Source organism: Hydra viridissima, unplaced genomic scaffold (assembly GCF_058129835.1).
Source record: "Hydra viridissima isolate aposymbiotic clone 2 unplaced genomic scaffold, HvirCarnegie_v1 scaffold_14, whole genome shotgun sequence".
Classification (NCBI taxonomy): Eukaryota; Metazoa; Cnidaria; class Hydrozoa; order Anthoathecata; family Hydridae; genus Hydra; species Hydra viridissima.
In genome coordinates, this window is record NW_028324313.1 from 8,249,567 (window position 1) to 8,319,509 (window position 69,943).

The following is a 69,943-nucleotide window of genomic DNA, read 5'->3' on the forward strand; positions in this document are numbered from 1 at the left end:
ACATCTCTTATGACATCTGAACCATTGTACAACATTGATCTGTTTTAAAAAAAGCAAACTAAATGTGTTGATGATTATTTGTTCATAGTTAACTGCTTTTGATAAAACCTTTCTTTTACCTTAAAATTTCAGTTGTCATTATAAGACATGCAGCTTCTGGTTTGATTTGAACATCACCTGTCATTAAGCCAACTTCAGGAAATGTATCCTTGAAATCTCTGAACTTTTGATTGGATAATGCTTTTATAGGGGATGTGTATATAGTTCTTAAAAAAACATTTTTAAAATTCTAAACCAATACTATTAGCTTAATCAGAGAAAACCAAAAGAAAAGTATAATGAGATATCAGGAAACCTTCTCATGTGCTTCTGTGCAAGAGCAATAGCATATTCAGCAACAACTGTTTTTCCAGCAGATGTATGTGCTGCAACCAACACATTTTCATGCTTCTCAAGATGAAGTACAGCTCGCTTTTGAAACACATCTAACTCAAATGGAAACTAAAAATAAAAAAAAAAATAAAACAAACTCTTGAAAATATATTTTCATGTCTAAAAAAGCAGAACCCAGGAGAATAGAAAATGAAACAGAGGTTGGTATTATCCTCTTTATGCCCCTTCTTGTTGCATAAAAAATAAATCTTAAACTAATTGATTATATTAGATGCAAGGACAAATTTCTCTACTTAAACATAGCTTATGCTGTTCTTTATATAGAAGAACATTGGAAAATAGCAAACTAAAGGTACAGGAAAAGCATTCTTTTATTCTTTTCCTGTGCAATTTTACAACTTAATTATGAGGGTGATGTTTATTAATGCTATTCAATTTTGAATCAAAATTAGATTAAAAGTTCTTTTTATTTACTAACTTTTTAAACATATAAAAAGTTCTAAATCACCTATTTTCAAAAAACCAGCAAAGATCTTGAGGAATCTATAAACTGACTTGTGTAAGATGAACCATAAAATTTATAAGTGAAAATGTAGTCTGAGACTCAATGCTGAAACTCAAAAAGAAGCCAAACTTAAGAAGACATGATTTGGCTGTAATCCCATTTATTAGACTAGTAATTAAAAAAATAATAATAAAAATATAATTTTTGGAACATTTAGAAGAAGTTTGATAGAAATTTTAATTTTATTGTGCTAACCCTCGTGATTTTGTTTGTAATTTCAAATTAACAAAAATAATAATTTTAAATAATTCTGAAGTAAATCTGATGAACATCATCAGTTAAATGTAAAAAATGGTGATCAAAGATGTTACAGTTGGGTACTCTAATTCAAAAAACAAATAATATGATTTCTGTTCTTAATATAATTTAAGAACTAGAAAGTTAAGTGGAAGAAACTTATCCAAATTTAAAGCATAAAGATTGTTCTTGTAAATCAAAACATTGTTAAAATGGTGTTCAGTTTCTCTTACACAACAACTCAACATATCTGCTGAGCTTGATAATTTGCTCTCCATGAATTGTACAAAACAAAAATGCTAAAAACCAATCAAATAATACAATCAAGCCTTAGTCAAATATAAAGAAATCATAATTCAAGACAATCCAACATAACACTGCACCTTATGCATTCTGTTAGGACATCAAAAAGAAAAACTTGCTAGTTTGGTGGAAAATTTAAGGCAAACAAAATATTTAATCATGGAGATAATTGTACTTCTATTTAAAAAAAGACTCAGAAAAGTCAAAAAAAATTTAAATACTGTGGTTTGTTGCTGATTTTTTTTTTAGGCTAATATTTTGTTACTTTAAAAATCATCTAAAATTTTTAAAAGTAAAACTTTTTGCAAGCCACAATTTTGTGAACTTTGAAATTTACCATTTAAATTCACTACGTAGTGTTGTAATTTTCATAATCAATAACATGGAAGAATAATTAATTTAAAAATAATATCATAGTATAGCAATTGTATATTAAAACTGAAAAATGATGGTAGAAAACATTAAGGCTTTTTATTATATATCACTTTCTATACAGAACCAAAAATGCAGAATAACAGGCTTTCTTTTACCACTTTGATAAATAAATGATTGCTTAGAATATATAAAATATTGTAGTATAAATAAAGCTTTTTAAAAACAAGATGATAGTAATTATTATAACACAACATTGTTATACCTTAAATGCCATATCAGCTACTAATCTGTGGAAATCTTTTATGTCTGTGAAATCATCGAGTATTGCCCATTTCTTCTCTTCATATTTAACTGAGTTTGCAGAAACTTCATTTTCAACCTACAACCAGATATTTTTGGTTAAAATTTTTAGACAAGTACAAGGTATTTGTTTAATACACCACAGAAAACTTAAAATAATCTCAACATTTAAAAAAAAAAAAAAAAAAAAAAAAAAAAAAAAACACCTTACAGACCAAAGGAGATTTACAGACCAAAGGAGATTTATGGTCTGTAAAGTATTTTTTTGTTCTCCTTTTTAAATCCACTTTGTAACTTTTGAAATACCTGTAAAAGTTGGGGAGATATATCATCACTGACTAACAGTGCAACATCAACAGGGCTTTCTTTGGACTCAATAGCTTGCTCATCTTCATTAACATCAATGTATAGAGATGTTAAGTCAATACCATTTGAAAGTATATCAACAATGCTTATTGATGTTGATGTTGTAGATGAATCAACAAAAGAATCTATACATAAAAAACATGCGAAAAATTGTATCAAAATTTTTAGATGAAAACATTTCAGATTTAAGTATTTGCATTTGTGGCTTTAAAATTTTTAAAAAACATATAAAAATAAAATTTACCAGTAAGACTGACCCTCTTGATGTCGTCAAAGGAAATATCAAATTGAAAACCTGGTGGTCTTGATAAATAATCTTCTAAAAGAAATTAAACAAATTTTTAAATTTTCATTCAAATAAAATTAAGTTAGTATATTTAAGTAAAGAATTAAAATACTTAAAAAAAACTACAATGTATATAAATAAAGTTACCTTTATCTATTTGAAATTTTGTGTCATTGCCTGAGTAGTTGAAAGATTTTGAAAGAACGTCAGGAAAATCTATGCCACCTTTTTAATACAAAAATTCACCGATACTTAAAATTGTTTTCTGAATGTTTTTTGAAAAATGAAAGAAATGCAATCGTAAACTCAACAAAGGTAATGGAAATATTTTTTAAAACCTCAGATTGTTCCTGTTAAGAAATAAGAAATGGAACTCATCATAATCTTTAAATAAAAAATTGCTGAATGGGCATTTTACAAGATGTTTTACGAGGCATGTTATAATCCCAAGTCATTAGGTGTATTAATTATCAAAAGCATTTAAATATTTACCAGGCCAAAAGGGTCTGTTAGAAGATTCACCCTTAATTGAATCAGTAACAGGACCTGGTTTTCTATTCATCAACATTGAGTTTTGAGCAGTTAAACCAACATCATGGCAAATAATCTAAAAGAAATTTCTAAGTCAGATAAAAATTGTAATTACAAACTCTTGATTTTAAAACATTGAATAAAAAAATTAATACAAACAACCTAAACAAATTTAAAAAAAAACAACAAAAAATGAATTATATTCTTTTTAATACAGTAATGAAAATAGTGAAGAGTGAGTATTAGTTAAAACTTTAACTAAAAAAATATTGAGACCTATTAGATAACCAAACAGCTTTTTGCCAAAATAAATATTAGCAAACAATAATTTTTTTATAACAATAAAAGATGTTTTTCTGATCACCTAACAGATTTCAACAAAAAAAACAAAAAACATTTTACTAGTAAATTTTAAATGTGCTAAAACCCCACGATGCTTATACAAAATGAAACTAATATATGTTTTAATATACTGCTTTCTAAATAAAACTACTTCAAATATCATTTACAAAAATTTTGTAAATGAAAAAAATACCTCTTGATAGCCTTTTAACTGTCCAGTCTTTGGATCTCTTTCCATACAGATATCTGTTGGATGTGGAAGCAACAAAGTATCGAACAAATTATCTACATTTTTTTCACGAGCCCAAGACCTTTATAAAAATACTAATAATAAAAGTCTGATGAAAAACATTTTTACATAAATTACAAAAATTTTTTTTTTAAAATTTAAAATAAAAAAAAAGCTAAACATACTTTTGTAGATTTTGGAAAGCATGAATGGGTAATTCAAGAGGTGCCAATAGAAAAGATTCAAGTTCATATTTTAACTCGGGCAGTAACGGAGGAACACCAATCGGAAGCTATTTAAATAAGGTAGCAGATTCATTAAAAAAAGAAAATACAATGCAGATAAACGTTATTCAGACATCAATAAATTTACAAACAGACTTTAACAAACGTACTGTTGAATGAGGGAAGATTTTCTCCTCATTTTTTACTGCTTTCACATGGCCAGATAAGCCAACCTCCACAAACTCAAACTTTAATTCATCTGACAATGATGATAAGTCTAAAAATTATACAAATAATTATTGCATTAAGGCTTAAAATTAAATTGCTATTAACTAAAAATCATTTCAAAATATACTAAATATACTTCAAATTAGATTTAGTTCAATACAATTTATCAGCAGGTAAATCTGCAGAACTTGGAAAACTGAAAATTTTATTTGCTAGAACAAACTTGTTTAAGCCTTTCACAACTTCGCCAACACGTTTTCCATTTTTTGGGATTGCTAAAAATTCTTGGAAACAAGCTAAATCTTCTTTAAACAATCTTAGACCTTTTGTAAAAATGCTTTGGAAGTACTACTACTTATGTTTTAGTCTTTTTTAAAAAAAAACTTTAATATCTTTCATTAAAAATAAACAAAAAAAAAAAACAAAACATTAGAGCTGCCATCAGATATCAAAAGTTTGTTGCCACCAAATATCAACCATTAACAACCACTGACATTTTTACATGAACTCTGAGATATTGACTGCATAGTGTTGATTTACATCTTTTTTAAATAGGAGTTTAGTAAAAAAAAAAAAAATTAAACAGTTTAGGTGGAAAAAAAGTGAATAAGGAATTCCTTTTATTACATCAAACTAATGCCCATGATTATTTTAGAACTTTATACACCAATTAATACCAAAACATACTTCAAAAACTTTTGTTCAACAATAAAAAGGTTGACATGTTTTAATAAACTCATATACTAACCTTTTAAAGCGATCATGTGTGTGTGTGTGTGTGTGTGTGTGTGTGTGTGTGTGTGTGTGTGTGTGTGTGTGTGTGTGTGTGTGTGTGTGTGTGTGTGTGTGTGTGCGGGCGCTGTAAAATGATTTTTTATAGATATACATACTTATTTTATACTCCTCTGCTTTTCGCAATTGTACATCCATTTTGTATGTTAAATTTTCTCCAAAATATACTCTCCATTATTCATACACAATCCATGTAATCAGAACCATAATAAACAGTTGTAATTACTAGAAAGTTATAAATTATCTTGGCACAATTTTTACTTTACAATACACAATTTATTATAAACGGAAGATTTCACATAAAATTCTTTCGAATCAAAAAGAATTAATGAATTTTCATATAAAAAAATAGATTCTAGCTAGCCTTACGTAAATTGGTGCTATATCTAAAGTAAAACTTAGTTGGTTAGGGCTATGACTTTTGAGTTGCAGACTATGGAAATAAGCTTAAATGGCAATCGAAGTTTGAAGGAATGACAAGGAATTTTAAAGTTAAAAGCGAGTTTTTTGGAGAAATGTACTCAAGATAATATATATATCTTGAGTACATTTCTCCAAGAAATCTCGCTTTTAATATTAGTCATTATCGTACTGAATGATACTGATATTGACGCGCAATTGCAAAGGTGCCGTCTAGACGTATTTTATATAGTACGCTTAGTTTATTTGTTTAAGTTTTAAAAGTGTGCAAGAAATACTCAATAGTAATACTTAGTGTAAAATATTGTTTTAACAATTCTCTGCGTTTTACGAGATTCAAAATTGAAAAATATAGTACAACCTTTAAACTTTATTAAAAGTTGTTTTTTTTATATTTCTCTGATGTATAAATCATTCAAAATGCAAGTTTCATTTTGTCCTTGTATCAACGAACAGTGTTCAATTTATGTTGAGATTCGCGCTGCATGCACCGCACTGTATTCGCGAGAGCAGCGGTGAATAGTTGTCGACTTTCGTTTTGCGTAGTAGGGTAAAAATGCTAATCAAGAACTGTAAAAATATCACGGGAAAAAAGAAAAAAAAAAAAAGCTTTTTTGTCTGTTCAATGAAAAATTAAACTAACGGGAGTTTTCATCCAAAAGAAACGTTTTATGCTTTCTTTTTTATGATACGAATGAAACAATAGTTTCTTTTTCATACGTTCTGTTATCTATGTAATCTTTTTCATACACTCTGTTAATACTTCAAGTGCAGTAAAAATCAAGATGAAAAATTCTTGTCTTTTTAATCTTGAATCCTTTGCCAAGTAACACGATGATCATACAGATTCTACACTTGAAAATCTTGTCTTAATCATTTGAAACAGCAACATACAGATGATGTTATTGTACAGATGATGTTATTGTCCTCGGTTCTTACTCCTTAGCGTTTTTAAGGGTACATTTAAAAGTCTTTGACCTAGGCGTAGACCTACAGTATCTTCTATGATTCTTGCAAATGCAAAGACAGAATCGACAATCTGGTTGTATCTTAAAAGGACCAGAAAGTAACAACATCTGGTTTTTTAAAAGTTGCGCATGAAGAAACAGAACCAAAAAGAAAAGAGAAGCGCTATTCAAAAATTGTAATTCAGAAACATTTTATAAATATATTCTTTACTATAATAATAATTTTCGGCACCTTCATTTTTTGTAAAATAAAAACAACTCTATTCTTCGTGTTCGGATTCTGATCGCATGCAAATGGAACTTAAAATCGGCACTAATTTGAGTTACTAAAAAAGTGAGGCAATAGTGATATTTTAACTGCTCTCAGCAGCTGCACAAATGTTAACATCAATCAATATTAAGGTTCAAGATATCTCCAAAATAAAGCTGGGGGAAAAAAAATGTTGATTGACTTCCACTCTAGGAGTTCCTGAGCTTTATTCAGAAACCGGACGTATAGTGGTTTCGGAATTATTTTCAGAAATGGCTAATAAAATAGATGTATATTTCCTTAGAGAAAAAAAAAGAATATATATTTTTTCATTAAATGTTCACGTTGAACTATAAAAATGCATATATGTTATAAAAAATGGATGATGTTACCGAAAAACTAATTCAATTTATAAAACCTTTCCAAAGAAAATGGATAATTGACACTCTTTCCTTAGATTAAATCATCAAAATAATGAAAACTTGGTATGAATTGATTAATGGTGATAGAAGAGCAAACAGGTCACCATCAATCATAGTCATTTTCATCTTCATTCATATATGACTTATAGCAGCTTCATTAAGAAATCATATTCAGCTTTAACTACTTCCTTTGTTTTTTTTAACAAACTGCAAACGGATATGATACCATCCAGAAATGGTCACTATTAGATACAGTTTACCAGAAATGGTCACTATTAGATACAGTTTAGCCATTGCTTTTAATACGACAGCAACTAATACTGGTTGCTTAAAAAGTGCATGCTATTGGCGAGTCAACATTATGTTGATGGAATATTTAGAGCCGTATAAATCGCATTATAATAGAGCAAATACCAAAATCGATCTTTAGCAATTATATGACTCTATGTCCCTTTACTTGGCCTATTTTGAAGTTGAAAAAGCTGAGCTACATTACTCACCAGCAAAATTCTAAGTTCTTCCATCATCAGTATTTACATTACATTACAAAAAAAGTTGATATTACATAGGAACGCCAAAGTTCAATATATATTTGAATTTTATTCATACATTATGACAAGCTGCATTAACAAAATAATAACGATGTTTACAAATTGAAGTTTAAAAAACAACATTTTGTAGAAATGAAGTCCTAAAAAATGACCATCAAATATGTTTCCAAATCAAGGCTAATTTATAGCATGCCAACTTTCAGTTTTATTACTTTTAAAATTTATGAAGATAATTTACCATTTTCTTGAATTTACTGATAATTACAGTTAACTTACAGAAAAGCATTAGAATATAAATTTTTACATCCATTTGAATATGAATTTTTAACAACCTTATAAAAAAAATTATACTGTAACTTTGAGACTTTCGAAATAGCTTTTTCATTATTTTTAATTTCTCCCAACTGCGGACTGCGAGAAAAAGGCGTTAATATACCGTAATCTGCTTTAGAGAAGTACTATTTAATCAGTAGTATTCTAGATCGTTTACCTATACTCCTTTCCAAACGATTTGGTTAAATTCCTAAAATGATCTAGCTCCTCCACTGTTTCGATCCCACCAAAACTAGTCCTATATTCGACCCTATTTATATACCCCTTGGCCAAATAATTGGATTAACTTAACAAGATTTACTTTAACTGTAGATTATTTTAACTATAGATTAAACTAATACTTAGTTTAACAAACTCTGCTATTTAAAAACTGCAACAGATGTGTTGTTGCATCAAGAGCAAACCTTTGGGCACTAAACTCAAGAAAATTTTATATCCCATAATTCACTGCAAAACGAACGAACAAAAGTTTCCAAGTGTTAAGTATGGTTGAGGTTAAAGATAAAAAAATTTACTGATTCTACGGTGATGCGAAAATTAGAGTGCAAGATATTGAGATTCTTCTATATACCTTCATATCATAATCCAACTCAATGCATTAAGACCACCAGTGAAACTATATAAACGTTAGAACCTTTCGAAGATATTTACTAAATGATTATGTAGATTATTCTAGAACTATTCATTTACTGATAGTAAGAAATAATTACACCACTCGAAAAATCTCTTTCTTTCGAAAGTGAATAGATGTCTTTTTACTGCCTTCTAAAAAAGATTTCTAAAAAAGAATGAAAGTGTAGAGTAAAGAAAATCAGCTTTTGCTAAATGTTGAAAACTTGAGAAATAACTTTGATGAAACATTCATCTGGATAAATGAAGGTGGGAACAATTAGCTCAGACCTTCAATGAAAAAAAGTCCTTAATAAAAAAAAACGTATAGTAGAAAGCCCCACTTGTTACAAAATTTGTCATTCATTTATGTGAAAAAATTTAAGTGTAATTTCTGTTTGGTATTTAAAATCTAAAAATCAAAAATACTGTCAAAGAAGTAATCAAAGTGCAAATTCTATTTAATAAATATCATTTATAAATATAAAAAATATACAAATGCATAAGTAACCTCTGTATTCAAAAAAAAAAAAAACCCTCATTTTTACCATTTAATTTTTTTAATCACAATAAACAAACAGCACAACAAAAGTAAAATTGGTTTGAATCTGTAAGAAATAATTTGAACTCAACTACAATTAATTTACTTATATTTAGATAGATAAAACTCTTCTTCTAAAAGAAAAAGGTCATTATTTACAACTTCTTTCAGTTCACACAGCTTTTTCTTTGTTTCGTCTTCAATTGTTCTTAAGTGCTGAACTCTTTTTTGAAGACTGGCATTTACAGCAGGAAAGTCATTCAAAATAAGGAACTCTTTGATATCAGAAATCAGTTTCATTAACGACTCACCTGCTCGAACCTATGAAAAAAGTATATCATACAATAACATTGTTTTTCCTAATATTTCTCATTCATTCAAAAAAACATACATTTTTCTCCGGCTAAAAACCTAAGAGAATTGTAATATAAAAATGAGATAACTTAATGAAGTTAAACAATCTATTGTAAAAACTTGCAATGTTAGATGCTCGCACATCAATTTCATAACCATCTTCAACAGCCTGTGTCAAACGAGCTACTTGTGTTTCTTCCTCTACCTAAATTTTTTATTGCATAATTTAAGTTGATGTAGCAACAAAAACTTAAAATGAAATACTTAAAAATATTGCTTTTTAACAAGAAAATGCAACAAAAAACAGGAGAATACTTTTGCTGCTTTGATTATCTCAACATAATTATCCAAAATAGATTTAATATCATCTTTCAGGCGCTTTGAGTATGATTTCAACAAAGCTTCACGATGACTCATGGCTTTTTTTTGTCACAAATTGATTTATATCCAATAGAACATGAAAAAATAACATGACAAAATAGAGATATTAAATTTTTTTTTTCAAATTTAATTTAAAGCTATTAATTGTGGAAAAAAAAAAAGCAAAACAGAAAAAACAACAAAAAGACTTAATCAATTTACAATATAAAAATATTTGAAATGTGTTAGAAAGTTTTGTCAATCATCTGATAAACAGCTTTATTTGTAAATTGTATTAGACTTATTTCAACCTTTTACACTTTCTTTTGACACATTTAAAAATATCCAATAAAAATATTATTTAGTATCTTCCAAATAGGGTTACAAAAAAATACTGACAAAAAAAAGTTATTTGGTATATTTAGCTACAGCAATCATGGTATATTAACTGACTACATGCACTTCAAAATATTACCTAAACTAGTAAACTTGAAAAATGCTTAAACTACCGACAATTTGAATGTTAAACAAAGAGTACTATTTCTAAATTCAATTGATAACAATGACAAAATTATTTTGAAGTTATGCAATAGATAATCTAATTGGCTTTAATAATTTCTGGGGCACCGATATTTTATCTGGTTCCACTAAGAGCTGTTTCAGAGCAAAAAAAGGAAAATAAAACTGACAATTGTTTTGTGAAAAACAATTCTTCAATTAAAAAATTGATCAGTAAAATAATATTTGACAATAGGACTATCAAATATTCCTTTACTAGTTAGCTGCTTTTTTCCAATGGTACTGATTGCTATCAAAATAAAAAATGAGCCAAACTAAAAAATGATACGAAGAAGTTAAACAAAGTTAAAACTGTAATAGATTTTAAGTATTTTAGAAGAGACTCAAAAACTCAAGCCATTTTAAAAACCTCAAGTCACCCATGCATTAACTAACACTCGTTCTGTACGTTCATTATAACCATAGATATTTCTAATGGGTTCAATATCGTGGTTTTCGCCTAAGGTAGGCATATTATTTTGGAAAAAAAAAAGAACAGCTAACCAGGAAAAACAGATACCTAGTTCACCTGAAGCGATTGTTATTCAAGTCAACATTCGAAGTATATTAGGTTACAATAGGTTTGCGAATTCGTAGAATCTAATACCGCTTTCGTTCTGCAAATAACATTTTTTTTCAAAAGCAAAGTTTGCTTCATGAATTTTTTTAAATTCATCAAATACAATTATTTTTCTAAAATTTATTTTTAAACAAATTAAAATAACATTTTGTATTTATCAAAGATATTAATAACATCATACTAAAAATATATCAAATTATTGATTGGAATTTATAAATTAATATCTATCATGATTTCATAAGCAAGTCCATGAGTTGTTTTGGTGCGGTTCCGCAATATACTACATCCTTTTAACCCAAGATTTGACCAGGACCCGAAGATGGTATAATATTAAATCAAAATATACCTAAAATTTATCTTAGAAAATCTTAATGATCCTTGTGTTACGAGTTGTTTTAGCTTAATGGAAGATTTTCTCTTTTCGTGAGATCTTATTTATATGTTGTTTGATAAGTTATATATTTGCATTATACCTTGGAATTCATGAACTATTCTCAAGAAATGTTTTTACTTTAACATGGGTTGTTTTAGCCGCCTAAATCGAAGAAGGTCAAAGTCAAAAAGGTAGCTGCTGCTCCATATCAGACAACATCGAAGCCAGCACCTAAGAAAATTGTAAATGTTCTTGTTGAAAAACGACCAAAGAATTTTGGAATAGGTAAGATTAGTTATATTTACAAATTATTGAATTGAATCAATTTATGTAGCTAAATTTCACAGAACAGTTTTCTTATTTTAAGGTGCTGATGTCCAACCAAAACGTGATCTAACAAGGTTTGTTCGCTGGCCTAAGTATGTGCGATTACAACGCCAGAAACAAATTTTGTACCAAAGATTGAAGGTTCCTCCTTCAATTAATCAGTTTACCCAGACTTTAGATCAACAAACAGGTAAGATGCAATTCCATTAATGAAAACCTTAAGGTTTTTATTTTGTCTTGTTTTTAGTGTTATTTATTTTCTTAAGTAACTATGAATAAATTGTATATGATATATTTATAATAATTTAACAGCAACTCAGTTGTTCAAGTTGTTGCATAAATATCGCCCAGAAACTAAGAAAGAAAAGAAAGTAAGGTTAACACAATTAGCTGAAAAGAAAGCTGCTGGTGCAACAGAAGCAAAAGGAAAAAAACCAATTACAATAAAATATGGAATCAACCACATAACCAATTTAGTTGAAAGCAAGAAAGCTGCATTAGTTGTGATTGCTCATGATGTTGATCCAATTGAGGTATTTTCCTTTTTTACTTCAATTGAGGTATTTTCCTTTTTGACGGCTGAGTATAGGCACAACGCTTGAGCGCCATCCATTTTCAGGGCTAGTTGAATAGTTTTTTAAATTCAAATTTTTATCTTTAAAAGATAAGAATTTTTTAAAAGTTTACTACTGTATTGTACGTATCTTTTAATAAAGCTTCACTTTTCCATAAACAATATAAAAATATCTTATACTTCTGTTATAGTTTTTATAATTTTTAAAAGTTTTTATCCGCATAGGACAATTTTTATCTTCAATGTTTATAAATTATATAATAGTTTAGATGTATTTGTTTTAAGTTACAAAATTAATATTCAATATAAATCAATATGATTTTACTTTGTGATAAAAATTGGTTTTACAATTCTTTGTTGATATTTTTATTAATTTGTTTACCTAATTTTTCTAATGCGTACATTTTACTTATTTGCTCATTCAAAGTCAGGAAAAATACTTGAGATTATTCAAAACGACAAGTTAATATTTTAATTTGTTGCTTTCGAATGAGCTAAGATGATTTTTAAAAACCTTGTGGTTCAAGAGACCCCTTTCCTCCTCCTGGGCCCAATAATCTAGGTTTGTTCCTTGACAAGTGAAGTGTAAATTCTGTGAAATTGTGATGTTCTATTTTGAAATTTTATGTTCAGAAATCAATTTTCTTTTACTGTAATTGTGTTTAGTTTACTATGACTTCTCTGCTGACTAAATTCTGTTTAAAATTCAGATTTTTTTGTATTCTGCTTGTAGATCAGTGTTTTAAACTATATATTAACCCTAAAATCCTGAATTACCTTAAATTTTTTCATTGACAATTTCTCAGCTATTAAAAGATACTAAAAATAACAATATAAATGACATATTTGTTTTGTTTTATATTTTAAGCAAAAAAAAAATTGAGTTTTAATATAAAATACATCAATCTCAATCAATGTTTAATTATCCAGAAAATAACAAAAAAGTAGTCCTCCCAAATTTGAACTCTGTCTAAATTTAAGTGACATAAAGCATTAGCCTGGAAAATATATAAAATTGTTTTTCAATTTTTGGCTTCTGCTTTAGTTTATTTTTTGGTAAAGCTCAAGTGTGAAATTTCTTTTTTTTTTCAATGTTGGAATTCCTTTTTTTAATTCTATAGATTGTTGTCTGGCTTCCAGCTCTTTGCCGTAAAATGGGAGTTCCATATTGCATTGTAAAAGGAAAAGCTAGGTAATTTGTGATTTCTATTTTACTTTTCTTGCTTTTTAATTGCAAATCAATGATGTGTTTACCTAATGAATATTTGCTATTTGAAAATATCATGTAAATAAAAACCAAAGGATTCTGAGATTTGCATCTTGATAGATGCTTCTATGTTATTTACAAGTTTGCTTGTTCAATATATATTGCAACCCTTATTTTTTCCTCAATAGGCTGGGTAAGCTAGTTCATAAAAAAACTGCCACTGCTATTGCCCTTACTACAACTCGTCCTGAGGATAAAGCATCCTTGGATAAGGTATCTGAAGCAGTAAAAACAAACTACAATGAAAGAGTAGATGAAATCAGAAGACACTGGGGTGGTGGTGTTATGGGCAGCAAGAGCCAGGCCAAAGTTGCTAAGTTAGAGCGTGTTAAAGCAAAAGAACTTCGTGTTTAAATAATAAATGGTGGAATATATAAGCTTTTTCTGTTTCATCTGTGTTAACTCCTTACACTGCTGGTTTCTTAACTTTAATAATTAGTTAATGAAGGGAAAAAAAAACAACTAAGTTTTTAGTTGCGCATAGTTAGCGAGATGAAAGTTACAAATTTATTCCTTTTAATTTTAGGCTCTCAATGATGTTTTCTTCTTAATAGTCTGACGATATTCTGAGTTGAATTTGTTAAATTAAATAACAACTTAGGTACACCCTCGTGTAAATTATTCTTAAGTGATTACTCTTTAATGATTAGTACAAAAGAAAAAATGAACGTCTAACAGCGGGGCTTTAAGGTTGGTCTACACCAAAAGTTACAATTGAGGTTAAAAACAAATATTGAACGTCTAAGATATCTAAAGTTGCATTATTTAGCAGAAATAGAATTTTTGCAAAACGTATTAAATGGGAATTCTACTTTATTACAAATATCAGTTCAAGTCCCTCTCGGGTGATTTAAGGCATGTCTCGTTTTTATGAGTGTTCGGTTGCACCACCAAACATTTCTTTTGAGCATAACTTTTTTTGGCAAACAATTCACTAAAATGAACATTACCAGGCAAAAGCTGTTAAAAATTAAAATATTAATTTTTTACGACGTTATGGGTTATGACGGATTTTGTCTTTTCTGAAAAAGGAGAATATCTTTAAAAATTAACAAAATGATCTCTATGCACATCTATTCCAGTAATGTCCAATCTAGTACACTTCGATAATTGTTATTATCCACTTGTACAATTAGTGATTGATGGTACGATCAGAAAATCCGACGTTTTTTATAATCTTCCGGCGTCGTCCCTAACACTACTAAAAGAAGCAATCATCGTTAACGGCACTTAGAGCAATAAAGTCGATAAGAATAATTAAGATTTTTTTTGTCGGGTGAAACCATGTGACCAAATTTACATTTTATTAGACATGATGTTTTAGATTTTTAAATATTTTGCAGCTGTTTCAAGCAAAACAAAAATTATTTTCTAGTTTGAAAGTTTTACATGAAAATATGTTAAACCAGTTGTCTTGTTGCTATGTTTATCTTTTTGTTATTGGTTTTTACTTGAAAATGAATTTAATGTTTCACCTAATCTTTTCTAATTTTTATGATTCATTTTCTGTGTAATATACTTGGTATATGTAGGAAGTACATACATGCATACATACATACATACATACATACATACATACATACATACATACATACATACATACATACATACATACATACATACATACATACATACATACATACATACATACATACATTCATACATACATCTAAGTTGTTAATTTTTCAATTACTACTACAAGTTTTGTGAAATTTTCATTTTTCAGCAAATGTAATAATGATAAAAAACAAGACAAGTTTTGAAAGTACAAGGAAAAGTTGCAAAATCCAAATGTTTTTCATCAACTATTTGTCTTTAGTCAACCTTGAAGCTTTTATTGGTGGTGGTCTAAGTAAAACCTATACAAGTATAAAAGAGAAATTTTTTAAATTTCTTCCTTGAATTCCATTACATTTTTTTTTTTTCATTATATGATAATTACATTATAATGTGTATAAAATACAAGGTGCTGGATTAATATTGACAATTTTTTAATCCTTGTTTCTCATATGACAATTAACAATAAATATTAAGAACTCTTCAAAATGCAATATATGGGAATGAGATCATAGTGTTAAGCAGATTGTTTCATCGCAAAGGTAAGAAATGATAATGTTAAATACTAATTAATCTTTTTTTTTTTTTACCGATAATTGATCACTTTAAATAATTGTATTAAATCTCACAATAGGGTTTTGCTAAATTTCATTCTTGCATCCAGCTTCTCTATTGTTAATTTTTAGAAAATACTTTGGAAAACTTTTGTAAGTTGATAAAGGCTGATATATCCAAGGTTATATAAAGCATATGGTGGATCAGACTGATGGCAGGGCCAGTAAACCTAATTTTAATGCAATTTAAGAGACAATCTTTAACTGTATTTTGTTTTAGAAAGAAAATATTTTACTACCTTATGTTTATCTATAAGTTTTTATTTCCTAAACTCAAGTAAGTTATTATCTCCTGATTTGTTTGAGTCAAATGTTAAGATGTAGCCTGTGCTTGGGGTAATGAAAAGTGAAAAGATAAAATTATCAGGAAAAATATACACCAGCGTCAACCTTTAGCCTTTTTGTATTATAGGCAAGTGACAAATACCCTTTAAAAAGTCAAAAGACTTTTAGGGGGTATTTTACTACATTTTTCCTATTTCTACCATGCAAATTTTCAATTTCGCAAAAAAAAAAAAGTGTACAAAGTTGAATAGGTTTGGAACATTTAAATTTGAACCTAAGAACATAGCTAAACTCTATAAGTGTTTTTATATGGAAGCTAAAATTTTAGGAGGCCTAAAAGAAATTCATCATTCTCAAAAAAAGAGGTATGAAAATTTTTCAGTGCCAGTTTCTTCATATTAGTATCAAAGAAAGATCTAGTAAATTGTCCTATTTTTTCCTTTAAAAAAAATTTGGTTGAACCAATAAAGGCATTTCTGAGCAGTATTCTCAAAAAGGATGCAATATTTTGGAACCTCAAGTTCAGTAAGAACTTACACTTTAAATAGGTAAATATAATCATTTATATTTAATAAAAATAAAGTACTATTTTTTGTTAAATATGAATGTATAGATTTGATAGATGTATATTTTTATCTATTATCGGCTGTTTCCATAAAAACAATATCGGCCTTTGATAACGGTATATTTAACGTCTAGCTCTTAATGTAGGTATGTGCGTATCTGCGATTTACGGCACCGATTTTAAAGATAAAATCTGTGACCATTTTTTCACCGCGTGCTCGAGGTAGGTGTCGTATGGATGGATTTTTCTCGTCTTTTTTTTAGAATTTTATATTGACTTAGATAATATTTTAAAAGTAGAGTGCTGTAAGTTTACTGCAATTTATTTTTTTTTTGCACTAACTAACTTTTTTAGTGATTTCATTGCTATTGAAAACTTCATTCCTTTTCTGGAAGTGAATTGACATTGAAGGGATGATGGGTTTTTTTTCTAACTTTTGAATCAATTTTATATATCTATTTTCTATGTACCTGCCAAATTTCATTAAAAAATAATGACACGCTCATATTCTATTTTTGCACGCAGTAAAGGTACCAAATATTCTTCTGTTGTAGAGGTTAGGGGGGGGAGGGGATTCACAATTATGAGCATTTTGTGTATTTGACTTTTTTATTCATTAAAAAATTGTTTTTTTTAGAAAAATGAAACGTTATTTAAAATATTGGTGATTTTTTAAAGTAATCAAAACGTGATTTACACACAAACACACACAAAAAAAACCATATTCTGTTATAAGTTGAATAAAAATATAACCGAGGCAAAGTAATGCGCTATAAACTAAACAATGAAGTTCAATTATAAAACCACCGTAAGCCGAACGCTAATTTTTTAGGTTGGTTACAGTTTTCTTAAGCATTCCTTATAATGAATTTTTGTCACTTAAATGGGCATAACTTTTAGTAGAATCATTAGTTTTTTATGAAATTTTCACCATCGTAATACTGATTTAAAGCTCTTTACAAAGATGTATAATAATTAAATATTTGAATAGTTTAAAAATTTTGCACACATACCTACTTAATGAGATCAATCCCGCGAGGTGAAAACACGTCACACGCGTTTAAACAAAAATAACACGAAAATAAAACGAAAATTTCTCAGACTGGCCTTAAGTCACCCGAGCTATTAGCAGCATCTAGTTACCAGTTTCACAATGGTTTTCCTTTGTTTTCTTTTTTTCTTATAACTTTTATATTGGTGCAAACAGTTCACAAATTGCACTGCTAACCAAATAAGCCAACAGATTTCTTGTAAACATTTGCGGTTGATCCATTTATGACTACTAAAGCTCATCCAAAGATACTAACTAGATGTCTAACTTCACAAAATTCCGCAAAATAAAGCAAGTTTATTAAATTTCTATTGGCGGTAGCCGTTTTATTTTAACTGACAATTCATTTTTGTTTTGCTTTGATCCATGCGTTATTTCTAGCTGGCAAATAATTTGTTTCACCGCGGAAGCGCGAGTTAGATATCTAGTTAATATATCATTGAGCTCATCACATTAATTGTGAGTTAGCACTCTAAAAGTTTTTGCAATTTCATGCAGCGGTTACTTAATATCTAGGTAAATCGGCAAGGTAATGTGGTTGATTTTGTCAGCAATAAATATGCAGCCTGAAGTTCAAACTCTTGACTGAATACTTGTTATTCTGCTTTCTAATTAGTATTTTAACCACATGTAATAAGTCCTACTCAAAACTGGTCTCTAAATTAAACTATCTTGATTGAAAAGCTTGAAAAAAAAGTCCTTTTGCTATTAAATGACAAAATATCGATTATGATTACCCTATCTCTTTTGTGTAACAATAGTTAAAAATTATAAGTTCTAGCCATGTTTTTCCGATTTTTTTTTATTATTATTGTTGTAGTTATTTATTATCTAAAATGCAATTAAGATCTTTTTTTTTTTTGGTGTCTAGAAGCTGTTAGAAGTTTTATGAAAAGATAGATTTACCAGGGAAAATTAACTGAGACCAACTCCAGCTCTTCATCTGCTGAACATTATTAGCTACTTTATGGCCTTCGCTTCCATCTATTAGATTTTTGATTGCTCGTTAAGTTTCTTTTGAAGCATTTATTAAAATCTTATTTTCTTAGGAGCAAGTTCTATAGGTTGCTTCAGATTTTTTGGATAGTTTTATTTTAGATCTACTAAGTTTAAAACTATAAATCTGGTTGGATAAGTTTTTATGGAACTTCTGAATACTGGATTTGTTTTTAATGGTTTTAATTTCTTAAAAAATCAAGGCAAAAAAGCAAAAAACACAAAATGGAGGCATAATGATCGTGTTTTATTTCTATTTTTCATACCATACTGTAATCTTATCAAATTTTTGAATGATTAGCGGTGTATCAACTTAAGATTCTCTTTAGCGTTGTATCAACGCACGATTTTTTTCTGTAAAAAGTTCAGTTTGCAAGGACGTAGCATTTTTAATCTCTTGCAACATTAAGTTTCTATTAGTTTTTTATCTATAGAAAAGAGCTGTAACATTTCGTTCTCTATAAAATGAATTTCTCCAGGTATAATCAAAGAATGAATAGGAGGACCGAGGTTTATTTTGCTGACTTCATCCATCGTGCCAAATGTTATTTTCTGATCTTCCCATCCAACTCGCGCCAATGCCACGCAAAGACTGTCCCCATTTAATACTAAAACAATAAAGAAATATTTAAATGACTTTTTGTTTGGTAAAGTATTTGTTGAAACGTTTAAGAAACTTTAATTGCTGACCTTGCTCTTTTTCTTTCGCGATCTTTTTTTCTGCAATCTCAAGCAGTTGTTTAATAGCGTCATTAGCAGTTAGATAACGTGGTGGTTCAAATATATTACGACCACTTGACGAGAAAAAAAAAAAAAGTTTTTTTCAATAACTAAGGAATAAAAAAAAAAAGTTTTTTTCAATAACTAAGGAATTCACATTTATACTCCCTCTTTAATGAATATTTAACTGTCTTTTGAGCGTTTGCTGGATACGCTTAGAAAAAAAAAACTGTAAAAATCATTTCAATTAAAAAATGTACCGCATCATGTTTTCAATGCTTTGTTCTTTGACCTTTATATCTGAACAAACGAAAAGAATTATAAGATTGAATAAAAAAAAAATACTGAAAAGAAAAAAAAAATTGATAAAATAATCATTTTCCCATTTTAATGGCTACAGCATTTGTTAACCATAAAAAGTGGGGAAAGCTGCTTTTTTTTCGTTTCCATTTAAACTAAAATATGAAAGTAGCAAATACTTAGATACAGGCTCGATTGAGTAATTAGTTTCTTACCAGCTATTTTCATTTCCTAATATACCACATTAAAATAAATAAGCTCGGTATATATTTTACTAATTATACTGTATACCGAGAGTACCTTGTATGCCGTGTAATTAGTTTACTGCCATCACTACTCATGTTTGTTTAAGTAAGGGCCTGTTTATATGGAAAGCGGGCTAGCTCGGCAAATGAGGCACAAACAAACTAGCCCGGATCGCTATCCGGGCCAGCTCGTTTATTCATATAAACGCAAAATAAAATTAAGTTAAAATATTGATGACGTCGGGATCTCGGTAAACGGGCTGGCTCGGCAAACGAGCCAGCCCGCTTGCCATATAAACAGGCCCTAAATCACATGGAAAAAAAAACTTTTTTTTTAAAGACATTTTTTTGCATTAAAAAAAAAAAAGGCAACAAAATTACCCAGAAGACATAGCGTGTGCAACTTTCTTTCTTTGTTAGCAACAATTTTGTCATAAAAGCTATCAGGTTTCCAATCATCTTGCCACATCACTATAGAAACCGTTTCACCAAAATTATAAAGCTAAACAAAAAACAAACCCTTAGAATTTTTTTTTTTACCAGTTATGAGGGGAAAAAAAAACTGCAAGAAGATGTGATCATATCAAAAGATCAGAAATGAGAATTCATTAGCCACATAAAGTAATAAAAACAACTAAAAAATGTTACAAAAATCAAATTTGTTAAAAAACTGTTTTGGTACGAAATTTAATAGTAAATTATAATTAACTTTTTAACTAGTCAAATAGCTAGGAGTCGAATTGTAAGCTCAGAAATAAAACAGTGAAGAATTGTATAATTTATAGGAAGATGTAAAAATTTAGATAACCATCAACATTAAAAGAAAAAATTACCTGCAAACCACAGCAACCAACAGCATTAAGAATAGAAGCATTATGGATGACCTTGTAGTTAATATTCCTTTTTGTTGCACGAATTATTAAATCAGTATGCGTAGTAGCTCTTTGAAAATAAAAATAAAAATAAAAAGAATTGAGAAAGGCATTTTGTAAACAAGTTTCTAGATTGCGCACGAAGTAGTTGAAATCGTTTGAAAAAAAAAGGCTGACGAGAAAACTTTTTTTGTTGCAGTATTTTCCAAGCCCCTCAAAATATTTTTTAAAAAAACCTTTAAAGAAAAAAAAGTTATTTTAACAAATTTCTGTCAACAAAAAATTAATACATTTTAAAAGGATCAAATGTAAAACATGCTCTTCTTTTCAATGAAAATGTTCTTTGAAATTCTAATTAAAAAAAGGGCATTTATATATTTTATTTAATTGAATGTGCATTTCAGCAAACAAACAAAAAAACATGTATTTTTTAAAAAATGTTAAGTATTTGAGATGAATAAGGCTATATAACACTGTTGATGTAAACATCAGTATCTTTGAAGTCAACAATTTAAAAAAATTCCTTTGACAATTAGTCTTAGAAAATATTTAACACCAGATAAGATGTTGATTAAATCAAGTAAAAACAACTTGATTTGATTGTTGGTTTCAGATCTCATAAAAGCATTGAATTTTCTTCCAAACATTTGAGAACCTTTTCACATTAACATTAGCAATCAAGAAAGTTTCAAATAAAATCAATAATTGCAGATTCAAACTCAGCCATTAATTGTTGTAGGATCAAACTGTAGATCAACGTTTTGATTTTCGATCTTTATATTTTGAAACAATATCGCCTTAATCAAGTTTCTAGATTGATAAAACTTAAAAAATTGAAATAATTAATAAGAAAATTTTAAAAAGAAACAATTTCAGCAGAGCATCATGCATTTTGTGCACCCCTCCTAGCTACATAGCATTCCTTAAAGTAATGCAACAGCTTGCATTGCCATATTTTCCAGACTAAGGTGACAAAAATTACCCTAGAAAATTAAAATCTTTGTAGATCCCAATTTTTCTTAAAAAAGTTTCTTAAGAAATAATTCTGGATGCAAAATAAATTGATAAAAATACTTGGTGCAGTAATATCTCTCGAATGCAATATGAGATTCCATTTGAAAAAGAATAAAACAATCTTTCTGATCCATATGATTTTTCTAGTGTTAGGATTCCTATCCTTACTAGAAACCAAAGTATTTGAGACCATTGTATTTAAGAAAAATAAGGTTTTCCTCATATATTTCAACTCAAACAACATAACTTTAATGCTTCTGACAAGCATTTAGTAGTTATTTTGTTATAGAATCAGACTCTTCAAACCATAGCTACCCCAAGTGTGAAGTTTCAAAGAATGATATGCAAGTGATACCTGCCAGGTGCTCCTCAATATTTCATATTGAGGAGCACCTGCCAGGTATTTTAAGATTGTTGAATTAATAATTTGAATAATCTTATAGCTAGACAGGAATTACAAACCCATGGATAAGAACAGTGAAAATCTAGAACAATATAAAAAAGCTTGTAGAGTTTGTTAAGAAAAGGTAAACTCTGCTGCTCCATTTTGAAATTGTTAACCAACTTATTTTAAACTAACCAGATGAATTTAAGAAGTCATTAGGAAATGGCTAAATACAAACTTTCACATTAATGACAATACATGTTTCATTAAAAAAAAAAAAAGAAATTTCGAAAAAATAATTGATTCCTTATTAGATGATTTTTATTTTTGATTTAATACATCAAGATGATCAACACAGATCTACCGCTATAAAGATCTGAGACATCTTTTTTCTCTTGCTATTCTTTCCTCTAAAGTGTGTAGCATATAAAAATGTTCTTTTGCAGATTCTTTAACTATATAACACTTATAATCAAATTATATATTCTTAGTTAGTTATTATTCTGATCCTTCTATTCCCTTTATTTGTGAAAGTAGTTTTGTAGCTCTATTATTGCAAGCTCATTGATTCTTTAAAATCTACACTAATGTGAACCAATGAGATTGTAATAAAATTCTAATCAGTGTCATTGACAGGATTTCATAGTCTAAAATATAATAAAGAAAAATAAGACTTGTCAAATTTCATAAAAACTATAGAAATTGGTACAGCAATAATGAGTAGCACTCTAAAAAACAAATTTTTTTGAAAACTGAATGTTTAAACAAATCTAAATTGAAAAAAGACTATTTTCTATTTAGTGCACTATGTGAATTCCAAAATCAATCTTATCAAGTTGTAGCTTAATAGTAACATTTAAGATCAATTATCACTTATTGCTATCAAGCTTCATATGCTAAACAGATTTATGAAACAGATTTGGAATTACAAATACAAACTCAAAAAGTAGATAAGAGCAATGCTGGCCTACTAAAACAAAGCAGTTACATAGAACTTATGTTAAGTGCAATAAAAGTACAATAGCATTATAAAAAAACTTTTGCAATGTCATGTTAAATATCATCGACCACTCCTTTAAATTTCTTCCAATTACTAAGGTAAATTTAGTCTATACTTTAATCATTGGTTAGTTTGAAATACTTTAATCATTGGTTAGTTTGAAATATTTTAATCATTGGTTAGTTTGAAATACTTTAATCATTGGTTAGTTTGAAAGACTTTAATCATTGGTTAGTTTGAAATACTTTAATCATTGGTTAGTTTGAAATACCTCACAATGTAACTGTTAATGCTGAAAGAAATTTACCTTTTTTCTTTTTTAGTTATAACATGGTTGAAATGAATCAAAAATTGCTAGACAGAATTTACATTATATTATATTGTAAAATTTTTGATTCTTTGCATAAACTGGTTGCCATTTCAAAGTTCTATGAAAATTAAAATATTTGTTTTAAGAACATACCTGTTAAAGAGAACCTATTTAGAAAGAGCAAAACTCTGAGCCAAAAGAATTTTAGAATAACTATAATTAGAAATCAACCAATGACTTACCTACCCAAAAGGATCCCCAACAACAAGAAATGCAACATCCTTTCCCTCTGCTTCATCAAGAATTTCATCTATAAAAAACCTAATAACTAAAAATATTATAAGAGAATTTAACAAAAATAATGAAATAATGTTAAAAATAAGCCTAAGACATCTTTTTAAAAAAGTTTTTAGTAAACCTTTTTGTGCAAAGTAATGTTGTCATGTTTTTTTTTCTCAAGTAAAGTTTATCTTTTGTGTGAATTTAAAAAAAAAATTATTAAAATTATTTGCTACCAGTGGACTCAAAGTTTGGGAAATAAAATCATAAACTACGAATTTATGATGAGTCAGGAAAGTCATTGTGAAATCTCCAGCTGTAAGGAATAACACTATCCTCATTAACTAGTTTTCTGTATAACTTTCAACTTATACAAAAAATTCTCAATTGGAATTCCCTCACAGACTTTTTCAATATCTGCCTAATTCATTGTTTCATTTTTGCGAAGAATACAATTTGTAAGATGACCGACATTTTTTGCAATTAAAAAAAGGTCAAACAAATTTTTAAAAAAATGTATTATATTGCAAATAAAAGAAACATTTGATTACAACAATAATATGCTAATTTTGTTTAAATTAAGACAATAAAAAAATATTTTCTGGAAATGTTATTTTGTTATATTTTTAATAAAATGAAACCAAAAAAAGGCCTGCAATAAAAACATAATGTAATAAATTTTAAAGCTTGTTTATAAGATCTTGATAAACTATGCAACAAAGTTAAATTGTTTGCAATTGTTAGTAGCTATGACACCAATTAGTAAACCAACAAAATATGATACTTTTCAAACAAGGAAACCATATCTTACAATTACAAATGAAAAATTAAGACCCAAATATTCAAGCTTAAAATGATTTAGCAGTCTGTATTTGAAAACTCTATTTTTATCTTATTTTTAATAACTTTTAAAAATAAATCAGTGTGCTTTATGAAATAACTAAACTTATAAATTAAACTAAAATATGTAAGTTTAAAGAACTTTGGAAAATATATATATATACCTGCGCCCTGCTCAACTAGATTGCGATCAGCAAGAGTTACTTCTCTTCCATAAAAACACTCCTGTAAACAAGATCATTAACACTTTATATAAAATGTTTAACAAAGTAATTATCAATAACATGCAAATATTTAAATATATACAACATTGTTACCAAGTAGAAAAAAGATAATCTGCAAGTAAAAACAAATCAAGAAGGTACACAGTTTTTTAAAGTAATATAATGAAGAGAGACAAATCAAACCCTAAAACTGTTAATTATAGGAATTATATTTTGTCTTTTCATTACATTAAATATGTTTTTAAGATTTAAACTTTTGACTTACGAGTTCTTCTTTTCCACCTTTTAGAATTGATGTGTATGCCTCAAGGAAAACCTTGTGGGCATTCTTTATTACTTCCAAACCTTTTACAGTGATATCTTTTGCATCGCCCAAACCAAGACCAATTAAATATAACATTTTGAAATATCAGTACAATTAAACTATTAAAAACAAAAATTAAAATTAAACAGTGGTGAGAATAAATTCACTTATAGATTAAAAGAGCACCTGTGAAAACCTCGTAAATAATTGCGTATTTGCTGTTGATAAACAAATGCAATAAGGCAAAAAAAAAAAAAAAATTAATTAGGTAAAAAAAACTAGACTTAGTTCATAACTTGAGTGGAATATCTGAATTTATCATGTGGCTAATAGGATATTGAAAATTCCACGTGATATTTAATTAATTGTACCAGGTTATTCCGACCGGCTCTCGAGGATGAAAATGATGGTCACTAAAATGCCTTAAACAACATGCTATTCGTGAGACTGGTGAAATAAACAAAATTTTTGAGAAATATGTTTGATAAATTGAATACATGATACTTCAACATGTTTAAACTATGAACTAATTTTATATCTACAAATTTGTTCAAGAATTACCTGGGCCATGGTTTTTAGTAAAATTTTCATATACCTGGTAATAAAAAAATCTAATTTTTAAAAAAATTATCTTTGACTGATGCAGTAATAGAAATAATGATAATAATAAATACATCATAGTAACGTTCCTAATTTAGGTAGAATGTCTTCAAATCCCATCCCTTCATTTTCAAATTTTTAACTCTGCAGAGTCCACAGTAAATAGATTAGGGGTCTTAACAGCGTCTGATCACCGAACATCATAGGCTTAGAACGCGCTGGGGCTTGGGGGCTTGAGCCCCATCCGGAAATTTGTCGGGGAAACACATCAAGCTTTCAAAAATTTTTAAAAAATAAAAACCATAATATACTTAAACATTAACAAATATAACAATTTAAAACGATTGTAATATTTCCGCAAATACCAATGGTGATTTTCAAAAGTTTATATTTTTTTTCGAATTTCAGAAATTCCACGCTTCTGATGAGTTTGAGACTCATTTGAGATCGGTAAAAACGTAATAAAAAGCAAATTAACGGAACTACATAAACTAAAGAGTTGTGTAAGTTAAACGTTCGTTTAGTATTTTTTTTCTTTGATAAATTTGGCAGTATTATTTGTATTAATTATTTAAAAGTTTTGAATTAAAAATCATTTGAATTAAAAAAATGTAAGTTTTTGAAGAAATTTTTTAATTGTTCAATGGTATATTGACTTTTAAGTAATAAGTTGTACGATGTTGTAGAATGAAGAAGATTAGTGAATACCTTTCAAAAAAAGAAAATCTAATTGAAGCAGTTGCATTATTTTCTGAATCTCAAAATGCTAATAACTTCCAAGATAATACTCATGAAAGTTTATCATTTGTTCAGTCAGATGATGCAACTGATTCAACCGCTGTTGCTGAGTCGTCATCTTTTACAGAGGAGCCTAGACCTTGTTGTTCAAGACAGTCATCTTTTCCATCAAAAAAGGGAAGAAAATTTAAACAAAGCTGGAATGAAAGCCATAAATCGGTTTTACATGACTGCCAGAAAGAAAAAGTTTTTTGTTCTACCTGCATCAAAGCTACCTAAATGAAAATGCCTTTACCTCGTAGTTCAAGAGAAAAAGATTTGTAGGGAGCTTTTATTTTAAACGGATTTTCTAATTGGAAGAAAGTGTCATAAAATTTTGGTTCTCACGAGCGATCTGAACTCCATAGGGCGTCTGTTAGTATGATCGCCTCAGCAACACTGGAACCGACATTTATCCAACAGCTTAATCATCACCAAAATAAAGAAATGATGGATAATCGTACGGCTTTATCAAAAATAATACAATATTTCTTTATTTGGTAATTCCTCAATTTCGTTTAAGAAAAATCTAGATTAACTATCAATCATTAAATTTATTTACTAGATAACTAAATGTTTCTTCTAAATGTATTAGAGAACGCAAGGCCTTTTCATTCGTGGAAAGGTTGAAAATAATTCAAACTTTTGCATGCTACTCAAACTACGAGCAGACGATTCTCTGGAACTGAAGAAATGGTTGAATCGTCCTGAAAAGCAAAAGTGGCTTTCGCCTGATATTGAAAACGAAATCTTACAAGACTTTGTTCATGCAACGCTTCGTAAGCTATGCGAAAGTGTAAGGGAATCACAATTCTATAGTTTGATCCGATGAAGCAACGGATATGTCCACGAAAGAACAAGTTTCGATTTGCATTCGGCGTGTTAATGAAAAATTTAAAATTGAGGAGCTTTTAATGGGATTTTAGCAAACCAAGAACATCAAGAACTGTTTAATCGACGTTTTGTGTCAATTTAGCCTGTTGATTCAAAATTGTCGGGGCCAATGTTTTGACGGATCGTCTAACATGTCTGGAAGTATCTATGGATTGCAGACTTTAATGAGTGGGAAAGAAGGGCGGGCATTTTTACGTGCACTGCCGCGCTCATAATCTCAACTTGGTAGCACAAGATTTTGTTGAAAATCAAACAAAGATCAGGAATATTATGAATTTAGTGCAATCATTCATCGTATTTACCCGTGGATCTCCAAAACGATTGGCATGTTTCAACAAATTTCGGAATGTAGAGGATGTAGAAAGCGGAACATCACTGCGGCCATTTTGCCACACTCGATGGATCCTAAGAAAACCGTCCATTATATCTATTACGAGTAACTATTCCGCCATTATCAACAGGTTAGAGGATTTTGAAAATCATTCTGATAATTCAGCCAAAAATAAGTCAGAAGCAGCGGGTTATCTGTAATCTTTTTGTAAGTTTGACACATTTTTCAAATTGGAAATTTTGCGCATGATCTTCACGTTAATCGAGGATGCTAATATAGCACTCCAAGGTAAATATTGTTTTATTTCATAGTGTCTTTTTTTTAATATATAATTTTAAGCAAATTATAATGTTAAAAGTTTATTTAAAATTATTTTAGGCATGCAGCTTATTTTTTGCAAAGCAAGAAATACCATTAACACGTTTAAGGAGGTGTTAAAAAAAGCCCTGGGTGATACTCTCTTCAAAGTCTTATGGGATGCAGCCGTTGTAGCAGCAGAATGTAGTTTACTTGACAAACCAGAGATGCCACAGAAACGTAAAATTACATCAAAATTTACTGGAAGTGGAGTTCCATACTTTGCTACGACTTCAGAGGACTACTACCGCCAGCTTTTCTATGCATCTCTGGATTGTATTATAACGGGACTTGCAACCCGTTTCAAACCGACTGAGACCACTGAGCATTTAGCAAATGTAGAAAAATTTCTCATTGGTCAGTGCTTGGAAGTTGGATTTGTTGAGGCTTTTTACCAAGATGACTTTGAAGATTATAGAAGACTACAACTCCATCGCGACATATTTATGAATCATGCAAATTTCAAGAATATTCAACTAATTAATTTTGAATCAGTTTTGAAAGAGCTTGTAGACCATGATGGTGTCGTTTCTCAATTAATTTCACTGATTCCCGAGTTTATGAAACAGGTAAATATTTTACTATGTATGCCTTTCACCTCATGTACGTGAGCGCTCTTTTTCTTGTCTTCGTAGGCTAAAGACTTATTTGCGTTCTACAATGTCTCAGGAGCGATTGAATCATCTCGCAATTTTAAATTGCCATCGCGATATTGCCTACACTCTTGATCTTGATCATTTGATCGATGAGTTTATAATGCGTGCCTCTATACGCATGAACACATTTTAATTGAGAAAATAAATTACATTTTTATGCCCATTGAAAAAACTTTTTATTTCTTATTATAGATTTTCAACTCCTACAAAATAGTTTATGCCCCATCCGGGAAAACTAAAACTCTACGCCTATGCCGAACATATACCATCCAATATTCATATATTTCTGAATACTGGACAAATTAGGCTAACGATTTTACTTTAAAAACAGTTTTAAAAATAATAATGGTTTCTGGACCAAGGTTGTTTAAAAAAAAAAAAAAATCAAACTCGGGTTCTATTTCTGCAAGGAAAACGTTTTTTTTTTTTCAAACCGATTTTTAGAAATTTTCAGCTCACTTGTAAAATATTCAATAAATAGTTTGCAAAATTTTTCTGGAGACAAAACGCTCTTTTAATTCTAATTTTAGAAAATATATCCATCCAAAAGACTTCCTTTTTTTTTAACGCTCTGGATGATATATTTTTTTAGACAGCTCGTATCACATAATGTTCAAAAATTAAATTCTTCATAATACTTCATTCAAAGTCAATTTCTTAAAAAAACTGGCTGACGATGTTTTTTGGCTTCTAAGTTGGATTTTTTACAATATTTATAAAAATCGAGTTTTGTTTATTCTTATTAGGAAAACGTTTTTTTAAAATTGTTTTGTTTTCATGTTTGGGTTTTGATACAAAAGATAAAATTCTAGTGTTGTTATCGACTTCGACTAAATCGACTAAAAGTCGACTAGTCGAAAGTCAAAATTAGTCGACTTTGAAAAATCGAATAGTCGATTTAATCGACTATGGGTTTCCTACTAATCGACTAAAAGTCGATTTAGTCGGGTAATCATCTTAAAATCCTTATTTCGATTTTTTCACTTGATATAACTTTATTAACCTTTAATTTTGTTATGATGCTGACCAATTAGTAAAGAGATATCTTTATTAGTAGTTTAACTTAAAAAAAAAAATTATTTATAGAAATAGAGCCATGCGTAAGAATATTATTCATAACGGTTTTGGCGGCCCAATCTCCACCTCGCTACGCCACTGTTTTTTTTTTTTAAATTAAACTGTTTATTAATTTGTTTTAATTTTTGCGAAAAATGATAGAGAGAGAATTTAAAAAAAATTAACATTTCTTAAATTCTCTCTGTATCATTTTTATAAGATAATATATAAGATAAAATAATGTAAGAATACGGCTTATATAATTTCATTTGAATTTAAACAGAGAGAATTTTAAAAATTAACAATTTTAAAATTCAAATAAAATTACAAGTAGTATTCTTATATTTCATTAAATTCAATACATTACGTAATGATCGGTAGACAGTATTTCACAATGGACATTATCGACGATTGGTTTAACTCCCTTTAGACATTATTAAAGATTGGTATAGCCCCTTTTGGACTATTAATAATAATAATCGGTAAATAAATCCCCAACGAATTCACTTAAAAGCCGAATTTAAATTAAAAAACGAATTCCCAACGAACGCACTTAAAAGCCGTGCGATTAAACTTAAGAGAGACGAAACGACAGAGAACGATTGAGAGATTTTATGCTATTCCTTTGACTGAATTTTATGATAAATTTTATTTACTTTTATTCTCTTTATATGGTCGAAACAAAATGTTGAATAATAATTTTCATAAAAGTAAAGTCTGGAACTATTTTATAAAAAACAATGACTCAACAATAACCACGTGTAAATATAAAGATGCATTAACAAACGAAATTTGCAACAAAGAGCTAAAGTACAATATAAATACCAGCTCAATGGCAAATCATTTGTATAGTAACCATCGAATTAACATTAAAGAGTCTAAACTTCTAAGTACAACTACTGGTCATCTATCTATCAAAGCTGCATTTGCAAACTCTTACTCATATTGTTCAAGCTCGCAGAAATATAGAGATTTAGAAGAATCTATGTGTAACTTTATTCTTCAAACAGGCCAACCGCTGTCGATTGTTGACAACAAGCATATTATCAAAATGCTAGATTCGTTTGATAGCAAGTACAAATTGCCGACTAGACAAAGGTTTTCGTATGAAATAGTGCCGCTTAAATTTGAATCATTTAAAATAAAGGTTATGCATCTTTTAAACGAAGCTGAATTTTGCCATCTAACAACAGATGGATGCACATCACAAGCCTCGCATTCACACATCGGCGCCACTATACATTTTGTTGATCAAAATTTTTGTTTGAAATCGATTCGCATTGCATTAAAGCGCTGCCCAAAAGCTCATACTAGTCTATATTTAAAGGAGCAAATTGAATTAATTCTAAATGAATGGAAAATAAACGATAAAACACTTTCAACAAGTAGTGACACTGCTGCGAATATCAAACATTGTCTAGAAGATCTAATGAATAAATTGTACCTTGTTTTTTTCACATATTAAATTTAGTTGTTAAAGATGTTCTTGTAAAAGAGAATGAGCAATCAACTGAAGAAAATGATTGCGTTTTCATAATTTTAAAGAAATGCAGGAAACTGGTTGGCTTATTTAAACATAGTAATAAACTTTCTGCTCAGCTAGTTAATTGTGTTGAATTAAATAAAATGAAAATTGACATTCCGGAAGATAAATGTTCAATTAACAAATTAAAACAAGACGTACCTACTCAGTAGAATTCGACCTTTTTAATGCTGCAATCAGTTTTTAAACTTAGTGACTCAATCAAAGACGTTTTAATCAAACCAGAGAACAAAGATAATAAAGAATTGTTGTTAAAAAGCTGGGAACTGGAAATCATTGGCGAGCTAATTGATTTATTAGAACCAATATATGATTTTACAAAAATTTTAAGCGGATCACAATATACCACTTGTTTAATTATATTACCAGCCATTTATAAATTAACTGATTATTTTGCTAACTTTAAAAGTGAATCAAATAATCATACAATTATGAATCTTGCTATTAAACTCAAAGAAAATTTTAATCGAAGATGGGAAGATTTTCTCAAAATTGAAAAGTTATACGCAGCTACATATTTAGATCCTCGATTTCGTACTTTTAAATTTATATCGAACAAAACAGCGAAAATTACTTGTATTAAAAAAGCTCATGCTTTAGTTGTTCAATTGAGCCATGAATTGCAGCTCACACCGACAAGTCTTCAGTTTTCTAGCCAAAAGTCGTCATCTAGTCAAGGAATTCCATCAAAAAAAAGAAAAATACTGTTATGCGATGAAACAGTGTCGTCAAAAGATTTGTTATCAGTGGACGGCGAAATCATCAATTATCTAAATATGAATATAAAAGTATCGGAAAATTCATGTCCCCTTGCATTTTATAAAAATAATTTAGGTCAATTTCCCGTTTTGTCAAAGGCAGCGAAGATGCTTTTTTGCATAACTGCTTCATCAACGCCTTCAGAAGAGTTATTTTCAAGTGCTGCCGAAATCATCACAGAACGGCGAAATAGACTTAAACCAGATTTAGCTGAAAAATATGTCTTGTTGAGCCAAGACATATAAAATGCCTATCTTTGTTTTTTTTCTTCTTTACTTTGTGATTGTAATTTCCGTTTTATTTTGCTTGTTAACTCGATTTTAATTCATCTAGTAGATTAGAAGAATTAAAATCGAACAAAAAAAATGCTCTTGTTATAACACCATGTATTATTATAACAGTATTACATATCACCTAGTTTTTTTGTTTACTCTCTTAAAGTTCTATTTGTTTCATACCATCTAAAAAGTAAATTGTCAAGCAACATTAAAGTATATGAGTATAATAAAATTTTTTATTCAAGTATTTCGACTAAATCGACTTTTAGTCGACTAAGTCGATTTTAAAAATGTATTAGTCGATTTTAGTCGGCTTTAAAAAATACAAAAATCGATTTAGTCGACGGTCGAATAATTTTAAAGTCGTAACAACACTATAAAATTCGAGTTTTGTTTCTGTGTTAAGATTTGTGCTTCATTGCTGTCGTTCCAGTTGTTCGTCTAAACGACCGAATCAGTTCTGGGAAGAAAATGGGTAAACAGAGGAAACTAATTTAAACCGTTATTTTCAATTAATAGATTTTTTTACCAAGTTGGTGACTACAAAAAAAAAACTATGAGCTATGGTATTAGGTCTCATCTAAATAAAGACAAAATCTTTTATTAATTATGAAATTTTTCCCTTGCTGTTTTATAGCAAACGGGGAAATTTTAACAAAATATGTGTATGTAGTACCGCTATGAAAAGAAACTACAGTTGGTGTTCGGATTGCTAAAAATTTGTTCGATTGTATACAAATATATTACAAGATGTAAAATTGTTTGGAGGAAGAGGCAATAACATATCATTTCATGCGATTGAAAAGTCAGCATTGATTTTAGATTGAGTGATACTCAGATATAATTATTTCAGAACTTTTTTTTTAACAATTATCTCAGAGAAAAAACTAAAAAAAAGAAATTTGAAGAGTTTTACGTTTAAATACTAACTAATTTCATTTATAAATATCGGGGGTGTAGCTCAGTGGTAGAGCGCTCGCTTTGCATGCGAGAGGCCCGGGGTTCGAAACCCCGCTCCTCCAAAGCTTTTTATCATTGTAATTATTATCCTTTTAGGCTCTTATTTTAGTATACTTTCCTTTTAGGCTCTTGTTGTTGCTACTAATGAAGATTTGGTAAACCTATAGTTTACGTTTGTACACTCAAAAATCTAAAAAACGCAATTAAGGGTAATTTGGAATTGGCTTATAGGTTTTTTTGTATCAGAAATTTAAAAAGAGGAATCTATATAAACATATTTCATCATGATAAATTAAAAAATAGTTGCCGTAATATTTCATTGAACTCATGTAGGTAAACTAAAGCTTTCCAAATAAATCTGAATATGACATAATTCATTCCGGATACCAACTCCTATATATATTGCTCTTTCAATAAAAGCTCTGTTTTATTGCTCTATTTCAAAAAAATGTGCATCCGCTAGTTTTACGAGTTCCAAAGAATATGCGGCACCGCTAAAATTGACTAATTGAGTTGTTGACATATTTTTCTGTTAATATCATAACTATACTTTTTGATCTATTTTATTTATTATTATTTTATTTATTATATTTTATCTATTGTATTATGATATCTATCTTTTTTTACAGGTTATCAAAGAAGTTATATTTTTTAACTTCTATTTTGTTTAATTGCTGTAGAATGATTAAACTGGTCAATTTTACCAAATGCCACCATTTAGGTCAATTTTACCAAATGCCACAGCTGGTTTAGACAATTTGGTACTTATTGAAAACAAATATGTCTTATGAGAAATAGTACACTAAAAGATATATAGATATGATATGAGTGCGTAATTGAAGGGAAAATGATGATTATGTAAATGAAAAGAATTTATCTTGCAGTCTTCTTCATTCAAAGGACATGCATAGAACATCAAAGCGTCCATTTTTAAAACTATATACACTTTTGTTAATAATGTTATAGCTCGATAAATTTTGGTCAACAAAGTACAGTTTTTTTCATAAAATTTACATTTTATATTTTACTGGCAGAAGAAAGCGGAATTCATTAAATTCTTCAGTGAGAAAATTTAGTGAATTCTGCCTTTAAACGGGAGTTTGCTTCATTCATTTACTTTTAACACAATGTTATAATTCTGTATAATTTTAAAACATGACTTAATAAATTTTGGAAAGAAAATCAGAAATTTTTATAAGATCAACAAGGACAACAAGGAGAAACAACGAGAACTAAAAACATTGCAGCAACAGGAAAGTAAAACAAAAAACAGCTCTTGCAAAGCAAAGAATTGGATAAAAAAAAGCTTGAAAAGAAGTTGAAAAGAATGTACCGGAATCTACTTCACCTGAAGAATCCTTCACATGAGATTTTCCCCTCAAACGCCATAACTAGTCTTCATACTCTCAGCCCAAGTTCTTCTGTTACTTTTAAGTAATACATCGTTAGAACTGATAAAAACTTATCACAGCACAACCTTTCTTTTTGTTAAGTTATATAAACAAAAGTGAACTAAATATTTTAAAGTACTTACAGAGGTGTTCTACTGGCTTGCTTTAATTGAAGATAGTGTGTACTTTTAGTAAGCATACCTTATGTGACTAATGAATTACCAATCATATATATAAACTAGATGTCTAACTTCACAAAAAATCCGTAAGAAAAAGTGAAGCAAGTTTTTAAAGTTTATAATACCGGTTGCCGTTTTATTTGAACTGACAATAATTCATTTTTGTTTTGCTTTGATTTATCGTTGCGTCATTTCAAAACAAACCTAGACAAAACAAACCAAACCTAGGCTGGCAAAACAAACCTGGGCTGGTAAATAATTTGCTTCATTGCGGAAGCGCGAGTTAAATATCTAGTTATTATATACCATAGTGAATAACATTTAATTCTACTTTCTTCGGCATTTTTAAATAAATTTATGAATACATTCAAAAGAGCTTCGTTCGACTATCTCGCGCGGGCTGCCGGTTACCACCTATTCACAAGCGCTATCCCACTACTGCTCAATGCGAGAACTTTTGCCTGCTACGTTTCCGTCCTGGGCCGGTACGTTCTTCATTATCGAACCTGGTACATCGAGGACTTCTCTCCGATGACCATGTTGACACTGAGCTTAGCGCGGACGCCTGATCGACATAGACAACTAACCGACAGTGGTCCCGAACTCAAGCCGTTCGAAAGTTTAGCCTCGAAGTAGCTCGATTACAGGTGCACGCCGCTACACCCAGCTTGAGCTATTTAAAAATATTTATAACTATTTTAAAAAACTAATAAAAGCTTTTTGCTCGTTATTAAGTCTAAGAAATTAGCAACGCCTTTATCTGTCATTCATTTAATTTATTTCTTGTTTGACTGCTTTGACAACACACATCGCTAACATCGCATAATATAGCATTAAATTTGAAAAACGATTGCTTTTCATGCGCGGCTTACGCACTTTTCGTTTATCGTTAGTTAAAACAACGGCGTTTTATTTTTCCTTTATCAACGAATAATTTACAAACTTCTATCATGGCCTTACTGATAGACAGAGTAAGCATAAGAGTAGTGAAAGAACTGTAAGCGAGTTTTTTTTATTTGAGAACATTATTTGTTTTTGTGATTTTAACAAATTATTAGTTGAATAAAAAGTAATCATCGTTCCCTCTATAGAAAAAACATCAATGGCATTCAAAGTGATTTGGGTTGTAATTTAAGTGGTATTGATGATGTTCCTAGTTTATTTTTAAAAAAATTAAAATTAACGGTTTTTCAACCTGTATTTAGAGAAATAAGGAGTGAGATGAGATAGCATCATGGTCAAAATGTCTTTTGATGCTACTTAATATAAAACAAGGAAAAATTCAAAAATATTTAATTACAAGCAATAATTTAACCAGTTTTATGCTAGAGATGCTTAAAAACATTCTTTAATCTTTCAAAACTTGTGGCTACCGGTTTTTTAGGAGAATTTCGTTAAAAAGTTAGTTATAAACTAAATGCCAACCTAAATAAAAAAATTCGTTTTTTTGGTGAAGCTATTCAGCTTAAATGAAAAGAATTTAGTGCCTCATTTATGTACACCTTTTGTCAAAAAGGAGGAGGAGTATGATATGTTAAATGCAACTTTAAAGGATGTTGCAAGTATTTTTTCAATTAAACGAATATAAACAATTAAGTTTAAACTCAGTTCTGTTCTGTTAAAACATGTCCAGATGTATTGCAGTAATGGCATGTTCCTGTCGAAAGCAAAAACTCTAACCCAATTAAAAGTTTAAGGTTAATTTTTGAAAAGAGTAATTTGGAAAAAGAAAAATGCTCAAAGTGGTTACATACATAGTTAAAAAATCAGTCGATGTCACTATTTTGCTAACATAACTTGAGTATGCCGAGCGGACTGCAAGAGAGACCAACTCGAAATTTTGTTAAAGGTAAAATTGATTTAAACTGTGCATTTATTACACACCCCCTTCCCTTTTTATTGTGGCTGCAATCTTTTAATTTTTCAATTTGTATATTTGATCCCTAGCGTGTAAGTTTAGTTGCAGCAAGTTGTTAATTGTTATTTTAAAGTACAGACTGAACATAAAAACTATAAAATTAGAAATGAAAAACATCATCAAAACTCAGTGTTAAACCATAAATGAATCAAAATTTACAGTTAACATAATGAAGAACATTTTAAAATTTTCTTTGGGTTTAAATCATACAACGTATACATAGTTCAATTAGAATATTGTAATTTTTAACTCTAACAAGAATGGTCTTCCACGACCTTCGAGGCTATTACATGCAGAAATAAGCTGTATCTCAAATAATACGGAAAAGTACATGACCTTTGACATTGGGTAGCTTCAGTTCATTAATGATTTGCAATTTCAAAATTTTTTGTTTTAGAGGTTGGTTGAGAGGTTGGTTGAGAGGTTGGCTGAGAGGCCAAAAACGGAGGATTTAAAAATAACCATTAAGGATATAGCGGATGATGAGTTGAAAATGTTATGCAGCAAAGGTGTATATCCATACGAATACATTGACAGCCATGAACGCTTTAATGTGACAGAATTACCTCCGAAGGAAGCTTTCTATAGTCAGCTGACTCGAAATCACATCACCGACGAAGATAATCATCATGGAAACACTTTTAGATCACATTCAGATGCAAAACTCTTGTTGATTATCACAATATATAGCTGTTTTACTACTCGCTGATATGTTTAAAATGTTCAAGACAAATTAATGCGTTATTATATGAGTCCTGTGCACTACTTCTTATTGCCTACCATGTTATATGAGTCCTGTGCACTACTTCTTATTGCCTACCATGTTATATGAGTCCTGTGCACTACTTCTTATTGCCTACCATGTTATATGAGTCCTGTGCACTACTTCTTATTGCCTACCATGTCTACGCCATGGATGCGCTCTTGAAAAAAACTAAATTTTAAATTGAGCTAATGACGGATATCGGCATGCATCTGTTTATGGAAAAAGGCATCTTGTTAAAAGTCACAACTGCGAACATCAAGATCCCTACGCGGTGGGATCTTGATGTTCGCAGTTGTGACTTTTAAAAAGGTGCCGAGGCTAACAACCCGCAGTACTCTCAGTATGACTATTCAAAGCCTAATAATAGGACCATATGTATCGGCTAAATTAATCTATATGCGTGAGCTATATATCAATTGCTACTAGTAGGAAGATCTCAGTAGGCTGGTTCAACGCTGACTATTGATGAGATGTTAGCTCCTTCTGATAATGTAGAACATGGGTATATTGTAGAGGCTGATATTGAATATCCTGAAAACTTGCACGATACTCATAGTGGCTACCTACTAGTACCTAAAGAGATGGTTGTACCTGACTCATGGAATATTGGCTATCAAAATAGTTTAGTAAATAAACTGAAGGATAAATTCATTGAACCCATGAAGTTGGTTTCTTTAATAGCTTTATCAAACGCTGGGTATCAAAAATCCATTGATCGATCAAGTTTAAGCAGGTTGCTTGGATAGCACCATATATTCAGTTGAATACTAATCTACGGGTGAGGGCTACCCCGAACAGTTTTGAAGATGAGAAAAAAAAAAAAAAAAAAAGGAAAATCTTTGCAAACGCATTAAAGTTGACCTTAACCGCGGTTGTAAAATAGATAGGATGCGCCGCCTGGTTATAGATCCAACTAATCTGTCTCAATAATTACTGGACGGAGACCTTGTAGCAATACACATCGCTAAAAAAATTCAAGCTGAATTGAAGTATATATGTCGACTCTGGTATAACAACCTTAAGGCTAGGTATGGTTAGTTTGAACAGGGCTAGTTTAATATACACAGACAGTTTGTTGTTCCAGCTGAAGACTAAAAATGCCTGCTTATATATGCAGACACACACAGAAGATAATGATTTCAATGAGTATCCAGTTCGTAGTCCATGTTACAGCATAGAAAACAAGATGGTTGTTGGTAAGTTCAAAGATGAATGTAATGGTGGCCTCATTCCTGAATTTGTTGGTTTGTGACCGAAGATATAGACGTTTTTTTGAAAAAAATTGTAGAATGAAAACTTGAAGCCAAATAAGAAAACTTATTTAATAAGAAGTGTTAAGAATAACATTTAGGACTTTTTTTTCAATATATCCTCCCGTTAACATAATTCACAGTTTCAAATCAACTCCTGATTTGGAAAAGGTGGTCTGGATATAGTCCTTGAGCATCTTGTCTCACTCTTTCTTGATAGCAGCCTTCAGGGAGTGGACACTGTGGTGGGGACATTGAAAGCCCTTGATTCCACATTCTCCCAGATTGAATAATCAAAAGACAAATCTGGAGATCCAGGAGACCATAACTCTTTTGACCAGTGTTTAGACAGGTTCTCCTGGAGCCACTTTTGGGTCTTCTGGGATGTGTGTTAAGGTGCTCCATCCTGCTGGAAAACAACATTGTCATCTGGAGAGTAGTGTGCATCAATCCAGGGTTTCACATGGTTCTCCTGGTTCAATGTACTCATTGGCATTAGCTTTCTGATCGCAAAAATGTTTCAGGTCGGTGAACACTGGTGCTTTATAATCCCCCGCAGAGAGTGATTTCAATTAATCTTAACTTGCTTTCTAGCGATAAAACAAAAAAATTAAAAAAAGAAAAAGCTAATTGGAATTTGAGGTTTGTGGGCACTTTTAATTTTACGATTACTTTTGAGTTGCAAATGGTTTTTGGGAGGTGTGGGGCCACTTTGTTTTTTAGGGTTTCGGGGCCAGTAGTTTTACTTATACTTTTAATGTAGTCGTAATTAGTTGGACACACACCGAGAACAAGTATCTTAAAGAGATTCAACCGAATACTTGCTGAAAGAATATTGAAACATTAATACGCACAGGAACTACTGTTTATTTCAAGGAGTATGTTCAACCATAGTACTGATTATGTGCAGTCTTTGCCTGAGGTTGTGTGTACACACCACGAGGAGCCGACTCGTCTGACGGGAAAGGAGCTTTTAGAGCAATAAGGGGCAAAGCGGTTGTACAAAAACACTTTCTTCCACCATTAGCAAGAACCGTATGTTTGAGGAACCATTACTTACATTATTGTCAATTGTTCGGTCTTTGTTTCAGGCTGGTGAACAAGAGGGTGCACGCTAACGTGCAATCAAACCTGTATGGTTTCTAAAAGTGTACCAGCCTGCATCGCACTAAGTCGAATGAAACATCTTTTCTCTGATTTTAAAATACATTTAAGGTTAAGTTATAAAATGGGTATTTTAAAAAAGCTTAAATGATTGATTTCTCTAAACAGTGATTTTTGAGTTAAAGTTTTTTGCCAGTATACACACGATATGATTAAAAACGAAGCATCAATTTTGAATTTTTAATAATCTAGAGAATTCTTTCCAACTCTATTGCATGTTGATGTTTAAAAACACTTTTTTTTGCTGCACACTTGATGACCAATCCTTATATTTTCTGTTTACTACTCCTTAAAAAAAATCAGCGTGAAAGGAAATTTTACGTAATAAATAGAAAAGTAAAGTCAATTTTAAGATTTGAATTCATTAAATTAAATTTTGCATTAAAATTGTGTAAAAAGTACTTGACGCAATGCTTTTTGACTACTATATTGTTTATTATCGCAGCAGGTATTACGCTACAAGAAAAATCCTGAATAAGTTTATTTGAGAGTAGGTACAAACGGCGGGGCGGGGCGGATCAGCGGAGCGGATCATTCAAGTGACACGGCACTTTTAATAGTTAAATTTCTGCAAACGAATTCAACCTGAACAAACATATTGCTAAATTTTTTTATGATGACTTTTTAATAAATGGCTGTGCCTGTTTTGACAGGTTGCATAAAGCACCATAAAATAGAGGTTATTGCAAATCTTATTGCCAAGAGCAATAATGAAGATAGAACAACTTCACTCAACAATCCTAAGGCAGGCGAAGTTTATGTCATACAAGTGAATCATGGAAAAGGTTAGGCAGCAATATTTCAGTGCACTTGTATAGTATTTGTATTTTTTAAATATATTTGTATACTAAAATAGTATAATGTAGTAAATAGCATAGTTTTTGGATAAAAAGTAAAGTTAGACTTTAAACACATTTAAAGAAGTTATACCTGTAATCTACAATGTAGACTGTAGCCTACATGTAGTCTACAAGACTGTATATAGCTTTGTTTCTTTTAATATGTTTAAAGTAAAATCTAACATTACTTAGGCATAGTTTATCCTTTGCTTAAGGCTATGCTATAGTAAAGCAAGATATCTTATTAATAAATATGAAAGGACTTCTAAATGTCATTTAATATTATATTGAATATTTTCAAGATGTCATTTAATATGGAACATTTTTTTGAAGCTAAAAATTGTCTTTCCTATTATAATTTATTTGAAGATTTGTTTATTATTGTAAAATGGCTCCATAGCAAACTTACATGCTTGTGTCTATTTTATATTATGTCAGTGTAAGACATGCTATAGAAAATAATCTGCAGATTTTAAAATGACCTTTTTTATACATGCTGTTTAAAAGTATCTGTGTTATGATTTTAAAATGTGAGCACCAATGTGCTTTCATTATACTTGCCTAAAAACAATCATAAATTATAACAATATAGTAACTGCTATATTATTTAAAATATTATTATAAATTAGTAGTAGTATATAAAATGTATATTATTATTATAATTATAATTATAATTTATTAGTAGTATATATAATTTAGTAGTAGTATATAAAATATAATTTAGTAGTAGTATATAAAGTGAGTTTCTAATTCACTCGCTGTTAACACATAGCCATGTGTTAACAGCGAGTGAATTAGAAACTCACTTTGACAACTCACTTTTGATAATATAGGTATATACTAATAAAAAGAATAAAAAATTTAAACAAAAACTACTTAGAAGACTTAAGACCAAAAGTAATTTTTGTTTAAATTTTTTATACTTTTTATTAGTAGTAAAAATTTTTATTACTATTAAAACTCATTAAGTTAATTTTTTTAATGCTAAATATTTGTCTAATTTGTTCTTGAAACTGTTTACATTTGTTGACTTGTGGCAATGTTGGGGTGTTAGCCAGGAATATATTTTATGATAAACAGGAATATATCTATAATCCCAGTTCGAAACCCTCATGTAACCCAAACTTCTAGCCCTAAAATGGGTGAGACATATTTTCAAAGTTATAACTTTTCAAAACTTTTTTATAAAATTAAACTTATAATTTTGCAATTAAAATAAAATTATAATATTTTTTCTTTTTTTGATAGAGAATTATCTCTAACCCAGATAAGACTAAATTTTTTTCGGGGAATCCTTATTGCAAAAATCTAGATCTTCCTATATTTATGAACAGTAATGTACTGAATGAGTCATCTACCCTATGACTTCTAGGATCAAATCTTACTTCTGATCTTAACCATCTGCTAAGGTTGTATCTCTTTACCATGCTTGCTACTTTATTACTCCTGATTCTATTCTTTATCTCTGTAAATCTCTATTAGTTATAGTACCAAAAAACATAGAACTTACATCAATGAGGACCTCAAAGGTATTATTAATTAGTATGATTAGTCAACAAAAAGTTCAATAACATTGTTGGTTTAACAATAAACACAGATTAATTACTACCTAGGTAGCAATAAATTTGTGTTTATTGCTGATAATAAAGTTATATTAAGGTATTAGTTAACTTTATTATCAATCTTAATTAATTAATATATTGTCAATATCATTATTCAATTTATTTTAGATATTATTACATATATGTTCAACATAAATATTATTTATTAATATGTTATCGTTCTAACTATATTATCAATCTAAATTTATTACTATATCAATCTTAATCATTCCACTAATACATCAAACTTTGCCATGTTTAAATTGACAAATTTGCTTGCTTAATCGTTTATCTTAAAATAAATAAGTTTTATGACAAATGCCCTGATGTTACTATGTAGCTTAACATGAGTGCAGTTTTTGCCCTCATGCTATGCACATTTTGTGACATAAGGGCAGATTCGTAAGATGAGAACATTCTGTGTAACTTAATATTGTTACGCAGGCAAAATATTGTAACATGAGGGCAAAATTCGTAGCACCAGAGCTAGGCAAATTGTAAAATGAGGCCAACTAAGATTACTACTACTACTATACTACTACTACTACTACTACTACTACTACTACTACTACTACTACTACTACTACTTCTACCACTACCACTACCACTACTACTACTAAAAAAAAAAAAAAGAGGTATTGAATTTTGGAAACTTTAAACCCATTGGGAATTCTACAGTATACTCGGTGCCATTTGGCTAATGATTAGGCTAGCTAACACCCTGAATATGTTCCATAAATTTTCTGTTTTGTTTATAAGGAATTTGTACCTTGGTATAAACTTGGTTTGTTCTCAGCTGTATTTTTTATTATTACCTCTGCATGTTTTGAACTTTGTTTGTTTGCTTATATTTTTGCTCTTTTTACTCAACAATTTTGGTTGTCCTGATTACTGTCACTTAATTTATATGATGTGAAGTTGTTCTCCATGTATAAAGCAATTCCAATAATTCCAGCAATTTCCACCTTTTTGCCTGCCATATCTATTTTTATTTTATACTGTGGAACCTACTAACTATACAATTGATGAGTTGTTAAATCATGCTCTTTTTAGTTCACACAAAAGTTTAAATTCTCCTTCTTTGTTGCCAAGTGATGTTGCATATAAATATTGTAGCTGTTTATTGTATATGCAATGTATACGTGTGTGTATATATAAATATATATTATTATTATTATTATTATTATTATTATTATTATTTTTTTTTTAGACGATTGGCGGGCAGATGGGTATAGGTGGAAGCAAAATGGGTCCAGTAAAATTCCTCGGGCTTTGCCACTTTACACGAAGATCCATTTTGCCACATTTACACCAACAGGAATTTCAAATGATAAATATATCTTGCATTTTGATTATGGTTTTTGTTTTTCTTTTAAAAGTTTTGCGTAAGTTTACTACTAAATAAAACCTACTTTAAATAAAATCTTTTAATAATATATTTAATTAAAATTCATGTTGTGTAGCCCCCTCTCTTTTTCATTCCAAACTTTGCTTTGAGTTTTTTTTACACTGTCAAGTAACATTTTGTTTTTAAGCATTAAACATTCACTCTGGCCGATGACAACAGTAGGCGGATTACCTGATATAAATCGGCGGATCACGTTTTTTTTTTGTAGAACAATCATTAAACTTTACAGAGTTTCACCAACTCTTCACATAAATAAGTGATAAAGCGTTAGGAGAAAAGTTAAATACAACTGAGAAAAGATGTAAACGCAAAGACTCGTAAATGATAAAGCGATAATAAGAAAAGTTAAAAACAACGATCAGAAAAGACACATACAAGATGACTCGTCCACTCTTCACATCAATAAATGATAAAGCAAAAAGAATTAAGTTAAAAACAACAACTGAGAAAAGACGTAAACATGAAGACTCATCAACCTGCCATATAAATAAATGAAAAGATATCGCAACTGGAAAACAAGCAAAAACTATAAAAACTCAAAAAAAAGAAAGAATCTAGGAAGTTGGAGTTTTTGTTAGAAGAAGAGATTTAAAGAGCCATATAAATAAATGAAAAGATATCGCAACTGGAAAACAAGCAAAAACTATAAAAACTCAAAAAAAAGAAAGAATCTAGGAAGTTGGAGTTTTTGTTAGAAGAAGAGATTTAAAGAGGATTTTAAGAGAAAAGAATTTTTAAGAGATTTAAAGAGGATTTTTAAGAAGAGAAAGAATTTTGTGATAAGAAGAGTATTTTGATGAATAAGCAGTTTAATAAGCAATTGAATAAAAGAATTTCAAGTAAGATTTTGTTATTAAGCAATAAACATTCACTCTGGCCGATGACAACAGTAGGCGGATCACCTGATATAAATCGGCGGATCACGTTTTTTTTTGTAGAACAATCATTAAACTCTACTGAGTTTCATTTAAACAATCAAAATATTAGGCGAATCACTTAATATAAATTGGCGGATCACTTTGTTTTTTGGTAGAACTATCATTAAAACTTATAGAGTTAGACATAAGCAATCAAAATATTAGGCGTATCACTTCATAAAGTTTGGCGGATCTCTTGATATAATTTGGCGGATCACCTTGTTTTTTCGTAAAACAATCGTTAAAATTGAAGGAGTTTGATTCAAACAATAAAAATATTAGGCGGATCACTTGATATAAATTGGCGGATCACTTAATATAAATTGGCGGATCACCTTGTTTTTTTGTAAAACAATCGTTAAAATTAAAGGAGTTTGATTCAAATAATCAAAATATTAGGCGGATCACTTGATATAAGTTGGCGGATCACCTTGTTTTTTTGTAAAACAATCGTTAAAATTGAAAGAGTTTGATTCAAATAATCAAAATATTAGGCGGATCACTTGATATAATTTGGCGGATCACCTTGTTTTTTCGTAAAACAATCGTTAAAATTGAAGGAGTTTGATTCAAACAATAAAAATATTAGGCGGATCACTTGATATAAATTGGCGGATCACTTAATATAAATTGGCGGATCACCTTGTTTTTTTGTAAAACAATCGTTAAAATTAAAGGAGTTTGATTCAAATAATCAAAATATTAGGCGGATCACTTGATATAAGTTGGCGGATCACCTTGTTTTTTTGTAAAACAATCGTTAAAATTGAAAGAGTTTGATTCAAATAATCAAAATATTAGGCGGATCACTTGATATAATTTGGCGGATCACCTTGTTTTTTTGTAAAACAATCGTTAAAATTAAAGGAGTTTGATTCAAATAATCAAAATATTAGGCGGATCACTTGATATAATTTGGCGGATCACCTTGTTTTTTCGTAAAACAATCGTTAAAGTTATAGGAGTTCAATTCAAACAATAAAAATATTAGGCGGATCACTTGATATAAGTTGGCGGATCACCTTGTTTTTTTGTAAAACAATCGTTAAAATTAAAGGAGTTTGATTCAAACAATAAAAATATTAGGCGGATCACTTGATATAAGTTGGCGGATCACCTTGTTTTTTTGTAAAACAATCATTAAAATTAAAGGAGTTTGATTCAAATAATCAAAATATTAGGCGGATCACTTGATATAATTTGGCGGATCACCTTGTTTTTTTGTAAAACAATCGTTAAAATTAAAGGAGTTTGATTCAAATAATCAAAATATTAGGCGGATCACTTGATATAAGTTGGCGGATCACCTTGTTTTTTTGTAAAACAATCGTTAAAATTGAAAGAGTTTGATTCAAATAATCAAAATATTAGGCGGATCACTTGATATAATTTGGCGGATCACCTTGTTTTTTTGTAAAACAATCGTTAAAATTAAAGGAGTTTGATTCAAATAATCAAAATATTAGGCGGATCTCTTGATATAATTTGGCGGATCACCTTGTTTTTTCGTAAAACAATCGTTAAAATTGAAGGAGTTTGATTCAAACAATAAAAATATTAGGCGGATCACTTGATATAAATTGGCGGATCACTTAATATAAATTGGCGGATCACCTTGTTTTTTTGTAAAACAATCGTTAAAATTAAAGGAGTTTGATTCAAATAATCAAAATATTAGGCGGATCACTTGATATAAGTTGGCGGATCACCTTGTTTTTTTGTAAAACAATCGTTAAAATTGAAAGAGTTTGATTCAAATAATCAAAATATTAGGCGGATCACTTGATATAATTTGGCGGATCACCTTGTTTTTTCGTAAAACAATCGTTAAAATTGAAGGAGTTTGATTCAAACAATAAAAATATTAGGCGGATCACTTGATATAAATTGGCGGATCACTTAATATAAATTGGCGGATCACCTTGTTTTTTTGTAAAACAATCGTTAAAATTAAAGGAGTTTGATTCAAATAATCAAAATATTAGGCGGATCACTTGATATAAGTTGGCGGATCACCTTGTTTTTTTGTAAAACAATCGTTAAAATTGAAAGAGTTTGATTCAAATAATCAAAATATTAGGCGGATCACTTGATATAATTTGGCGGATCACCTTGTTTTTTTGTAAAACAATCGTTAAAATTGAAAGAGTTTGATTCAAATAATCAAAATATTAGGCGGATCACTTGATATAATTTGGCGGATCACCTTGTTTTTTTGTAAAACAATCGTTAAAATTAAAGGAGTTTGATTCAAATAATCAAAATATTAGGCGGATCACTTGATATAATTTGGCGGATCACCTTGTTTTTTCGTAAAACAATCGTTAAAGTTATAGGAGTTCAATTCAAACAATAAAAATATTAGGCGGATCACTTGATATAAGTTGGCGGATCACCTTGTTTTTTTGTAAAACAATCGTTAAAATTAAAGGAGTTTGATTCAAACAATAAAAATATTAGGCGGATCACTTGATATAAGTTGGCGGATCACCTTGTTTTTTTGTAAAACAATCATTAAAATTAAAGGAGTTTGATTCAAATAATCAAAATATTAGGCGGATCACTTGATATAATTTGGCGGATCACCTTGTTTTTTTGTAAAACAATCGTTAAAATTGAAGGAGTTTGATTCAAATAATCAAAATATTAGGCGGATCACTTGATATAATTTGGCGGATCACCTTGTTTTTTTGTAAAACAATCGTTAAAATTGAAGGAGTTTGATTCAAATAATCAAAATATTAGGCGGATCACTTGATATAATTTGGCGGATCACCTTGTTTTTTTGTAAAACAATCGTTAAAATTAAAGGAGTTTGATTCAAATAATCAAAATATTAGGCGGATCACTTGATATAATTTGGCGGATCACCTTGTTTTTTCGTAAAACAATCGTTAAAAATAAAGGAGTTCAATTCAAACAATAAAAATATTAGGCGGATCACTTGATATAATTTGGCGGATCACCTTGTTTTTATGTAAAACAATCATTAAAATTATTGGAGTTCGATTCAAACAATCATAATATTAGGCGGATCACTTGATATAAATTGGCGGATCACTTGATACAAATTGGCGGATCACGTTGTTTTTTGAGTTCATAAAATTTATAAAATATTATAAACTTATATACTTTTTTTTGTCGTTTAATAAAATTGTAATATGCAAATTCCTTCTAAATATTATATCGTTAGTGAATTTAAACTATATCTGAATCGTTTTTTTTAATGAAATATAACTCGCTTTAGTAACGTTTAAATGATCCGCCCAGCCGTTTGTACCGTTTAAATGATCCGCCCCGCTGATCCGCTCCGCCCCGCCGTTTGTACCTACTCTTTATTTGATCAGCGATTTCAAATATGATTTAATTATTAAAATTAACAAGCGAGATATTTTTTAATTGTTTAAAAAATGGCTGCAAAAACTTTTAAGAAAATAATCGCGACTTCCCTTACAACTGATTTCAGAAAAGCTTGTGAAATTATTACAGCAAATATCAAAGAATTGAAGTCCGACGAAGTTCTTGTAAAATCCTGGTGATTAATCTAAATGTTTCAATACGGTTTTTCACAAAATCTATAATTAATGTTATTTCGTTAATATACAAAAGTAGCAGGAAATCAATCACAAAAGTCTAAAAAATATTAATTGAAAATAATTGGAGAGAAAAGTTAAAACTAAGTGAAAATGCATCACCAACTTTGAAAGTTTCTTGATATTTAGTTATGCTGGAATCAATGCCACTGATATAAATGTTACAGCAGGAAGGTACGGAAAAAGTGAAGTTCCATTTGATGTTGGTCTTGAAGTAAGTTGATCTTACTTGTATGTTTAGTTATGGATTGTTTTAATGATTTCTGAATAAATTTTTTTTTTTTTTAATTATGTTTGAGACGATATGAATAAGATAGGTCATGAAATTAAATTAATTTTTTAAAATTGTTTTAGCACAAATAGTAAATAATCTTAATTTTTCAAATAACATTTAGAACTTTGACAGCCATGAAAACATGATTTTGTTTATAGATTTTAAAAAAAGTCAGGTGCAATTTATAGTTACATCAGTTAGCCATGTAAGTTACATTCTTGGACAGTTAAACTTTCCGTTCCAACCACAAAAAAAACTCAGCTAAAAAGCAACATAACAAAATATTTTGGGTAAAAGTTATTTAAAAGTTAAAAACATAATGCTGATCTATTTATTATTTATCATTTATTTACATTTTTTTACAAATTAGATGAATATTTTATCTTAGGGTTTAGGCAAGATAGAAAGAGTTGGTAGTAATATACCACAAAGTATGATAGGGCAGTCAGTTGGGTATATATTTACTGGAAGTTTTACTGAGTATGTTGTAAGTTCCTTATTGTATGTCTTCATATTTAATAGGTCTGTGATTGTTAAATTTTCAGCGCAAAAATCCACTGATAAATTGTTTTTCATTTTTTAAATAAAAGTTCAAACTTTTTTTTTAAAAATGATTTATCAAATATATTTCCTTAGGTTCTTCCAGCAAAATATTGTTTACCTGTGCCATCTGTGAAGCCAGAATACATTCCTTTGCTAATTAGTGGTCTTACAGCATCAATTGCTTTGGAACAGGTTTGACTTTTTAGTTGTTTTCATTGTTTAAGCTTTTAGTGTTTGTTAAGACTTTAATTATGAAATCTTTTATTAGATATGGTTAGGCATTGTTACTTTTATATGCACATAATTACAAAGAGCTTGTTTCATACCAGAATGTTTGTATTTCTTTTAGTTTGGCCATTTAAAACCACAGGAAAATGTGCTAGTAACTGGCAAGTAATTTTTTTTTTTTTATAATCTACGAAAGTTTTTATAAAATATAAAATTTGAAACATTTTTATGTTGTATAATATTTAAGCTGTTTAAAAAGAAGTATGAAGAAAACTTTAAATTAGTAAAAAAAAAAAAAATTTTTATTGCATTAGATATTGGCTAAGATCTATCTGATAAAATGTCGTAAGATTTTAAATGAGTTCTTTTAACACTTGACAAGTAATGCACTGCCAAAGTATTGATTTTTAAATTTGGCTATTGAAACTTAATACTGCTTAAATTTAAGCAGTATTAAGTTTCAATAAAACTTAATTTTCATTAAGTTTCATTAAAACTTAATGCTCTAAGAATCAAAGCAGAATACTCTAAGATGCTATGGTACCTGGATTTGATTTTAAAATAATTCAATAATTTTTAGCTGCTGCTGGAGGTACTGGGCATATTGCGGTGAGTAAGTTTAAATGTGATTTATTGTTTCCTGCTTACTAGATGTTGGTGAATAAAAGTACTGAATTCATTACAGTTGTTTCATAAGAGAAACCACGTCATATATATTTTATTTGATTCAGGTTCAATTAGCAAAACAAGCCGGGTGTCATGTTATTGGAACTTGCTCCAACAAATCAAAAGTTGATTTTTTAAAGGTTAGCTTTTTTCAAATAAATATAAAAGCAATTTTCTGAAAAGAATGTTCAGTTAAAGGTTAATTCAAATTATTTTTAATATTCCTTATTATTTGAGGTTTATGAAAACGAAGTTGGATTTCATCTATGATTTTTGAAAAGTATAAAAAATTTGGTTACCTGCAAAAAACATTATCTTTTCTTATCTATTGTTAAATGTATTTTATTATTTTGTTAATGGTTGTTTTAGAAGTTAGGGTGTGACCATGTCATTAACTACAAAGAAGAAAACCTATCTGAAGTACTCAAGAAAAATTATCCTGTGAGATTTTATGGTTCTTATTTAGGCTTACTTTTCAATTATTAATTGCTATTAATTTTTATCTTTCTTTTAACTTTCTCATTATTGTGTTCTATCATAAATTCTTTGTGTATCTTTTCTTTTTATATATTGTTCTATATTTACCTTACATTGATAAATGCATTTAGTATAATATTCTTAGAGAGGAATTGATGTGGTTTATGAATCAATTGGTGGTGATGTTTTTGATGCATGCTTCAATGGGTACTTGTTGATGATTTGTTGATTATGCTAATTATGTTATTTATGTCTGATAATTTTCCTTTCAATTAACATTTGTGGTTCTGGTTTTTAAAACTTTTTTAGACTGTGCGGAATGTTTTTTTGCATCATAGCTACCTGATATTGCAAATACATTCATGTTGTAGATGTTATTCCGTATTTTTTCTTAAAAATAAGTGATCATTTCTTGAGTGCTAATCATTTTAAATTTACTTAAGGTTAGCTAAACATGGTAGAATGATAGTGTTAGGTTACATCAACAGCTATCATTCTCCTGCTGGAATCGATAGAAGTCAAAAGAACACTACTTTGATTACGAAGGTTAGTTCTCTTATTTCAAATTGGTGCAGCATTTTTTAAAAATTTTTTCTGATATATTTAAAAAATTTTTAAATGAATAAAGTTAAATGAAAAAAAACTTATCTTAGTTCAACCCTCGTTTCAATATTTCAAATAATAAAAAAATTCGTTTTTAAGCTTTTATTGAAGTCTGCAAGTGTTAGCGGGTTTTTCTTGATGAATCATATGAAACAGTATCCTTCGCATTTTTCTAAACTTGTTCAAATGGTAGATGACGGAAGGTTAAAGGTTCTGACCGAGCTCTGTGACGATCAAAAACGTCCTTTCAGAGGCTTAGAATCAGTTTTCGACGGTGTGGATGTAAGTTTTTTTTATCAAACTTAAAAAGTTTTTTTGAAGTCGAATGATTTAACTTTTAAGTGATGCTAGCAATGTGATTTTTTCAAAAATTATTTTCTTGTTTAAACGCTAAATACCAATTCTTACAATTATCACTTAAATTCTTTTAATTATCACTTAAATTTATTTATGCTATTTAATTTTAGTACTTATATTCACAGAAGAGCAAAGGAAAAGTTGTCATAGACCTGAATAACTACTCCTCCAAACTATAACTTTAAGAACGACTGGAATTACCTTACCATCGGTAATCGATACTTATCATCGGTAATCGATAGTTACTATCGGTAATCGATACTTACCACCGGTAATCGAAAAAAAAAAAAAAAAGAACTACTTGTCTTACTTTTGTTTTTTCACTTTTTGAATTTTTCACGTCTTCTTTTAGTTATCGAATTTATTGGAACATAAAGATTAGATCTAATGGAAAGAAAAACATAAGTATATAAAAAGGCTACGCAGGCATATGAGAAGCAGCTCATTCTGCACGAACAAAAAAGTTGCGTTGACTCAATTTCAACAAACTTTAACATGCATGGTCAACAAAAAAAAAAAAAAAAAAAAAAAAAAAAGGAGATGATACATCATTTAAAAACCTAAAGGAGTTGCAAGGACGTCATATAAGTAATACGTTTCCTATCAAAGCAAGTAGTCGCGAAACAAACGGATTAGAAGTAACAAATCCTTAACCCTTCGATATAGTAAAACATAAAGTAAAGCTGATACTATTCGGCAGTGTCAGGTGTTCGCGAATACTTTTTATTAAACTTCGTATTTTAAACGTGTATTATGCATTCTTGCATAAATTGATGCTTTCTGTTCAATATCGTCAATAAACGATGTCATTCTGAATTAATCGCTTTATTTTTCTAATCTTTTATTTTCTACTCATTTCTCGCGAAAATCGCCAAGATATCTTAATCTCCAATGAACAGTAATCTCACAGGGTAAATAACTCAACCATTAGGTCTATCAGTAAATTCAACTGTAAAACTTTGGTTCGTCTTAATAAAGGGTAATTACATAACCCAAAAGGTTTTGATTTTTTTGGAACCGCAGCTCTTTAAGATTTTCTTGAAATTTGATTGGTTAACTTGCTTTGTTATACATAATCCAAATGTTAAGTCTCTTGAAAAGTTTTTACTTCAGTTTTAATCTTCAGTTTTAATCTCGTAAACGTTTTTACATGGAAAAACAGAATTTCAGAATGATTAAACTTTACACATAGAATTTGTGCATCATCTTAAAAATTTCTCAAATAATAGAAAGAAAAAAAAAATATATATCGAATAATGACGAATAAAGTACAATCTTCTGCAAAAGTCTTAACAGCGAAATAATAACAGTGTGCGGAGACATTGCAAAATCATCTTTAGAAAATTGTGTCTAAATATGTAAATTAATTTAAATTTAATTAAATTCAAACGAATAATGTAAGAGTTCACTTTAAACCTGTATTATTTGTTAACGAAAAAACAAGATGGATGTAATCAAAGTAAAATCTTTAAAGTAGAAAACAGTTTGAATATGTCATGACTAAAACATTTTACAAATAAAATTTTAAAGACAATGTTCATGTCAACATTCTGACAAAGCCGAGAGTATTTTATACTAAGAGCGTTCTGAGTATAAAATGTCAAACTGAGTTAAAAGGATCTACGCAGAAACATCAGCAGAGTTTAATTAAAAATCTTATTCCATGGAAGGAACTGTCGCTATGAAAAGAGCAAGGCGTAGTTTACACTAGCGGAAATTATTTGGGATCAAAATTATTTTAACTTTTAAAATTGAAAGTTTGAGTAAAGTTGTTTTCTTTATTTGTTTGCTTCAACTTTATCATTTTAAAGAGAAATAAATTGATGAAAACTTTATCATTTTAAACTGATGAGTCACTTGAAGAGTGAATCCCTCTATCATCATTTTTTTCTTTTAGGGTCAAAATAAAATTTTGGCTCAGATGTAAGATTCTGATCTTTTTGTAGCCGTTTAAAACATTCCCGAGCAGTCATTCAATTGATTGTGCCACCAATACAATCACAAGGCATTCCGTCGTTCAGTAATTATTGTAAATAATGCAACACTTTTGACAAAAAAAAAAAAAAGTCACAAAAAATATTAATTTAAAAACTTGACCCACCCCAATATGAGCCACATAGTTATAACAAAAAATCAGCAATTAAAATGTTACTTTCTTGAAAATAAATAAATAAAAATAAAGTCAATTTTTTTAAATGTTACTCCATGTGGACAGGAATAGCGATTGAGTAAAAAAAACGCTTCTGAAAATCTTTTGATTAAAACGCTTTTTTTGTTTTTGTTTTTTACCATTTGAACTTTTTTACCATTTGAACTTTTTACCATTTGAACTTTTTACTTTCAAAGTTCACTCTCTTCCTTTACTGAACAACATCTCCTTACCCTTATGCTGCGTAAAGTTGTTAGCAGATGCCTTGCTACAATCAGTTCGATACAGTCTTCGTCCTTGAATGCATCCTAGTGCGTTTAATAGTTATATGCGTTACTTTAAAGAGTTTTGATTTCAACTAGGCTTGCTTGCGGATAACAGTCGATTCAACGTTTTTTTAATGCTTACAATATGTTCATGAGAGTATGTCGTGATGAGATTGTAAGATTGCCTTGGTGACCTTTAACATATCAAACTGTAAAGAAAAGAGGTGAGATAGCACACTGAGTATTTTTCTTTTTTTTTTTAATACTGATATTATTTCATCCAACACTTTATTTCCATTTAGGCTTGTGAATTCTTCACAGATATTTGCCGAATATTATCAAGCGCTATTTTATCAGAAATTCAATGTATTTTTCTGTGTTTGTAGAAATGGATCTTATCCATGCACAGTGGGCCAGAATTCACTTTTACTGGACAAAATTCATAACTAATTTAATATTAGGGCTATATTGACTAAAATTAGGATGAGTAATAATATGATGTCTGCGCTTCTTATGAAGGTGTTTTTTTTTTAAATCGTTGCTATGGATACCTAATTTTGGGTAGCAAAAATATAGTTTTTTTTTAAGATATTTTTACAAGTGCTATGTTCACCAAATTTTACATAAGTACCAATATGAGGTCACGCTTTTTAAAAAAGTAAAAATATTTTTTATTTAGTTGCTATGGATACCTAATTTTGCTTAGCGACAGCTAAATTTTATTAGTTGTATATGTTTTATTTGTGCTAAGTACACTATTTAGCACGTGTTTTATTATGAAGTCCTCCAAAACTGAAAAAAGATTTGCTCGCAGAAAGCAAATCTTTTTTCAGTTTAATATGAGTTATTACACTTGTCATATTAACTAGTGTTATTACACGTGCTATTACACGTTGCTAGATAAACTTGGTTTCCTGTAAAAAAATTATAATCTAGCTTAGTTAATTAGTTTTTCTAATTAGCAGATTTTACTAGCGTCTACAGAACTTTTCAAATTTGTATGGGTATTATTGTACCCATGCATTCACAATCACCGAAAATCTTTGACAATGTATGCTACAAGTAGTACAAGCTTAGTAAGTGTTAGGTCTACATATTTAAAAATACAAAATAAATATGTGCAACATAATTCAGGCAAAATTACAAAATAAAAGAATGGCTTTCTTTTAAGAGTTGCACAACACCATCTGGAAAATTTTCTTTTTTAGGGTGCTTAGGTGATCGTAAAGCACTGATTACTGGATCGGATGAGCACATAAAGCGCCGTAAAAGGTCTTCGTTTGTCTTTGAACGCGAACACTTCCTTGAAAAAAATTCACGGAATTTTTTAAAGTCTTTATTTCGTGCTTCTAAGGCCTCTTCACTCATCATCCCAATTGGCAACACCATCTCATCAACAACCTGCCACCCATGTACCAACATTTTGTGCAAGCTCTGTGGCATGTAGTACCAGGGATAAAGTTTTATAAAAAGCTGTGCTGTTTCTAAGCAATAGTCTTTTAATTTATCAGCATCAATCATAAAACCAGATGACAAAGTACACAGCACAACATATATCCTTTTAATTAAATGCACATCAACATTGATAATTGCTGCTGTTTGTTCAGCATTTCTGAAGGAACGTCGGGCAGTATTGCCATTATTTGATGATCCAGAACCACCAGACCTGGGAATATCAATCACCAGCCCAACTTCATTTCTGAACCGAGATTGAATTAAATTCTTTTTAGCTTTAACTTTTTCTTTGTCTGCATCTGACCTTGATGCCCATTTCTTCACTTCAGTTTTGTAGCCGACTTTTAACAAACACTCCATGCTACGAATCCATGCATGAAGTGTTGACAAGCCATACTTCAATCCGGTTGGAGTTAATGGCAGATTGCAAACAATATTAAGTTGGTTCATTTGAGTTGGTATTGAACCACAAACTGAGCAGCACTGACTTGAATTAGTAACTGTAGATAATGCAGTGGCTACTTTTCCATCTATCATAGTAACATCAACTTTGTGAAGAAAAGTTAAGTTTTCATACTTAGGCACAGCAGTTGTAGTTAAGTTTCCAATAGCATTTTCAAGAAATTGATACTCTGCATTCATTACATCAGTTGTCTCCTTTACAAACCTAAACCGCACAATTCGGCAGTACAATGTTGATGACGGATGTGGATTTCTCCAAACAATCTTCTCCACTTGACCGGAGAATCCTGTCAATTCAAGTGGTACAAAGCAGGTAAGAAACAAACTTGCTTCTTGGACAAAGCTTCTGATTTCCAACTCATCAGTAACTTGTGTATAAATGTTTTGCCCAGTTGACCCATCAAAATCTACCTTTGAGCGCAGAATTAGCCTATCAAAAACAAACGAATTGATAACATCATGTTGTACTTCCAACAGCCGCAGAACAGTATGATCTACCAATGCTTGGAAATTGATGCCTGCAGAGTAATCTGTTGCTGTCCATGATTCACGACCAGGCAAACACCTCTCTTTTGCCTCACGTACATCATTGTATGGTGGATATAAATTACTTTTTTTGGTTTTCGCATTATTTCTTAAGAGCTGATACTGAGATTTGCTCATCTCATTATCTAACAAAAGAGCCAAGGCTTCTTCAGATGCATTATCAGAATGATCTAGTTCAGCATCTTTGTCATTAGCCAACTTTATTGCTATCTGAGCATCTTTTCTTCTACCTTCTTTCCACAGGTGTGTGCCACTAGCAAACAACAGCTCACAAGAATTTGAAGCTGACAAAGTTACAACTTTTCTTTTGTTTTTGAAGACGAGTCTTCAAATGGTAATGTAGGTCTGCCGAGTTGTTTATTTTTACTCTTCTTCATTAATGTGGTATTAAAATCATTTTTAAGCCAAGCTGAATTCTCCCTAATAAACTTTGCATCGGTTCGTTTACTTCGAGTCCATCTTTTACCATATTCAGAAATAAATAAATGAAATTGACTCTCAAACTTTTTGCCTTGAAACTTCAAATCATGTTCTTTAATAAAGTTGTATACAAGTATACTGTCTTCTTTTTTATGTATTGACAGACTGATGAGTCTGATAAACTGGTGAATTTCGTTTCTTGTGACACTCATTAAACCTAAATAAAAACAACAGTTCAACATCTAAAATGAGTAACCCCAACCAAACCAATTAAAATAGATTATTAAATCCATTTGGTTTGACAAGCGCTAAATTAACAAGAACTAAATTTGAATTATGATATATATATATATATATATATATATATATATATATATATATATATATATATATATATATATATATATATATATATATATATATATATATATATATTATATATATATATATATATATATATATATTATTGTTCAGTACTACGCTTAGTATGAGTAAGATCGTATTATATGTTTTCCGCGTTTTTTAAAATTTTGTGCTAATAAAAATTTTTGAGCGCAATTACAGATTTTTTGTTAGGTAAGAGATGCTCAAATGTGAAAGAAAACCAAGGTGGCGCCTAGTGGCAGCCATATTTATGAAATTATTAAAGGAAACATATAGAAGCTTCAAAATATCTAAGTATAAAAGCAAGATTTAACAATAAAAAAAAATACTTTGTCAAATAAAAGCAAAAGTCATACAATAAAATATAAAATAAGCGTGTTTAAAGTTGCTGCAAATATATTATTTACATACCAATTTTAGTCAAACAACTTTTAAAATCCAGATAACATATAGAGTTATAATATAATATTTTAAAAAGCGCAATATTTTATGTAAATGTTATTTATTTCCATCGATTTTTTAAACAACATTTTTCTCTTTATAATTTTTATTTTCTAATTTACATTCGCGTCTACTTCAACCACATCATTTGTATATCCATTGAAATTTTAAGTGTATATAAACGGTTTTAAACTGTTTTATAATATCTATATAACTGTTTAAAACCATTATGACATTAAAATTCTGACTTTGGTTTTTATACTTTTGTCCAGTCACTGGCCCACTGTGCCATGGGCGCCGGCAGGATTTTTTTCAAGGGGGGGGGGGGGGGGGCAAAATAAAATTCAAAAGTGATATTTCAAAAAATAAAAAAATGCATTAATTAATCAAGTCATTTTATTAAACCAGTGGCAACAGAAAATTAAAGAAAATGTAAAAATAAAAACACAAGAGTTAAATCATTGTTATTTAGTAAATAGAAATTTTAGTCGTCTGCGTTCAGTGCCAAACTTATTTACAATTTGTTCCATAAACTCAGAATTTCTGGAGCGTATTTTTTCACGATGCACGCTCAGCATGCAAAGCCCAGACAAACGCTCATAATGCTAAATTATACCAAATAATGCTAAATTATATAATAATATAATGATTAAATAAAAAAAATTGATTTATTAAATACAAATTAGACATATTCCAAAAAACAAAACAAAAATTAAAATGCAGCAGGTTAATATAAGTTAATCAAATTAAATATATATAATTATAATAATCAACATTTAGCTAGCAAAAAACACAAGGTAATAATATTATTAAAATGAATATAACACAATAAATAGGAAAAAAATAAATAGAAATACAATACAAACAAGAAACATTTTGCCAACAAACAAAAAAACAACAGCATAAAAAAGTAAATGAAACTGACACATTAAAAAATAATTTGAAAAATTTGATCAGTGCATCCAATTCTTTCTTCGTTAGTTCGAAGTTTATTTGTTTGCGTAAGAACTTTGTTATTGTAATTCGATTTCTTTATTATTATTATTATTTCCTTTATTTTCCTTTTTTTTCTTCCTCTCTTCTTTTTGTTTTCTATATTTCTCCTTTATCTATTGTTTTTTTCTATTTATTCCTTTTTTATTTTTCTATGATCTATTTCTATCATATTTTTTTAAAAATTTTATTCAAACATCTTTTTTTAAAAACATAAAATATGCCTTTATGAAAAAAGTTTCCGCCATCGTGGAAGTCATTGCATTCGATAGTAATATTTCATTTAAACTGTTGTTATTTCCATTACGGTGAGTAAACTATAAACGAGTTAAATTGATAAAATACCGAAATAAACAGTTAAAAGAAATTTTGTGAGTATCAAAGTTTGTTTTTTTGCTTTTCCAGGGGGGGGGGGGGGGGGGGCAACTGCCCCACCTTCCCCTTACCTGCCGGCGCCCATGATCTTATCAGCTTAGTAACACAAGTGTTTCCAAATAATAACTTTTTTGTTGCATTCCAACAGTTTCATTAATTTCACGATAAAACAATCCTCTTGACAACAAGAACTCCAAATTAGAAAGAATTTTCAGTACGTTCTTCTAATAAAGTTTTTAAACGTTTAACTATTTTAACATATTGAGTTTAACATTAAAATTTAACATTTTAGTGCTCATAATTTTTGAAGACCCTAAAAATGTGCTGATTCAATACGAAATATGAGATGGAATGCGATAATTAAAAAAACACTTTTTCATTTTTTTTTTATTGAAAATTTTATTAGTTAAAACGATGAATAATTATACGAAAAAAAACTATAATTACAAACATAAAGAAAGTTTTATTATAGCAGGATTATGAACTTAAAAAATATTTTACTAAACTAAAATATTTAAATAGAATAAATATATCTCAGAATCTTTCTTGTTTTATATTTATAGGTTTTTTTTATAATACAAATAATTGATTTACATCAATTTAACTCCTATTAAACTATACAGACAGACATTTAATTTTTTTAATTGTTAATAAATATAAATGTATATATTGATTAAATGTTGATAATAATAATAATACAAACGTAAATATGTCATACGTCAGTGTGCGTAAACTGGGGGTCACCAAATTCAAAGAAATGGCTTTGAGAATAAAAAATCTATAATAAAAATTATTCTCAAGCTAATTTCTTAGAATTTGGCGACCCCCAAAAAACAACCTATACAGAAAGAGAAATAGGCAAATAATAAGTTTGATTGTAAGTTGTTTTTTTGAAAGAAATTTAGCTTAGGACTTACCTCTGGTTTTTTACATCAAATCATATGAATGTTAAGGAATATCAGGAACTAGAAAGTAATCTCTTATCTTTTCATGATACACTTGCAGATAATCTCTAATCTTTTCATGATATATTCACGGATGAAGTGTATCTTTAAAAGGTAAGAAATTACTTTCAGCAGAATAACGCCAAGGTACACGTTGCTAATTCATCAATAGAGTGGTTTAAAGAAAAAAATACCGCATTATTGACATCCATATTCTTTTTGCCTTAAGATGGAGATAAATAGTTGAGAATATTAAGTAGTATAAGTAAGAAAAAGAGTTTATATATTTTGTAAACATTTTGTTTTAGGCATTATTGTTATTGTTACTATATGGATTAATAATTTTATGGAAAATTATTGCCGCCCTTACTTTTTTCCTTGCTCACAAAATCCCCGCCACTCACATTATCTCCGCGCTCAAACAACTCCGCCCTCACACTTTGCCGCAAACTAAAAAATCCCCGCCCTCACACACTCATAAAATTCAAAAAAAAAAAAAAATAATCCCCGCCCTAAAAATATCTAAATATCTGAAAGTCCGATATCAATCTTTGAATTGCCTATATACATAAATGTTATTGTAAGCTTTGTGGAACAAGAATTTCTATATTTTGAGGATTCATGTACATTCCTTCAAAAAAAAGCTATAGATAAATTGTTCAGATAAATTTTTTTAAAAAAAAGTTTTTCTAAAGTAATGTTTTTGTGTTTAGATATCATTTAGAAATGACTTTCTGTTTAATAAAGTGGTGGCGTTGTAGTTTTGTGAAAGATTGCTTTTGCAATAAAATCTGTATCAAAATACTCATCAAACAAAACAGTGCAACAGGTTTGCTCAATCAAATTTAAATGGCATATTCATGCGTTGCTGTCGGTTCCTTGCTCTTATAAAAGCCTAAATTTCGGTAATAAACATTGATTCTCGATTGGGTCAGATATCGTTCCATTCGGAAAAGTAACGCCCAATGAAAATGTCGTAGAGTATCCTCCGTAATTATCATTCGAAGGGACAGTCATGTACATCTCCAGAAACTGCTCTTTTTGTTCTTTTAAATTGATGTCACTGATTGTACCTCTATAAAACAACAGTAAAAAAATGTTACAACAGCAATATTATTTATCAAAAGTTTTAAAATGTCTAAACTATTCGCCTGCTGGGAAAGAATTCCCCCCTATGGATTGACGAGAAGAATCCGTCTGTCATGTTTACCAGCTGTTGAGATGTATAATTTGTAAAAAAAGGTACAAAACATCTTAAAAGAGTAGATTCCAGTCTCTGGCGGAACAAAGCATGCAAATGCTTGACCACCAACGTTGGAGGAAACAGAGTTTACATCATTAAATTGAAACAAACAAGAAGAACTTGTTTTACTGGTCTTAAAATATGACTTTTAAAATATGACCATTAACATCAACTCCATAATTATAGGTTTTTTTTTATCTCAGGAAAACAACTTTCAGTTCTAAAATCTAAATTAATAACAATGTCGTTTTTAAATTTTTTAAATTTTTTTAAAAATTTAAATTAAAAATAATTTTTTTTGCTGCGTCTTTAAAAATATAAATAACTTAAATTGGTTTCTTACCCCTTCCTGGATTCTTATTATCTACTTCCTTACTTTAATTAACATAACCTTTCACATTTTTCACACAAAGTGCGATCAAAGCTTGTTGAAATACATTTGCAAGTGTTGGTGTCATCAACGTAGTTGGGTACACATGTCGAGTTGTTTGTACAGAGACCTTTTTCACATCCTGCGTTCTTTATAAAAGTATTAAATTAATAATGTGCACCGCTGAAATCGTATTCAAAGTCGGATTCAAAACGATTATTATTCAATTATTAGATAATTATTCAAAAGTAAATCAAACGCTGACACTGAAATGATAAACTCACCAGCGCCGTATAATGCGTCGCGTGTTCTTGGTACTCATGTTTATCTTTATATGCATATGCTTGTTGACTGAGTAGTTGGCACTCCATTTTACTTTCGTTTGCCGCAAGATTGGGTATTAGGTTAATCAAGAGACATTGAGTTGATGCGGCACATTTCTTGAGGCAATGCTGTTCACTTTCTACAGTCAATTTGTCAAGTACTACCGCATTTGAAAGAGTCGACGACATTCGCTTTGTACTTAAATAACTGCTCAGTGTTTTTACTGATGACGTCAACAAGTCCAATCGACAAATCTTGTTACTTGAACATACAACAGACTCAACCAATCTGATTAATACCAAAGTCGCACATGCTCAATGAAGTTTACATATTTACAAACACGCACACACAAACATCCAAAAATGTTAAGGACTTATGGGAAAAGTTAGGTTACTTTTGCATCTAAAACATTTTACTTTTATCGTCGTAGCAACATTTGTAAACATTTAATATCAACTCATAAACATGGTTAAAAGAGTACTGAGTTGGTTAAAAGAGTGCAAATGAAAAACTCAAGGAACTGTTACAGTTTATGGAATAAATACTTTGATTCCCGTCACATTTTGGAATGTTAGTCATGTTTGGTCATGGGCCCGCGAATAATTATTAAAGAGGCATTTACCTTAAAAGCAGTCAACCTAATTTTTAATATTCAAATCGAAATGACAGTTCATAGCAAATAATATGAATTGTCATTTCAAAAAGGAAAAAAAAGGCAGATCCATTGTATAAAGATGATGCTAAAGATGATGCTCTAATGGTGCTAACAAGGAATGTGTTAACAAAGTAAGGAAGTTAAACTACTATTTTGGTCATATTTTTCAGTTTAAATATACAGTAAATTAGAGTAAGAGGAAATGGTTAACGCACCAACTTCAACTACTTTTTAAAAGTAAAATTTAATTTGGGCTTTCATTTTAAATAGAACTTCTTACAATACGTAAATATATAAATAAAACTCAAATACTTACAATATGTAAATATATAGATAATACGTATATATATAACAATTGAAAATAAAAAACAAAAAACATTTTTATCATTAAAAGCTTATAACAAAATTTATTTTTATGAAACACAAAATCATTTACGTTTTTCTCGAATAATTGGGGAAATTGAAACTTGTTAAATTTCGATAACTTTTAGTTAAGATATTAGAAAAATCAAGCTTGAATCATCTCAAAATTTATCACTGCGCGCAGAAAAATAAGAATTAAGCTTGTTTTAAAATGTTCTTAAACTATTTATCTTTCATATTTTTGTTCGATGTATTTGTTACACTTTTTTACTACTGTACTGTACCAAATTTTTCACTTGGGGCTATTTTCATCCTGGGAAGGTTTTAGACCAGGTTCCGACCACACTGGACTCAATATTCAGGGTGCTTCTAGGCGGAACCAAGTTCAAACCCCTCCGTCCATTCCTTGGCTCCCGGTAGGGAGTTGAAGGAAGAGTGTGGCAACTCTGTGGAGGTTAAATTCAAATGAGCTGAAATTTTGCACACAGTGTTAATTACACTCTCTGAATTCAATGGTGACATCACTTTCCTGACCACGAACATCCCTAAGTCATTGGCCCAGTCCTATAAGACCACGAGTTTTTGTATAAGGGAGAAGAAACATTTAAACAAAAAACTTGTATATCTTCAAAACAAAAGGAGAGTTATTTTTCATCAAACAGACTAAAACAAATTATAACAAAGAAACTAAAGTTAGATAACATAGTAGGGAAAGAAGATGAAGGTAGAATCGTCGCATCAAAATCGAGTAATTATGGAAAAACTGAACAGGAAAGGCGGGGATATCAATAAGTCAAAATGTAATAAATATTGGGATATTAGTTATTAGAAAGTTATTTTAATTTGTATTGAGATATTATTTCAGTATTTATACTAAGATAATATAAAATTAAGATACATATATTTTATTATACTTTATTATACTTTTGCCAATTTTCATTCACTTTAATAGTTATGAAAAATTTTAATATATTTAAGTTACTATAACGAAAGTAATTGAAAACTTTTATACGAACCCTTAATACTTTTAGATTAAAAAAAAAAAAAGCATAAAATAAATTTTATTAGTAAGAGTTTTGATTGCATGAAGCCCAGAGGTTGAAGTTACGCCCCTAAAACACATGTTTATTATACAAAAGATAGAAATAAGTTATTATACTTTGCAACATAAAACTCACAAAAACGTACAGTTTGATATTAAATAGTACTAAAAACTGCAACCGTTCTCAAAGATTGAATAAAGTTGACGTCATGCTATTGACTACGTCAAGCAACTGAACGAATGATTACTTAATATGGGCTTACAAAAACCTGGATTTCGATGCCAAATATCGGTTTTCGATTGGATTAGATTCCGTTCCGTTTGGGAAAGTAACGCCCAACGTAAAAGATGAACTGTACCCTGCGTTATTCGCATTTTGCGGATGGCTTATCAGCATCTCTAGAAACTGTTCTTTTCCTTCTTCCAAATAGACGCTGTTGCTTGAGCCTCTGTGGACAGTATTGCGATAAGAAGAAATGTTACCATTTTAAAGTGAACTCGGAATCATCTCTTTTAGGTTCATTTTAAAAAATATAAAACTATATAAAACAAAACTTACGAGTTTATCTTAATAATCCGTCTATCGTGTTTACCAGGTGTAGAAACGTATAGCATACAATACCAGGTACAAGTCATCTTGAAAGAGTAGAACCCAGTTTGAGGCGGAACAAAGTAAACAAATGCTTGACCACCAAGGTTTGCGGAAACAGAACTTTGATCATTAAACTGAAACAAACACCATGAATTTGATTTACTGGTCTTAAAATAAAATTCTTTTAGCATCCCTTCAATTTCTGCTCCATAGTAATATAATCTGTTGTATGTCAGCAAAACAACTTTCATTTCTAAAGTTTAAAATTGAAAATCAATTGCCGCTGCCTCATTAAAAATGATTTTATATTAAAATGGATGCCTAACCTGGATTCATCGACCTTCTTAATTTGTTTGATATAAATTTTTACCTTTTTCACACAAAGTACCATCAAAGTTTGTTGAAATACACTTGCAAGTGTTGGTGTCATCAACGTAGTTAGGTACACAAGTCGAGTTGTTTGTACAGAGACCTTTCTCACATCCTGCGTTCTGTGCAAAAATGTTCAGTGCAATTTAATCAAACCCCTCAAAAACTTATTTACAAATGTTAAAGCATATCAATTTCCTCAATAGACACATTAACATACTTTAACCAAAGTAAATTTTAAATTAAAAAACTCAGTTTAAGGATTAATCAAAATGAAAGAAAAACAAATACTGAAATGATAAACTCACCAGCGCTGTATAATGGGTCGAGTTTTCTTGGTACACAAGCTTATCTTTATTTGCATATGCTTGCTGAATGAGTAGTTGGCACTCCATTTTACTGACGTTTGCCGTAAGGTTGGATATTAGGTTAATCGAGAGACATTGAGTTGAAGCAGCACATTTCTTGAGGCAATGCTGTTCACTTTCTACAGTCGATTTGTCAAGAGCTGCCGCATTTAAAAAAGTCGACGACATTCGCTTTGTACTTAAATAACTGTTCAGTGCTTTCACTGACGACGTCAACAAGTCCGATCTGCAGAGCTTGTTACTTGAGCATACAACAGATTCAACCAATCGGATTAGTACCAAAGTCGCACATGCTCTATGAAGATTACATATTCACAAACACGCACACACAAACATCCAAAAAAGTTAAGACTTGTGGGAAAAGCTAACTTTTGCATCTAAAACATTTTATTTTATCATCGCAGCAACATTTGTAAACATTTTTATAAAGGAGAAATTAAAGGAGCTGTTTCTCTGGAATAACTATTTTACTTTCTGTCGAATTGTGGGTCGTTAACCGTGTTTAGTCATGGCTCCGCCAATAATTATTGAAGAGGCGCTTACCTTAAAAACAGGTTCCTGATCATATTTGTCATTCTCCTAACACTTTCTTTTCTTTTTCTGATGTTTTAGAACAAATAAAATAAAATAAAATAAAGCTTCGGAATAAATTGTTTACAAAAACTGACAGTATGTTTTTCCTCTGAATGCTTTTTTGTCGTTTTGAATGAAAACCTTTGGAGCGAATTATTAACAGATTAATATTTTATTTTAATAAAAACCAACTTGCTGTTTGTTTTGAAGTAAACAAGTTTATCAATATTTCTAAGCACTCTTGCTGTATTCATGTTAAGTTCGTTGCCTGCTGTTAAATGATTTATTTATCAATATATCTTTCATTTAATTTCATATCTTTGATATTAGAAAACCATGACTCCTTACACATTATAAAGTTACGTAATACATTGAGTTATTAAATTACCTTAATATATTGAGTTATTAAATTGATTTAAAGATTTGATAAAACAGTAGATGATGCACACGTATTCAGATCAAGAAGCCAATCTATTTTTGGCTCATTCTATTTAATAAAGATCCTTCCTAATGGTATTTATAGAATATGTGTTAATGATGCTGCATCTGGATAACAATAGGATATAATTGATGGTCAGTATTGAACTCAACAACAACTCGAAGCTATTGAAACCAGAGATAAAACAATCGAGTTACGGTTTTCAAAGTCGTATGTTTTTTGTTCGACTTTGAAAGCCTTCAGTTTGGGGAAGTTTCTTAAATTAAACGAAGTCGAAATCCGTTAAACTTCGAAAAAAAATTAATTAAACGATGTCGAAATCCGTTAAACTTCGAAAAAAAATTAATTAAACGATGTCGAAATCCGTTAAACTTCGAAAAAAAATTAATTAAACGGTTATGAAAGCCGTGAAAAGTTGTAGCTTTACTCTTAATCGACTTTGAAAACCTTTAAAATTCGTTAAAACTTAATTAAAACGATGTTGAAAGCCGCAAAAAAAAGTTGTAAATCAAATTTTTACGGTTATGAAAATTGTATAATTTTGTTTACATTATATTTAACGAATTTGAAAAACTTATAACTTTGTGTATGTTATTAAACACGATTTAAACATTGTAAAATATCAAACAAATATGCCAAAGAGCCATCGCTCGCTGGTTTGGCAGTAATTACCTGAAGGAATACAAGGGAGATAAGACCTGATGAAAAATACAATGGATAGAGCACTGACACTCATTGTTCATCTTGTGGATAGGTGTGCTTCTCTGAGGGACAAAGAAATTAGAAAGAACAGTGTCACTGGAGTAGGTCCTTTCATGGTCGAGCTCATTTTAGAACTCGAGAAACGATGCCCAAGAGGAGGATGTGACATCATGCCTTATGCTGTAGGCTGCCTGCTATGGTGTCAGGGATGAGATTTTTGACAAGTTGAAAGACAGTCATCCTACAACAGTAGACCGGATGTCAAAACAGCAAGGTGCAATCAATGTCTTAACTGAGATCACCCATGAGCTTCTTGAAGATGATGGTGAGACTGAATTCTGGAAGGCAGCAGCAGAGGAAATAGCTATTAAGTATAATATCAAATAAATTTATAAAATATTAGCTAAATTTGCTTCTACTAATCTTAATGCAATCGAACAAACAAAGTCATACAAATTTAAATTTGAAGATACGCCCCCCCCCCCCCTATTTTGACATCCGGGGAAGGGGGAGAGGGCTGGTTAAAGTTAAACGAACTTTTTAAAAATTATTTGAATTTAAACAACTTTAGATTAAAGTAAGCAAAGTTATACGAAGTTTACTAAACGTTTAACTTCCGTCCTTGCTTTTAGACTGTGTCCAGCCAATTCAGGTAGATAAATGTTACAGCTAAGGGTCCTGCGATTACCGTCGAGTGGGCAAAACTCAGAGAAACAACTGTGATAGAGTCGAAGGTTGATGTCCTTGACTGGTGGAGTACACATCGCAGAGAGATGCCCATTTTGACAGGACATGCACGGGAGTATTACTGCCTGCCAGCCTCAAGTGACTCATGTAAGGCGGCCTTTAGTGAAGCTGGACAGATGTTCCACGAAAAGAGTTGCAGTTTGTCTCTAAAAACTTCAGAGAAGTTGGTCTTCATCAACGAGAACTTCAATTTGTTAAACTCTTTTGTATCAGTTTGGGAATACCGCTCCACGGAAGAGCAAGTGGCAGCTAGATCTGCTCCAAACAGAGATCAAAATGATGATGATGATGACTCAGACTAGGATGATGATAATGATGATGATGATGATGATGATGATGATGATGATGATGATGATGATGATGATGATGATGATGATGATGATGATGATGATGATGATGATGATGATGATACCGCAACATTAAAAATGAAACGGAGACCTATCTCCAGCAGTGCTGGGCAAAATACTTTTTAAAAGTATTTGAAATAAAAATAAAATAGTCTACCTAAAAAGTATTTGAAATGAAAATAAAAATAAAATACAAGGAAAGTATTTCAAATAAAAATACATTATAAAACTATTTTAAATACAAAATACAAAATACTGGAATTGTAACTACTCGAATCGTACATCACAACTTTATTGACATAATTTAACCTTTAAATCAACATTTATTGGCCTTTAAAAGTAACAGTTTTTCGAATGTTGCATCACTAAGACAGTTCCTTCGTGGCGTCTGAATTTGTCCAGCGGTGCTAAATAACCGCTCAACAGGTGCGGATGAAGGTAAGGTCGTATTGTACCTCACAAATACGCGTTTTATAACTTCATATTTTGCCAAGATTTTAAAATTCGTACCAGAGTCGCTTAAGTACGATAAACATTCGTTGTTGACTGTTGTTTGTTCTGCAATGTTAATTTCGCTAAACGAGAAAAAATCATCTCTCATGCCACTGCCACCAGCTGATTGAGTACCTGGAAGTGGGTCAGGGTCAGAAATAGTATTAGCTCTGTCCAACAACTGTTGTTGCTGAGACTTAGCTGCACGAACGAAGAAATCACGACAGAAATCTTTTTTATCACCCGGAACCCATCTCGTTTTGAAGTAGCGATGCGATACTGCTGCAACTATCCTGCTGGCATTATGTTCAGAAAATGATAGATGAACCTCAAATCTTGTTTTCAAGCTTGTAAGCATAGATTCTGCAAATTTTTTAGCAAGCTTCAGTGATTTCTGCTGCAGGTCCTGCAACTTCTGCTGTACGGTGTGCAGCGTCGGAAATACATCGCCAAAGTACACATTGTCACCTTGTAACCTGTCAATGCAATAGGAGCCATTATCATTACATACTCTTCTAGACATTCTAACTCCTTCTTTTTGAACTTTGGCAACTTCAAAACGTCGCATATTTCTCCAAGCTTATCTTGCAACTGGAGAATGCATTTCAATGCATCATACCGGGACTTCCATCGTGTAGGGACTGGTATCAGTATTGCCCTTGCGATGATTTTTTTCACAGCATCCGATGCCTTGGAACTTCTATGAAGCAAATTCCAAATGCTGGTACACTTGGCCAATGCAGCTCGATAAAGACGTTTGAAGTTAGCATCAGAATCACATGCTTTATCTGCATCAGTAGTTGATGTGAGGCTGAGAGAGTGACTATTGCAAGCTTCATGGTTAGGCAGAACAACTTCAGTATCATCATCCGTGTCTTCGCTAACTGGTAAATTTAGGACTGCAGTCATGTCCGCTATTTCAACATCATTGTCGGAATTTTCTGCTTCATCATCATCACCAGTTCCTGTTTCCTGAATTTGTTCTTCAGCAGTTGCAGAGATCCCTGAACCAGATGCAGTACTGCTAGTATCTACAAAATATTCTCGGAAGGCTTTGCTGAAGTTAGAGGCATTATCTGTTACTGTTGCTGTAATTTTTTCCACGTGTAACCCATAATCATTTTGAATTTTTGAGATCATTGCAGCCACTGAGTCGTAAGTATGACTTCCAACAAAACGTTGACAGGAAAGAGCAACAGATATGCGTGATACTGAGCATTCAGTACTAATATCAATATAGTGAGTTGTCATTCCTAAGTAGCTCTTTTGGTTCACTGA

General features: G+C 29.9%; 9 protein-coding genes, 2 non-coding genes and 2 pseudogenes across 12 annotated transcripts in view; 7 read left to right on the plus strand and 6 right to left on the minus strand.

Moving 5' to 3' along the window:
- The window catches only part of LOC145180959 (superkiller complex protein 2-like), a 17,977-nt gene extending 12,273 nt beyond the window's left edge, over window positions 1–5,704 (minus strand). The window contains exons 1-13 of the mRNA XM_090071332.1: window positions 5,541–5,704; window positions 5,270–5,396; window positions 4,322–4,428; window positions 4,113–4,219; window positions 3,892–4,009; window positions 3,318–3,432; window positions 2,973–3,050; window positions 2,784–2,858; window positions 2,480–2,664; window positions 2,136–2,252; window positions 356–501; window positions 120–266; window positions 1–39 (exon numbers count right to left, since the gene is read on the minus strand). The exon at window positions 1–39 is cut by the window's left edge and continues 46 nt beyond it. Coding sequence (XP_089927458.1) covers window positions 1–39; window positions 120–266; window positions 356–501; window positions 2,136–2,252; window positions 2,480–2,664; window positions 2,784–2,858; window positions 2,973–3,050; window positions 3,318–3,432; window positions 3,892–4,009; window positions 4,113–4,219; window positions 4,322–4,428; window positions 5,270–5,309 — 1,274 coding nt within the window. The 5' untranslated portion in view covers window positions 5,310–5,396; window positions 5,541–5,704. The remainder of the gene's footprint in view (window positions 40–119; window positions 267–355; window positions 502–2,135; window positions 2,253–2,479; window positions 2,665–2,783; window positions 2,859–2,972; window positions 3,051–3,317; window positions 3,433–3,891; window positions 4,010–4,112; window positions 4,220–4,321; window positions 4,429–5,269; window positions 5,397–5,540) is intronic.
- Window positions 5,705–9,265: 3,561 nt separating this feature from the next.
- On the minus strand, window positions 9,266–11,120 carry LOC145181191 (mediator of RNA polymerase II transcription subunit 22-like). The gene is made up of 4 exons (XM_090072278.1): window positions 11,058–11,120; window positions 9,935–10,038; window positions 9,744–9,824; window positions 9,266–9,586 (listed from the first exon to the last, which is right to left on the minus strand). Exons 2-4 carry the CDS (start codon window positions 10,034–10,036, stop codon window positions 9,368–9,370), a joined length of 402 nt encoding a protein of 133 aa, XP_089928404.1. The 5' UTR covers window positions 10,037–10,038; window positions 11,058–11,120; the 3' UTR covers window positions 9,266–9,367.
- Window positions 11,121–11,310: 190 nt separating this feature from the next.
- Window positions 11,311–14,035, plus strand: LOC145181102 (large ribosomal subunit protein eL8-like). Its single transcript, XM_080056106.2, has 6 exons — window positions 11,311–11,439; window positions 11,649–11,775; window positions 11,858–12,007; window positions 12,130–12,350; window positions 13,513–13,583; window positions 13,787–14,035. Exons 1-6 carry the CDS (start codon window positions 11,437–11,439, stop codon window positions 14,010–14,012), a joined length of 798 nt encoding a protein of 265 aa, XP_079912232.2. The 5' UTR covers window positions 11,311–11,436; the 3' UTR covers window positions 14,013–14,035.
- A 4,921-nt stretch (window positions 14,036–18,956) lies between these two features.
- LOC145181124 (diphthine methyl ester synthase-like) lies at window positions 18,957–25,627 on the minus strand. Its single transcript, XM_090072175.1, has 8 exons — window positions 25,181–25,627; window positions 24,856–24,916; window positions 23,819–23,882; window positions 20,825–20,933; window positions 20,373–20,493; window positions 19,707–19,746; window positions 19,417–19,520; window positions 18,957–19,334 (listed from the first exon to the last, which is right to left on the minus strand). Exons 1-8 carry the CDS (start codon window positions 25,313–25,315, stop codon window positions 19,132–19,134), a joined length of 837 nt encoding a protein of 278 aa, XP_089928301.1. The 5' UTR covers window positions 25,316–25,627; the 3' UTR covers window positions 18,957–19,131.
- A 1,838-nt stretch (window positions 25,628–27,465) lies between these two features.
- On the plus strand, window positions 27,466–28,979 carry LOC149879136 (zinc finger MYM-type protein 1-like; annotated as a pseudogene).
- Window positions 28,980–30,575: 1,596 nt separating this feature from the next.
- LOC149879137 (E3 SUMO-protein ligase ZBED1-like) lies at window positions 30,576–31,585 on the plus strand. The gene is made up of 2 exons (XM_090071279.1): window positions 30,576–31,275; window positions 31,362–31,585. The coding sequence occupies exons 1-2, from the start codon at window positions 30,576–30,578 to the stop codon at window positions 31,583–31,585; spliced, it is 924 nt and encodes a 307-aa protein (XP_089927405.1).
- A 15-nt stretch (window positions 31,586–31,600) lies between these two features.
- LOC149879138 (E3 SUMO-protein ligase ZBED1-like) lies at window positions 31,601–32,437 on the plus strand. Its single transcript, XM_090071281.1, has one exon. The coding sequence runs from the start codon at window positions 31,601–31,603 to the stop codon at window positions 32,435–32,437; it is 837 nt and encodes a 278-aa protein (XP_089927407.1).
- Window positions 32,438–33,420: 983 nt separating this feature from the next.
- Window positions 33,421–33,492, plus strand: Trnaa-ugc (transfer RNA alanine (anticodon UGC)). The gene has a single exon. It is a non-coding gene; the product is annotated as a tRNA-Ala (tRNA).
- A 1,878-nt stretch (window positions 33,493–35,370) lies between these two features.
- LOC149879139 (signal recognition particle RNA) lies at window positions 35,371–35,668 on the minus strand. The gene has a single exon (XR_016447197.1).
- A 4,924-nt stretch (window positions 35,669–40,592) lies between these two features.
- Window positions 40,593–44,786, plus strand: LOC149879140 (uncharacterized). Its single transcript, XM_090071856.1, has 3 exons — window positions 40,593–40,883; window positions 43,749–43,923; window positions 44,074–44,786. Exons 1-3 carry the CDS (start codon window positions 40,730–40,732, stop codon window positions 44,204–44,206), a joined length of 462 nt encoding a protein of 153 aa, XP_089927982.1. The 5' UTR covers window positions 40,593–40,729; the 3' UTR covers window positions 44,207–44,786.
- Window positions 44,787–48,173: 3,387 nt separating this feature from the next.
- Window positions 48,174–52,421, plus strand: LOC145181245 (prostaglandin reductase 3-like). 2 transcript variants are annotated; one of them, XM_090072115.1, is made up of 13 exons: window positions 48,174–48,398; window positions 48,586–48,670; window positions 49,119–49,217; window positions 49,367–49,465; window positions 49,623–49,662; window positions 50,082–50,110; window positions 50,233–50,307; window positions 50,537–50,608; window positions 50,790–50,851; window positions 51,088–51,190; window positions 51,347–51,529; window positions 51,715–51,815; window positions 51,957–52,421. In XM_090072115.1, exons 1-12 carry the CDS (start codon window positions 48,274–48,276, stop codon window positions 51,781–51,783), a joined length of 1,041 nt encoding a protein of 346 aa, XP_089928241.1. In that variant the 5' UTR covers window positions 48,174–48,273; the 3' UTR covers window positions 51,784–51,815; window positions 51,957–52,421. The 2 variants fall into 2 exon arrangements, 1 of the variants encoding a protein (XP_089928241.1); XR_016446979.1 differs by having other exon boundaries at window positions 48,209–48,398; window positions 51,715–51,955; window positions 52,194–52,421.
- An 11,715-nt stretch (window positions 52,422–64,136) lies between these two features.
- Window positions 64,137–66,088, minus strand: LOC149879141 (uncharacterized). The gene is made up of 5 exons (XM_090071706.1): window positions 65,909–66,088; window positions 65,306–65,660; window positions 64,999–65,119; window positions 64,596–64,881; window positions 64,137–64,485 (listed from the first exon to the last, which is right to left on the minus strand). Exons 1-5 carry the CDS (start codon window positions 65,938–65,940, stop codon window positions 64,296–64,298), a joined length of 984 nt encoding a protein of 327 aa, XP_089927832.1. The 5' UTR covers window positions 65,941–66,088; the 3' UTR covers window positions 64,137–64,295.
- Window positions 66,089–69,339: 3,251 nt separating this feature from the next.
- LOC149879142 (uncharacterized) overlaps window positions 69,340–69,943 on the minus strand; it is a 793-nt pseudogene continuing 189 nt past the window's right edge.

Coding starts and splice junctions, on each gene's coding strand:
- LOC149879141 (XM_090071706.1), bottom strand. CDS start 65,940: ATGACAAATATGATCAGGAACCTGTTTTTAAG. Junction 65,661..65,908: donor ATCAGGAACCTGTTTTTAAG/GTAAGCGCCTCT, acceptor TAATCTTCATAG/AGCATGTGCGACTTTGGTAC. Junction 64,882..64,998: donor TGGTACTTTGTGTGAAAAAG/GTAAAAATTTAT, acceptor TTTAAACTTTAG/AAATGAAAGTTGTTTTGCTG.
- LOC149879140 (XM_090071856.1), top strand. CDS start 40,730: ATGGCTGTGCCTGTTTTGACAGGTTGCATAAAGCACCATAAAATAGAG. Junction 40,884..43,748: donor ACAAGTGAATCATGGAAAAG/GTTAGGCAGCAA, acceptor TTTTTTTTTTAG/ACGATTGGCGGGCAGATGGG. Junction 43,924..44,073: donor TTTTCTTTTAAAAGTTTTGC/GTAAGTTTACTA, acceptor TTTGTTTTTAAG/CATTAAACATTCACTCTGGC.
- LOC145181191 (XM_090072278.1), bottom strand. CDS start 10,036: ATGAGTCATCGTGAAGCTTTGTTGAAATCATACTCAAAGCGCCTGAAA. Junction 9,825..9,934: donor AGATAATCAAAGCAGCAAAA/GTATTCTCCTGT, acceptor TAAAAAATTTAG/GTAGAGGAAGAAACACAAGT. Junction 9,587..9,743: donor ATGTGCGAGCATCTAACATT/GCAAGTTTTTAC, acceptor CTTTTTTCATAG/GTTCGAGCAGGTGAGTCGTT.
- LOC145181124 (XM_090072175.1), bottom strand. CDS start 25,315: ATGTTATATTTAATTGGTCTTGGTTTGGGCGATGCAAAAGATATCACT. Junction 20,494..20,824: donor TTGGTTGCTGTGGTTTGCAG/GTAATTTTTTCT, acceptor TTTTTTGTTTAG/CTTTATAATTTTGGTGAAAC. Junction 19,747..20,372: donor GCACACGCTATGTCTTCTGG/GTAATTTTGTTG, acceptor TCGTTTGTTCAG/ATATAAAGGTCAAAGAACAA.
- LOC145181245 (XM_090072115.1), top strand. CDS start 48,274: ATGGCTGCAAAAACTTTTAAGAAAATAATCGCGACTTCCCTTACAACT. Junction 49,218..49,366: donor GAAGTTTTACTGAGTATGTT/GTAAGTTCCTTA, acceptor ATATTTCCTTAG/GTTCTTCCAGCAAAATATTG. Junction 49,466..49,622: donor CATCAATTGCTTTGGAACAG/GTTTGACTTTTT, acceptor TATTTCTTTTAG/TTTGGCCATTTAAAACCACA.
- LOC149879137 (XM_090071279.1), top strand. CDS start 30,576: ATGTTGAATAATAATTTTCATAAAAGTAAAGTCTGGAACTATTTTATA. Junction 31,276..31,361: donor CGATAAAACACTTTCAACAA/GTAGTGACACTG, acceptor TATTAAATTTAG/TTGTTAAAGATGTTCTTGTA.
- LOC145181102 (XM_080056106.2), top strand. Junction 11,776..11,857: donor ACCAAAGAATTTTGGAATAG/GTAAGATTAGTT, acceptor TCTTATTTTAAG/GTGCTGATGTCCAACCAAAA. Junction 12,008..12,129: donor GACTTTAGATCAACAAACAG/GTAAGATGCAAT, acceptor ATAATTTAACAG/CAACTCAGTTGTTCAAGTTG.
- LOC149879138 (XM_090071281.1), top strand. CDS start 31,601: ATGCTGCAATCAGTTTTTAAACTTAGTGACTCAATCAAAGACGTTTTA.